The 61246-nt window shown below is 34.4% G+C and overlaps 2 protein-coding genes across 2 annotated transcripts; both read right to left on the bottom strand.

Moving 5' to 3' along the window:
- Nucleotides 1–2992: 2992 nt before the first annotated feature.
- LOC143247711 (uncharacterized) lies at nucleotides 2993–8953 on the bottom strand. The gene is made up of 7 exons (XM_076496129.1): nucleotides 8734–8953; nucleotides 7881–7983; nucleotides 7653–7749; nucleotides 7303–7413; nucleotides 5685–5744; nucleotides 5236–5442; nucleotides 2993–3345 (listed from the first exon to the last, which is right to left on the bottom strand). The coding sequence occupies exons 2-7, from the start codon at nucleotides 7932–7934 to the stop codon at nucleotides 3170–3172; spliced, it is 705 nt and encodes a 234-aa protein (XP_076352244.1). The 5' UTR covers nucleotides 7935–7983; nucleotides 8734–8953; the 3' UTR covers nucleotides 2993–3169.
- Nucleotides 8954–29519: 20566 nt separating this feature from the next.
- On the bottom strand, nucleotides 29520–44555 carry LOC143245945 (arachidonate 12-lipoxygenase, 12R-type-like). Its single transcript, XM_076492195.1, has 15 exons — nucleotides 44544–44555; nucleotides 44047–44091; nucleotides 41476–41604; nucleotides 39560–39657; nucleotides 38886–39018; nucleotides 36578–36673; nucleotides 36159–36255; nucleotides 35454–35571; nucleotides 34110–34202; nucleotides 33398–33457; nucleotides 32909–33012; nucleotides 32401–32492; nucleotides 31788–31964; nucleotides 29932–30095; nucleotides 29520–29726 (listed from the first exon to the last, which is right to left on the bottom strand). The coding sequence occupies exons 1-15, from the start codon at nucleotides 44553–44555 to the stop codon at nucleotides 29612–29614; spliced, it is 1533 nt and encodes a 510-aa protein (XP_076348310.1). The 3' UTR covers nucleotides 29520–29611.
- Nucleotides 44556–61246: the final 16691 nt, after the last annotated feature.

Raw genomic sequence — 61246 nt, forward strand, 5'->3', positions numbered from 1 at the left:
ACATGTCAAACAAAACTCAACATACTAAGTGAAACCAAATAAACACAGCCACAAAATCTATGCTCACCAGATAAAATTAACGATGAATTAGACAAAATAAAACAATACTTCATCAACATCAATAAGTTTCCTCAACAAACCGTAGAAAACATTATACGCACACACCTTGACAGAAAGCAAAATCAACTAATAAAAGTAAATATATCCCATGAATCAAAAAATCACTAAACTATATACTGCTGCATACCATATGTTCCTGACATCAGTGAAAAAATAACCAACATTTGGCAAAAATTAGTAACAAAATATGACATTCCAGTTAATACCAAATTTATTCAAAAACCCGGCACAAAACTGAGGTCTATACTATGTAAAACTACACTGACAAACACCACACCAACATTATTTATAAAATACAATGTGATAACTGCCACGACTTCTATATTGGAGAAACAAGTAGAAAAATGGAAACCAGATTCAAAGAACATAAAAAGTCACCTTCGCACGTTTTCGAACACTGTAAGTCAAATAAACACAACATAACCATAGAAAACACTCAAATACTAAATAAAGAAACAAACATAAACAAACACAAAATCAAAGAAGCCTTACTTATACAACGACTTAACCCCAAAATAAACCAATACAAAGGAACAACTTTATACCTATATTATTAAATATAATCAAACATCTAAGCACGCCCTCTACATTCCTACACTCAGTTACACAACCCCCTTCAAACATATGGTCAGCTCTCGGTCAGTTACCTTTTTCTTTGTGAACCTGACGATGACCGAAGAAGGTCGAAACGTTGTTCGCTCCTCTACGTAGTGTTTTCTCTCTCCATACCATCCGTTTTTAAATATATAATACACGCTTTACGTTGAGACAACTAAAAACATTACTGGCTTTACAATAATATAATTAAAATAGTACTAACTTTATACATTACGTCATGACCTTCCTATGGATTTAATTGAGTTCATCCTAGGACTAATTACAACAGTGTGATCTGGATAGTGTGTTAGTTGTTTTACCACAAAGGAGGGTTTTGGCAAAGCAACCAACACAGCATTTATAAATATGTGTCTTTTAACAGATGGAACATCATGTAGAACTGATCGAAATGAGAATAAAAACACACATGAATCTTTGTACTTTGTATACACGGCGAAACTAGCGATTAACAGCTTGCATATATTGATATATAAACAGTAAACGTCTGATCAAATTAATATTCAATCTTTACCGTAACCTAAATATTTTCACTCTCTGTCTTTTAAGCACTGAGAACGTCTTAATTTTGTACTGTTGATTTTACAAGTATACACACCTATATCTCAGTTGTCCACTGCATTCATACTTACAAGTATACACACCTGTGTCTCAGTTTTCCATACATTCATACTTACAAGTATACACACCTATATCTCAGTTGTCCATTCCATTCATACTTACAAGTATTCACACCTATATCTCAGTTGTCCACTCCACTCATACTTACAAGTATACACACCTATATCTCAGTTTTCCATACATTCATACTTTCAAGTATACACACCTATATCTCAGTTGTCCATTCCATTCATACTTACAAGTATACACACCTATATCTCAGTTGTCCACTCCACTCATACATACAAATATACACACCTATATCTCAGTTGTCCATACATTCATACTTACAAGTAAATACACCTATATCTCAGTTGTCCACTCCATTCATACTTACAAGTATACACACCTATATCTCAGTTGTCCACTACATTCATACTTACAAATATACACACCTATATCTCAGTTGTCCACTCCATTCATACTTACAAGTATACACACCTATATCTCAGTTGTCCATACATTCATACTTACAAGTATACACACCTGTATCTCAGTTGTCCACTCCATTCATATTAACAAGTATACACACCTATATCTCAGTTGTCCACTCCATTCATACTAACAAGTATATACACCTATATCTCAGTTGTCCATTACATTCATACTTACAAGTATACACACTTATATTTCAGTTGTCCACTACATTCATACTTACAAGTATACACACCTATATCTCAGTTGTCCATTACATTCATACTTACAAGTATACACACTTATATTTCAGTTGTCCACTCCATTCATACTAACAAGTATATACACCTATATCTCAGTTGTCCATTACATTCATACTTACAAGTATACACACTTATATTTCAGTTGTCCATTCCATTCATACTTACAAGTATACACACCTACATCTCAGTTGTCCACTCCATTAACACTTTATTTATTCAATGTATTTTAATACGTAGTATTAGTTTACGTGTTTTGTGTATTATAATACACATGCCAATGGATTTTATTTCGAAGATTCAACTTACGTTTTTTATATTTCGCTGTGGTGTCTGTCTTATTTCTTGTTGGTTCTCGTAGCTCAAACAAAATATTAAATTCTGTGTCGATTAGCGATAGGAGGCTCGTGAATATCCGTACACAAAACATTCGTTTATAAGATAAACAAACACGCTTAGAGTTTATAATTAATGGTACCACTAGTTGACGAAGGAAGTGTTGGTAACTAACAGAACAGTGACTTGTAGAAGACAGAAGATGGATCTGAAACTTTGACATGCTTCTGACAAGCAGATGTCAAGACAAATATGGAGAAAAACATCCGGATTTTCTGTGATTTTAATTTTTATTGGAAACGCTAGGCCTGTAATACTTGGATTCCTACTACACACAACAATTTCTTCAAAAGACGATCTTCGAAATTAAACTAACGACATCAGGTATATCGGAGTTAATGTTTTTGATATTTTTATTATTTGGTTAATTCGACACAAAACAGACGTCTTTATTCATTCTATATTTTCAATGCTAGCTTTCTTTATTTTTTCAAAGAACGTGTTCACCTTCTGGTGGGTTTAATTGAGCCAATGTTATGAGTCATGACAAGTGCACAGTATTTGACAATAAAAACAATAACAGCCAACCCAGTGTTATATTTTTATTTTAATACCATATCGCTGTCAGGTCTGTTTTGTTCTAAACAATACAATTTTTACTTTATACAGGACAAACGTAACTCGAACCGTGACCTCCCAGAGGGTTTCAAAATTACGTTGTATATTTACTTAAAAGTGAGAATTTGTGGGCTGCAAGGAAAACACTATAACAGGAGGTTGCAACACAGCCCTATAATGCCCAGAATTATGATACCTCCCATACACATAAACCCTACATTCAACAACCAGAAGGCAAAATTGTAAAGGATCGGATGGCAGAAGGCACTTTTTTCTTTTGGATCTGAAGAAGGTTTATTACTCCCAAACACCCAGACGCATCCTAAAGGATAAACAGAATTAGTTAATAATACATGTGACCCAACACTCACCCTCCAAACAGGCAAATTATAAAGTGTAGCTTTCACTTTTTAAAACATCTAGATGAAGCCTTGTGACACATTATTGAACTCAGTATTGTGACACATTGTTAACTTTAAAACAACTAAATAAGGTTTTGTGACACATTACTTAACTCAATATTGTGACACATTGTTAACTTTAAAACAACTTGGTAAAGTTTTGTGACACATTATTGAACTCAATATTGTAACACATTGTTAAATTTAAAACAACTAGATAAAGCTTTGTGACACATTATTTAACTCAATATTATGACACATTGTTAACTTTAAAACAACAAAATAAAGTTTTATGACATTATTTAATAATTGTTGTAACACGTTAACTTTAAAAACAACAAAATACGGTTTCGTGACACTTTGTTTAACACAAGTGTTGTAACCAATGTTAATTTTAAAATAACTAGGTAAAGTTTCGTGACACAATATTAACCTTATGTGTCACTTACCTAAACGCAACACGATCAGTTTTTGTTTCATAGTTTCACGTAATGACACAAAATGCTTGCCATCACACAGTCGTTTGTAACTTTTCACCGATAGATTGCAGCACCAACATGCACGCGACGATGTTGTTTCAGGTACACAACACTTTGTATTAGGAAATGTTAACAAAAATCGTAAAAAGTTGAGACACTTACTAAAGCCAGTGTTCAAATTAGGATTTGAGACCATATTTGAACAGATCTCGTAGAGTGCTTTTTAAAAGGCCCGGCATAGCCTAGCGCGTAAGGCGTGCGACTCGTAATTCGCGGGTTCGCGCTCGCGTCGCGCTAAACATGCTCGCCCTTTCAGCCATGGTGGTATATAATGTGACGGTCAATCCCACTATTCGTTGGTAAAAGAGTAGCCCAAGAGTTGGCGGTGGGTGGTGATGACTAGTTGCCTTCCCTCTTGTCTTACACTGCTAACTTAGGGACGGCTAGCACAGATAGCCCTCGAGTAGCTTTGTGCAGAAATTTCCAAACAAACAAACAAGCTTTTTAAAAACGTAATTTTACAAATTTTTATCCAATAAACGATGTAACAAATGAATCCCCTGTCACAAGTGTTTCTGAATGAATACAGATAAACCTTGAGAGTCCTAAATACACTTCTTACGGTGGTGAGAGGACACTTAAGGAGTTTTTTTTTTTTTAGAATATCCATTGGAATGTAAACAGTGATTCAAGTTTAAGTTTATGGTTGCAGTTAAGCCTGTTAAGAGCTAGAAAGGTTGAAACTTTGCCATATATTTGAATTTGTTTTTAGAAAACACCAAATCTGTAATAATGTCATTCTGGGATTTTTTTTATATTTAAGAAGTTGCGTTTTTTTGTTGTTGTTTGTGTGCATGTGTGTGAAAGACTGTTAAGAAAGGACAATAAGATGATAACAATCCTAAAAATAAGTGAACGACGTAAACGTAGTGAGCAGCAGATTCAAACTGTTTTATGTGTTGGTTGCTGTGGTCTGCATGTGTGGTCGTAGAAAGCACTTCTTTTATGATAATTTAACTTCCAAATGTCTAGTTTAACACTGAGCACAGCATGGCTAGCTGGTTAGAGCGCTAGAGTCGTAATCTGAGAGTCGTGGGTTCGAATTCCCATCACACTAAACCCTTTCAGCCGTGATGGCGTTATAATGTAATGAGCAATTACACTATTCGTTGGTCGAAGAATAGTCATAGTGCTAAGTTCAAAAAACAAACAGTATTTTCATGTTGAACTATGAGGATAAACACACACACAACAGAAAGTATCACAGAACATTTAAATGTGTAACATGAAACTCGATTCGCTAAATATCATGTTTTAGCAAACATCAAGTACCTGCAATAAACCATCCGAATGCCAAGAAGTTCAGCAAAGTTGTAACACTCCCAATGACAGTGACCCCTGTTGGCTTAACTGGATCACTAATTCGTTTTAATCTGTCCAGAACAATCATCAGATTGCTTATCACCAATAGGGATCCACTAACGATAAGCATGACGGGAATGTGTGCCTCAAGGGGACAGTCGTTTATGTATTTAGTTCCTAGGAAAAGATATATATGTCTGTATATGTCATGCATACATCCATACACTTTACACCAAGACTTTTAATTAAAATTATGAATAAATCTTGCCAGTGAAAAACAAAATATGTCTACTCAAAAGTATAAATTAATGTAAAACGCTAAGCCGAGTAAATCAGTAATAATTTAGGTATATCATCTTATAAAGCAAGTAATGTTCTTGGTTTTGTTATTATATTTTTTACGTGATTCTTTAACTTACCGATAATGATCATGGAAAGTGGAACTCCAAGAGTAAAAAGTAAAAATATCGTCCAAATAACTGTTGAAAGAAATAAAGTTTATATTATATGCATGATGTAATTTGATTTCAACTGAACTTGTTATTAAATCAGTTAACTTTAAGAACTGCAAAGTTGCCTTCAAAAACAAACAAATACGGTTACAAAATGTATATATTAAAACAGAGAAACTTATGTTGTCAAGACTACACTAAGTGTAGGATTAGGTTTCATGAACGTAGGTTTAGGTGTCCAAATGAAAAAAAAAAAGAATGTATTTGAAAACAAAAATGTAGAATTAGGCTTAATATACACAGTTTGTTTGAGAATCAGGGAAAAAGTAGTCTAAAACAAAGTGCAAAATTAGGCTTAACTAAAAAAAACAAAGTGCGAGATTAGGTTTAAAGAACATAGGTTTCGATGTCCAAACAAAAAAAAATATGTTGTTAAAAACAATGGGCGAGATTAGGCTTAACTAAAAAACAAAGTTCGAGATTAGGCTTGACTGACATCGTTTAGGTATCAGAATCATGAAAAGGAAGTAGTCTAAAAACCAGGAAAAGAATGTACTTAAAACCCATAAAGTACAATATTAGGCTGAATAAAACAGTTTATGTATAAGAATCGGGATATGAATGTAGTAAAAAATCAGGCTTAACTAACAAAATTAAAACAGAGAAAGGTATGCAGGTAAAGATACATGAAATACATGTGTTGGCTCAGAGTCGCAAGATTTCTGTGTAAGAGATAATTTAATGAAATAGTCTTGCAAATACGTAGCAAATAATTCATTTATCATATGAGCATCTTAATCTTAGCTATACTTATATTTAATCATATCAATAAACTGAAAATAACGCAACATTGGTGAAATTAAACAGAATGTACGTTATGTACAAGTGTTCAAAACATATTTCTTTGGAACTTAGATAAGGGAAAGAATGGAGTTAAAAACACTCACAAAGGGTCCCCCGCTAGTACAGCGGTAAGGATTTACAACGCTAAAATCAGGGGCTCGGTTCCCATCAGTGGACTCAGCAGATAGCCCGAGGTGGCTTTGCTATAAGAAAACACCCATACACAAAGTTCATAATTAGGCTTAACTAAGGATGTATGTTAAAACTGGGAGACAAATGCTACAGTTCAACTTTCAGCTGTAGAAATGATACAAACATGAAATTTAATCCCACTACTCGATTTAAAGAGTTACACAAAGTAGTTCAAAGTTAGGAACAGCTGCTACTCCCACCCACCCCCAATAGCACATCGTTATGTCTGCGGACTAACACCGCTAAAAACCGGGTTTCGGTACTATGGTGGGCGGAGCACAGATAGCCTATTGTGTAGCTTTGGGCTTAATTCTAAACAAACAAACAATTTAAAATGTCCAATTCATTTGAACCTATTGTTTTCTCAGTGCAAAGAAAGATAATGGCCTGGCTGCACCCTGTTCTTTGTGGGGAATCGAACCTTGGATTTTTAGTGGTATCTGTAAAATTACCACTCATCCACCGGGGGGAGGAACTCCTTTGAACCTATGACGTCATGCGGCTATCAGAGGTCAAAAGTAACATCGTTATTCTATAGGTAAGGACTTACTGGAACTGAAAATCATATTGAAAAACTGCCTCACGAAGTCCACCTTTCCTGAAGAATTTTCCTTTAGTTTCCGCATTTCATAGATCACGTGTTTGTAGATCGGTGGCTCGTCTGAAACCGCAAACGGACACTCAAATTAGCAAACGTAAAATTACGAAGATATCAAAAATATTTTATTAGCAAGTGCAACTTGAATAAGCAAAATTAACCAAACCCAGTATTACTTTATCTAACAGAGAAATTTTCTGTTCACAGTCGATGCAAATGAAAATTTAACTTAAAATAACAAATAAAAATAATTTTAAACTACACATGACTGTATCGTTAAATTTCCAACACCCAAGACTTACTTTTTGGGGGAGACTCGTAATTTGGTGGGACATTAGATGTGCTGCCGTAGTCGTTAGATGGCGCGGCATTAGTTGTTTTTATCTTTTCGAGATCTTCCTAATGATAAAAAAAGAGTCATATATATTTGTTATTGTAATTCATATTTACATCTAATATTAATAACTATCACCTATTCACTGTACATTCAACTTTATTCTGGTTAAAACATATAATAAGTGGTATTATACCATTTCAGCAGAGCCAAGGAGATCCTCTCTGCTTGCATTTATAGGTTTTTCCATCTTTGATCATACAGAAGAATAAATAAAGCTGGTACAGTCAACAAAATTCCTGTAAAAAGATAAAGAAAAAAGTCAGTGCTGACATCTAACTGTTCATCTCATTACAGTCTAAGAAGCTTTCACTTGATCAGCTAGCAGCTCTACCTGTATTTTGTTTATTCAACCAGGATATTACGTAACAATTAGAGTGAACCGTTTCTCTGTGTAATTTTTAAGTTATTGAGAAAACTATTATGTTATTTTCGGAACACGAGGATTTTAAAAATATATTAATACAATTGGAACCGCGTTTTGTTAAGTTATACTGTTATTAGTTGGCCCACCGATTTTCCTCTAAAAACTCGTGATTCTCGAACTAAAAAAACGTTTGGGAATCACTGCTTTGGCCTCTCAGTTTTAAATTGGGACAACTTACAGAGATGCTCCTTTACTGAGGGCTCTGTATGAATATCTGAAATGAACAAATTACATCTGAGCACGTTCGTACACGTTTCCTGGTATGTTTTTTGTTTATTATACCCTCATTTATTCGATAACCATAAATAATAATAAAAATAGAACGCACACGTAAATGGGTGACAACAGCGACGCAAGAGAGCGTTGTTGAACGTAGCAATGTCTAATTGACGAATGAATGCAAAAGATTGTCTGTGCAGTTGATGCCCTTGGTATATGTCACAGTGAGACCTCTGGCGGTTTCTAGGCTTATGTATATAAAGTAATTTTAAAGAGGGGTGAGCAAATAAACCTCGAAACGTCTTCAACACAACGAGTTGTTTTAATAATTGAAGTTGCTTACCTTTACAACAGAATGGTCACATTCTCTGGTTGATTGAGAGAATACTTGAATTCCAACTAAGCCTTAACTGTGCGGAAACAGGAAATAGGTAACTGTATGCACAACGTTCCACGTGTCTCTTCCCGGAACCTCAGAAAGTCGGGTAGTGCGGAACAATTCTTAGATCAAAAGAACCACAATAGATTCTGACGTCCACTAGTCGCCTTTTTTGTGGTCTGTTTGTTCAAATATACAAAACAAGCTGGTGATATTTCAGTCTGTATAGAGCGCATGCGCACAAAACTGCCTTTTAGTGTCACAATTTTTCCAACTTGTAGTTATTTTGTGCGCAGTTTTCCCCCTTTGTTTTGTTTATACGTCAATATTCATTCCAGTTCGTGGTTTCTCATTGTTTAAGAGCTCTTTGTAAATTAGCTGCCTTTACTTCATTTTGAAAATAACTTTTATGTATAATTGCAATTTGTTGTATAAGTTTTTCTTCATGCATCGTCCAAATGCTCATAGTATCCTATCAAATTCATGGCAAATTTTATGACGGCCCGGCATGGCCAGGTGGGTTAAGGCGTTCGACTTGTAATCTGAGGGTGGCGGGTTCGAATCCCCGTCGCACCAAACGTGCTCGCCCTTTCAGTTGTAGGGGCGAGATAATATGACGGTCAATCCCACTATTCGTTGGTAAAAGAGTAGCTCAAGAGTTGGCGATAGGTAGTGTTGACTAGCTGCCTTTTCTCTAGTCTTACACTGCTAACTTAGAGACGGCTAGCGCAGATAGCCCTCGTGTAGCTTTGCGCGAAATTCAAAAAAAAATTGTGATAAACGGTATTTTTCTTGAAGTTATTGTTGAATTTCTCGCAAAGCTAAAAAGAGATATTTGTGTCAGCCCTAACTTTGAAATAATACTTTACAGGGAAAATATGTAGTAATTTCCACTAACTGGCTCCCGAGGGGCCCAACGATATCTCTGCGGACTACAGCGCTAGAAACAGGATTTCGATACCTTTGGTGGCAAACCACATACATCTCATTGTATAGCCTTGTGTTTAACTTCCACCCCCTCACCTGTGGTACAGCGGTATGTCTGTGGACTTACAATGATAGAAACTGAGTTTCGATACGCCTAGTGGGGGGAGCACAGATAGTCCATTGTGTAGCTTTGTGGTTAACTTGAAACAAACAAATCGCTTACCGCCAATTCTTGGGTTACTCTAATCGAATAGCCTGGATCGTGATTTTTTATTTTCTTTTTTTACGTCAATTAACAGAATGCCAATCACAGATCTTCTGATCCGCAGTCTGACACATTAACTATCACCAGGTGGCGCATTCGATCTACCAAACGATCAGTTAAGTTCTGACTATAATAATTTTAATTAATGTTTGATTTCTATTTTTAAGAATATTTTTCATTTTTTATCCAAAAAAATATTATAAGGTTGTTTATTTGAAAGTTTGCGGGAATATTTCAAAGGTTTAAGGTTTTTAATTGAATAAAACATATTCTTAAATAATCTGCACAGTTGACTATTTTGAGGACGTGTATAAAATAACAGAAAGAAGACGGAAAACATTAACCGAATATTTATAAAAAAATCAGTGCAATAGATACGTAATTCTAAGCAATTAATATTAAATACTGATCAGATCAAACAATCTGCGTGAAATTCAACTCCTTAATCCCCAACACAAATTAAATACACTGTTGAATAGCCTTACTGTTTCTGGTATTTTCAGCAGTAAACCCAATAATATCTCACAAGATTTGGTCAGCAAAAGATGCCCCCCAATGGCATAGCGGTATGTTTGCAAACTCATGTCTCTAGAAACCGGGTTTCGATACCCGTGGTGGGCAGAGCACAGATAGCTCATTCAGCAGAGGATATTCAGGTTACTCCTAAGTCCGTAATCCGTGAGGCCTGGCATGGCTAGATGGTTATGGACCTTAGTTCTCAATCTGAGGGCCGCGGATTCTAATCTCCGTCTCACCAAAAATGCTTGCACTTTTAGCCATGGGAGCATTATTATGTTACAGTCAATTCCACTGAGGCCGCAAAGTTGTATATGCACCCCGAGTTTGGAGTTTGTAGATTTAGAGATGTGGCCATGCCGAAGGAACAGACACACGGAGAGATAGAGACATTCGCACTTATATATGTCTGTATAATACTAATTTGTGCGTTTCTTTAAAATAAGAATACTGTTTTAATAAATACATAGTTTATCCACTAATCTATGGTGATATAGATAACTATAAATTTTTATTGTTTTTTTTATATTCACAACAAAGAATGATTTTTGTAATAACAAAATACAAGACGTTGGACACTTTCGACTGTATAACTGAATAGTTTAAACATATTCAAGTAAAATGAATAAGCTTATATTAATACAAACATAAACCCCATCTCTAGAAGATGTAAATCGAAAACAAGAAACTGAAGGCAATTTCCCATTTGGTATTTTACTTCATATGGGATGGAAATAATTAACTGTTGAAGATTCATAAGTTTAACTATTACTGATGGCATCAGATACAGTAAATGTAGTGTTAAATTGTCGTATACGTTCTGTTTTACTTTTGGACCCGGCATGGCCAAGCGTGTTAAGTAAGGCGTTCGACTCGTAATCCGAGGGTCGCGGGTTCGAATCCCGGTCACACAAAACATGCTCGCCCTTTCAGCCGTGGGGGCGTTATAATGTGACGGTCAATTCCACTATTCGTTGGTAAAAGAGTAGGCAGTGGGTGGTGATGACTAACTGCCCTCCCTCTAGTCTTCCACTGCTAAATTAGGGACGGCTAGCGCAGATAGCCCTCGAGTAGCTTTGCGCGAAATTCGAAACAAACAAACAAACTGTTTTACTTTTATCTTATATCACAAAATTTAGCGTGCAATAAAACGAACTTTTGTTTTTTTTATTATAATTAGTTTTCGGGGATTTTTCATTTCAATAAATATAATTTAAATACAATTGTATAATTAAGGTTATATTTTTATAATTGATATGAATCGCCTAGTAACTTTTTTATGTTTTGGTTTGTGTTTTTCATGAGTATTTTATAAATATTATAATTATTTAATTTTTTAAAATTAATTTAATGAAATTGAAGAAAGGCTTGTTTAGAGCATATTTTCAAATCCAAGTTTCGGTTGCTTATTTTGTGACGGAAATATTTCAATCCACGGCTTACTTGGTTAAAGAGAAAAGAATTAAAGTTTTATTGCAAATGAGTACGAATATCAAAAGTTTCTTAAAACAAATAATAAAGTTTTATTTCCCTGAACTTACAAAAAAGATCTTTCGTTGAAGTAAGTAAATTCGACTTCTTATTTTGAGTAATTTAGTTGTCACGTTAGTGTTAACTTAGGCTTACGTTAGCTAAGACTAGTTAAAGTTCGTTAAGCGAAAATGTAATCTCAAAGTTTGAGCAGAATAATTTAGTTGTATGAGTGTTCAGGCTATTTGTTAATATCAATTATTCAACTAATTAATACTAATTAAGTTGTGTTGAGAAGAGAGATAAATTATAGATTTTTTTTTCGTCACTAATTGACAAGTTCTTCACCGGGATTCAATTGGAAATGCATGTTTCAAATTCGTCTGTTTTCGCGCTTAGATAAGGTTTGGAGTTTATTAATTCGTGCTGAATTTGAAACTCAAAGTCAGGACATATTTTTATTATTATGTTTTTAGTATACTCTTAGAAACAAGTCATTCTTTTCAGGTTAAAGAAGTGAAGCCAGTTAGACACAGAAAATCATTACAGAATAATTGGTATTAATAAGTAGGTTTGTATTTACGTATACAAGTTAGTATTACTTCTAATACCAGTAATAACTGTTACCACGAGTAATAGACTACTGAGTACGAACGTTTTTAGAATTAAATAATAAATTCACAGAAATTCAAAACAATTTTACTTAATTTAAACAAATAATAAATCATCTAATTTAGACTTGTATCAACTATAAATGTTAGTCAAAAGTTTCAACAAAAATCAGTGTACAGTAGCATGTTTTCATGGTGTAGGTAAAGCTTTCATCAGCACTTTGGTACAGCGGGTTTTATGGACCAAGTGTAACAATTGCTGGGTAATTTTCATTAATTCTCCAACTTTCTGAAAGTATAAAAATTAGGGCAAGCATGGTAAGTACCTTTTTAGAACTTTGTTTCTGAGGTATGGTGTACCGTGAGGTAGTTACCTTCACCGTGTATATTAAGCATGTCAGTAGCACACATACCATTATAGTTAGCTCCACCTCGTATATCAAGCATGTCAGTAGCATATCATTATAGTTAGCTCCACCTTGTATATCAAGCATGTCAGTAGCACACATACCATTATAGTTAGCTCCACCTCGTATATCAAGCATGTCAGTAGCATATCATTATAGTTAGCTCCACCTTGTATATCAAGCATGTCAGTAGCACACATACCATTATAGTTAGCTCTGCCTTGTATATCAAGCATGTCAGTAGCACACATACCATTATAGTTAGCTCCACCTTGTATATCAAGCATGTCGGTAGCATATATACCATTATAGTTAGCTCCACCTTGTATATCAAGCATGTCAGTAGCATACATACCATTATAGTTAGCTCCACCTTGTATATCAAATATGTCAGTAGCATACATACCATTATAGTTAGCTCCACCTTGTATATCAAGCATGTCGGTAGCATATTATTATTGTTAACTCCACCTTGTATATTAAGCATGTCAGTAGCACACATACCATTATAGTTAGCTCCACCTTGTATATCAAGCATGTCAGTAGCATACATACCATTATAGTTAGCTCCACCTTGTATATTAAGCATGTCAGTAGCACACATACCATTATTGTTAGCTCCACCTTGTATATTAAGCATGTCAGTAGCACACATACCATTATAGTTAGCTCCACCTTGTATATCAAGCATGTCAGTAGCATACATACCATTATAGTTAGCTCCACCTTGTATATCAAGCATGTCGGTAGCATATTATTATTGTTAGCTCCACCTTGTATATCAAGCATGTCAGTAACACACATACCATTATTGTTATCTCCACATTGTATATTAAGCATGTCAGTAGCACACATACCATTATAGTTACCTCCACCTTGTATATCAAGTATGTCAGTAACATAGCATTATTGTTTTTAATGAAAATACTGTATGTGTATACAATAGTGCAATGTGGCTATACAGAACTGTTGACAACTAATAAATGTGTATACAATAGTGCAATGTGGCTATACAGAACTGTTGACAACTAATAAATGTGTATACAATAGTGCAATGTGACTATACAGAACTGTTGACAACCAATAAATGTGTATACAATAGTGCAATGTGACTATACAGAACTGTTGACAACCAATAAATGTGTATACAATAGTGCAATGTGACTATACAGAACTGTTGACAACCAATAAATGTGTATACAATAGTGCAATGTGACTATACAGAACTGTTGACAACTACTAAATGTGTATACAATAGTGCAATGTGACTATACAGAACTGTTGACAACTACTAAATGTGTATACAATAGTGCAATGTGACTATACAGAACTGTTGACAACCAATAAATGTGCATACAATAGTGAAATGTGACTATACAGAACTGTTGGCAACTAATAAATGTGTATACAATAGTGCAATGTGGCTATACAGAACTGTTGACAACTACTAAATGTGTATACAATAGTGCAATGTGACTATACAGCACTGTTGACAACCAATAAATGTGTATACAATAGTGCAATGTGACTATACAGAACTGTTGACAACCAATAAATGTGTATACAATAGTGCAATGTGACTATACAGAACTGTTGACAACTAATAAATGTGTATACAATAGTGCAATATGACTATACAGAACTGTTGACAACTAATAAATGTGTATACAATAGTGCAATGTGGCTATACAGAGCTGTTGACAACTACTAAATGTGTATACAATAGTGCAATGTGACTATACAGAACTGTTGACAACTAATAAATGTGTATACAATAGTGCAATGTGGCTATACAGAACTGTTGACAACTAATAATGCACTAACCTCAATTTTTATTAAATTCAAGTAAACATTGGTGCAAGAAATGTGTGATGAAAATAAATACACATAAATAACATACATTTGTGATGATGAGAAACCCAGTTGAAGTAAAAATGTATTCTCAAGACAGCTGGTATGGGTATTAGCACTTTAATGAAAATAAAGTAGAGAACAACGGTTTGAACTTCTTAGGTCATCTTCAGGTCGACAAAAATAATATAAAAGTTTGTCTGGAGGAAAGTAAGCTATATGGGAAACGTATATGACAAGAGAAGTGTATGTTACCTGTAAATCGTAGATTAATGTAAGAGTATCCAGGTTTGGTGTGCTATAATGGTGTCAGATTGAACATTGTTTAATTATAAACAGTCCGTACCTCGATTCTCTACACAACTGACAAATTACCTAAACTGTCACGCATGTTGCTAGTTGGATTTCTTCAATGTTAGGTTAACTACTTCAGAATAAAATCTGAACACAAATCATCCATTCTTTGATCTGTGAGAGTTGTATATATTAACAGTAGGTTAATATTTATTTTAACTCCCAGTGGTTGGCTAGGTAATGTTGAATGGAGTGTATTAATTTTTTAAAATCAGACTGTTTGTGTAAGGTTTAGACATTAAAACTTTCAGCATGGGTTCGATCCCTGGGACTACTGACACCATAACCATAGTTTTCGTGCACTAACTTTTAAATTTGTAAGTGTAAGTTTGTGAACTTTGGCAGCTTGTCCGTAAATGTTGCATTGTTTTCATGTGCAAGATACAAGATTTTTTAAATTAACTCTTCACATTTGTTTAGCAATGTTTTCTCTTGCCTTATTATCTTATGCATATGTCTTTCCCAACATGTATAGTAATATTTATTTTAAGATTAAAAGTACTTTTATGCACCAGAAAAATTTCAAATTTTATATGAAAAATTACCAAATGTTTTTTTAGGAAAAAACTGTGTTTATTTTATCTGTTCTTTTCAATAACAAGTCTCTTGTCCACATGTAGTCTGTTTGATCATGTACTCACCATAAAAAAAATCAGAAAATAAATATAAGTTATGCCTATTTTAATTTGGAATTACTACAAATTATATAAGAAAATATAAATGTTCAGACTAAATAGCATAAATCTTAAAACAATATATTATATTTATTATTTTTATTACATTGCTTTTCAGCCATTGGTGGCTTAGATGTAAGTTACACTGATGTAGTGCATGTGTGCTCATGTTCCTGTATTGAGTGCTGTAAAATGACTTTTTTCTTTTTGGCTTTAGTCTGTACAAAGTGACCTGTCTTGTTTCAGTGTACTGAGTTTTTAATTGGTTATTCATAAGTCACATATAGAAGTAAGTATATGAATAAGGGACTGTTTCCAAAAATGCAAAGAGATTAGTTGAACCATTCTGTTTGATTCAGGACTTGAATAATATCTCAGCAAGTAGAAAACATACATGGTTCTTGTTTTATATTCTAGCTTGTCGGTATCTGCAAGTTGAGTTTCCAATATACAAAAAAACTATAGAATTTGTTTTTAACATGAAAAACATCTAATTTGAACCAGTGCTGCATTCAACATGACACCCAAACCTCAATGTTTAGGTGTGTTTTTATAGTATTTACTTCTACAATAAAAATTAACTAATGTATAATATGAACATTTCAATTATAATCTACAGTTTGATAACAAACTAACTGACATAAATTCATAAAATAGAGTTCACTGAAATTCAGTATGTAAGTCAAGAAATGTGATGACACAACCTTTCACTTGTGATTCATCTGGAAACGTTTAACGTGAAACTAAGCTGATAGCAAGGTGTTAACATATGATATAGCAGAGATGACATGGATGTTTATGTTATCAGCTGTATAAAAACTAAAGTTCTCTACATTTCTCATCATGAGCTGTATGGTATGGTAAAAAGATCTTCATTTAATGACCCATCTGTATTTTATTAATTTATAACCATCACATTAGTCTAGATTTTAGGTTCTGAACAGTGCTTTTAAGTTTTAAGAGATGTTAACCCAAATATATTGCTGTATTTTTGAGGCATTGATAAATAATCTTTGGTAATGGGGTGAACTTACAGTGGATTCATATTAAATGTTGTAAAGTTACATTGGATTGATGTTAAATGTTGTAAAGTTACATTGGATTCATATTAAATGTTGTAAAGTTACATTGGATTCATATTAAATGTTGTAAAGTTACATTGGATTCATATTAAATGTTGTAAAGTTACATTGGATTGATGTTAAATGTTGTAAAGTTACATCAGATTGATGTTAAATATTGAGTTCTCTGCTGGGTTATTTCCCACTGTCCTTAGTTATGCTGATAACGGAATCTGTAGCTAATTGTTTAAGTTTAAATGATAGTGAAATAATGAGTACTGTACCAACAGTGATGTTACATAGAGATGTAGGTGTACCAACAGTGATGTAATGTTACATAGAGATGTAGGTGTACCAACAGTGATGTGATGTTACATAGAGATGTAGGTGTACCAACAGTGATGTAATGTTACGTAGAGATGTAGGTGTACCAACAGTAATGTGATGTTACATAGAGATGTAGGTGTACCAACAGTGATGTAATGTTACATAGAGATGTAGGTGTACCAACAGTAATGTTACATAGAGATGTAGGTGTACCAACAGTGATGTAATGTTACATAGAGATGTAGGTGTACCAACAGTGATGTAATGTTACATAGGGATGTAGGTGTACCAACAGTGATGTAATGTTACATAGAGATGTAGGTGTACCAACAGTGATGTAATGTTACATAGAGATGTAGGTGTACCAACAGTGATGTAATGTTACATAGAGATGTAGGTGTACCAACAGTGATGTAATGTTACATAGGGATGTAGGTGTACCAACAGTGATGTTACATAGAGATGTAGGTGTACCAACAGTGATGTAATGTTACATAGAGATGTAGGTGTACCAACAGTGATGTAATGTTACATAGAGATGTAGGTGTACCAACAGTGATGTAATGTTACATACGGATGTAGGTGTACCAACAGTGATGTTACATAGAGATGTAGTTGTACCAACAGTGATGTAATGTTACATAGGGATGTAGGTGTACCAACAGTGATGTAATGTTACATAGGGATGTAGGTGTACCAACAGTGATGTTACATAGAGATGTAGGTGTACCAACAGTGATGTAATGTTACATAGGGATGTAGGTGTACCAACAGTGATGTTACATAGAGATGTAGGTGTACCAACAGTGATGTAATGTTACATAGAGATGTAGGTGTACCAACAGTGATGTAATGTTACATAGAGATGTAGGTGTACCAACAGTGATGTAATGTTACATAGAGATGTAGGTGTACCAACAGTGATGTAATGTCACATAGGGATGTAGGTGTACCAACAGTGATGTAATGTTACATAGGGATGTAGGTGTACCAACAGTGATGTAATGTTACATAGGGATGTAGGTGTACCAACAGTGATGTAATGTTACATAGAGATGTAGGTGTACCAACAGTGATGTAATGTTACATAGAGATGTAGGTGTACCAACAGTGATGTAATGTTACATAGGGATGTAGGTGTACCAACAGTGATGTAATGTTACATAGGGATGTAGGTGTACCAACAGTGATGTTACATAGAGATGTAGGTGTACCAACAGTGATGTAATGTTACATAGAGATGTAGGTGTACCAACAGTGATGTAATGTTACATAGGGATGTAGGTGTACCAACAGTGATGTAATGTTACATAGGGATGTAGGTGTACCAACAGTGATGTAATGTTACATAGAGATGTAGGTGTACCAACAGTGATGTAATGTTACATAGGGATGTAGGTGTACCAACAGTGATGTAATGTTACATAGAGATGTAGGTGTACCAACAGTGATGTAATGTTACATAGGGATGTAGGTGTACCAACAGTGATGTAATGTTACATAGAGATGTAGGTGTACCAACAGTGATGTAATGTTACATAGAGATGTAGGTGTACCAACAGTGATGTAATGTTACATAGGGATGTAGGTGTAACCAACAGTGATGTAATGTTACATAGAGATGTAGGTGTACCAACAGTGATGTAATGTGTTACATAGGGATGTAGGTGTACCAACAGTGATGTAATGTTACATAGGGATGTAGGTGTACCAACAGCGATGTAATGTTACATAGAGATGTAGGTGTACCAACAGCGATGTAATGTTACATAGGGATGTAGGTGTACCAACAGTGATGTAATGTTACATAGGGATGTAGGTGTACCAACAGTGATGTAATGTTACATAGGGATGTAGGTGTACCAACAGTGATGTTATATAGGGATGTAGGTGTACCAACAGTGATGTAATGTTACATAGGGATGTAGGTGTACCAACAGTGATGTAATGTTACATAGAGATGTAGGTGTACCAACAGTGATGTAATGTTACATAGAGATGTAGGTGTACCAACAGTGATGTAATGTTACATAGGGATGTAGGTGTACCAACAGTGATGTTACATAGAGATGTAGGTGTACCAACAGTGATGTAATGTTACATAGAGATGTAGGTGTACCAACAGTGATGTAATGTTACATAGAGATGTAGGTGTACCAACAGTGATGTAATGTTACATAGAGATGTAGGTGTACCAACAGTGATGTAATGTTACATAGGGATGTAGGTGTACCAACAGTGATGTAATGTTACATAGGGATGTAGGTGTACCAACAGTGATGTAATGTTACATAGGGATGTAGGTGTACCAACAGTGATGTAATGTTACATAGAGATGTAGGTGTACCAACAGTGATGTAATGTTACATAGAGATGTAGGTGTACCAACAGTGATGTAATGTTACATAGGGATGTAGGTGTACCAACAGTGATGTTACATAGAGATGTAGGTGTACCAACAGTGATGTTACATAGAGATGTAGGTGTACCAACAGTGATGTAATGTTACATAGAGATGTAGGTGTACCAACAATGATGTAATGTTACATAGAGATGTAGGTGCTGGTTACATCAGGATCACTAGTTGATATAACCCATTAGTGTTGATGTTTCACTGCATAGGTGCTGGTTACATCAGGATCACTATTTGATATAATCCATTAGTGTTGATGTTTCACTGCGTAGGTGCTGGTTACATCAGGATCACTAGTTGATATAACCCATTAGTGTTGATGTTTCACTGCGTAGGTGCTGGTTACATCAGGATCACTATTTGATATAACCCATTAGTGTTGATGTTTCACTGCGTAGGTGCTGGTTACATCAGGATCACTATTTGATATAACCCATTAGTGTTGATGTTTCACTGCGTAGGTGCTGGTTACATCAGGATCACTATTTGATATAATCCATTAGTGTTGATGTTTCACTGCGTAGGTGCTGGTTACATCAGGATCACTAGTTGATGATGTAATGTTACATAGGGATGTAGGTGCTGGTTACATCAGGATCACTAGTTGATATAACCCATTAGTGTTGATGTTTCACTGCGTAGGTGCTGGTTACATCAGGATCACTATTTGATATAACCCATTAGTCTTGATGTTTCACTGTGTAGGTACTGGTTACATCAGGATCACTATTTGATATAACCCATTAGTGTTGATGTTTCACTGCGTAGGTGCTGGTTACATCAGAATTACTATTTGATATAACCCATTAGTGTTGATGTTTCACTGCGTAGGTGCTGGTTACATCAGGATCACTATTTGATATAACCCATTAGTGTTGATGTTTCACTGCGTAGGTGCTGGTTACATCAGGATCACTATTTGATATAACCCATTAGTGTTGATGTTTCACTGTGAAGGTGCTGGTTACATCAGGATCACTATTTGATATAACCCATTAGTGTTGATGTTTCACTGTGTAGGTGCTGGTTACATCAGGATCACTATTTGATATAACCCATTAGTGTTGATGTTTCACTGTGTAGGTGCTGGTTACATCAGGATCACTATTTGATATAACCCATTAGTGTTGATGTTTCACTGTGTAGGTGCTGGTTACATCAGGATCACTATTTGATATAATCCATTAGTGTTGATGTTTTACTGTGTATTTGCTGGTTATATCAGGATCACTATTTGATATAATCCATTAGTGTTGATGTTTCACTGTGTAGGTGCTGGTTACATCAGGATCACTATTTGATATAATCCATTACTGTTGATATTTCACTGTGTACGTGCTGGTTAGATCAGGTTGATTGATTGATATAATCCATTACTGTTAATGTGTCACTGTGTAGGTGCTGCTTAGATCAGGTTGATTAATTGATATAATCCATTACTGTTGATGTTTCACTGTATCGGTGCTGGTTAGATCAGGTTGATTAATTGATATAATCCATTACTGTCCATGTTTAACTGTGTAGGTGCTGGTTACATCAGGATCACTATTTGATATAACCCATTAGTGTTGATGTTTCACTGCATAGGTGCTGGTTACATCAGGATCACTATTTGATATAACCCATTAGTGTTGATGTTTCACTGCGTAGGTGCTGGTTACATCAGGATCACTATTTGATATAACCCATTAGTGTTGATGTTTCACTGTGAAGGTGCTGGTTACATCAGGATCACTATTTGATATAATCCATTAGTGTTGATGTTTCACTGCGTAGGTGCTGGTTACATCAGGATCACTATTTGATATAACCCATTAGTGTTGATGTTTCACTGTGAAGGTGCTGGTTACATCAGGATCACTATTTGATATAATCCATTAGTGTTGATGTTTCACTGTGTAGGTGCTGGTTACATCAGGATCACTATTTGATATAACCCATTAGTGTTGATGTTTCACTGCGTAGGTGCTGGTTACATCAGGATCACTATTTGATATAACCCATTAGTGTTGATGTTTCACTGTGAAGGTGCTGGTTAGATCAGGTTGATTAATTGATATAATCCATTACTGTCCATGTTTAACTGTGTAGGTGCTGGTTACATCAGGATCACTGTTTGATATAACCCATTAGTGTTGATGTTTCACTGTGTAGGTGCTGGTTACATCAGGATCACTATTTGATATAACCCATTAGTGTTGATGTTTCACTGTGTAGGTGCTGGTTACATCAGGATCACTATTTGATATAACCCATTAGTGTTGATGTTTCACTGTGTAGGTGCTGGTTACATCAGGATCACTATTTGATATAACCCATTAGTGTTGATGTTTCACTGTGTAGGTGCTGGTTACATCAGGATCACTATTTGATATAACCCATTAGTGTTGATGTTTCACTGTGTAGGTGCTGGTTACATCAGGATCACTATTTGATATAACCCATTAGTGTTGATGTTTCACTGTGTAGGTGCTGGTTACATCAGGATCACTATTTGATATAACCCATTAGTGTTGATGTTTCAATGTGTAGGTGCTGGTTACATCAGGATCACTATTTGATATAACCCATTAGTGTTGATGTTTCACTGTGTAGGTGCTGGTTACATCAGGATCACTATTTGATACAACCCATTAGTGTTGATGTTTCACTGCGTAGGTGCTGGTTACATCAGGTTAATTGATATAATCCATTAGTGTTGATGTTTCACTGTGTAGGTGCTGGTTAGATCAGGTTGATTAATTGATATAATCCATTACTGTTGATGTTTCACTGTGTAGGTGCTGGTTAGATAAGGTTGATTAATTGATATAATCCATTACTGTTGATGTTTCACTGTGTAGGTGCTGGTTAGATAAGGTTGATTAATTGATATAATCCATTACTGTTGATGTTTCACTGTGTAGGTGCTGGTTAGATAAGGTTGATTAATTGATATAATCCATTACTGTTGATGTTTTATTGTGTAGGTGCTGGTTAGATAAGGTTGATTAATTGATATAATCCATTACTGTTGATGTTTCACTGTGTAGGTGCTGGTTAGATAAGGTTGATTAATTGATATAATCCATTACTGTTGATGTTTTACTGTGTAGGTGCTGGTTAGATCAGGTTGATTAATTGATATAATCCATTACTGTTGATGTTTCACTGTGTAGGTGCTGGTTAGATAAGGTTGATTAATTGATATAATCCATTACTGTTGATGTTTTACTGTGTAGGTGCTGGTTAGATAAGGTTGATTAATTGATATAATCCATTACTGTTGATGTTTCACTGTGTAGGTGCTGGTTAGATAAGGTTGATTAATTGATATAATCCATTACTGTTGAACATTGATTTCATCAACTTGTGCCATGTTGAAAAACATCTCAAGTCAAACTGGTTCAAGTTCATACACATACCAGTAGAACTCAGTCATGTAATAAAGCTGATCTGTATATTGCTATTGGTACAGTTGAAGTGAGGGCAAAACTGTTACCCAGGGGTAGAACACTGTACTAACAACAACAGCTGCTTTAAGTCTGTGACAAGTAACATGGTTTCACAGGTTTCTCTATTTTATATTAGACAAGAGAACAATATGGCATGTTTCTTTAGAATCTGTAGATGACAGATTAACAGAAATCAGGTGTACTTAAGGTGTGAGAAGAAGATAAGAGATTATGACAATCTATGATTTATGGTGTTAACCCCACCAAGGGATAGGTTACCAAGATAACACAAAATACAAGGAACACCATCATTACAAAATAAATACGTTAACAAAGTAACCTAGTATAAGAAGTGTAGACAAACTAAAATTTATTGGGAACTACAGTAGTATAGTGTATATTTTAGAAGGGTATATGTGTGTGTTTGTAAAAGACAGTTATTATGGTTGTACAGAGTACAGCATCTGTTATAATAGTAGTTTCTGTCTGTCCTGAAAACACTGCACACTTCATTTCAATTAATACACGTTTTGAGCACAAAGATATTAAAAGTATATCAAAGAGTTTGAAAATGTCTCACATCAGATTGTGAAATAACATTTTAAGTTTTTTTATTGATAGTATTAAGCCCAAAAACATATCTCACAATGGCTGGTATTGGTATTAACACTTGGTATTGGTTTTACTGATAAGCAGAGAACAACATTTTAACCTGAAGATGACCTAGAAAGGTCAAAAAGTTGTTCTCTGCTTATCAATAAAAGTGTTAATACCAATACCAGCCATTGTGAGATACATTTTTATTGAATGTGGGTTTCTCTTCATCAAGTACAGTAAATTTTACCTCTAACTAACTTAAAGGAAAAAACAAACAAATTACAATGTTAACTTATCTCTGTATTTAATAAAGGCTTAATTAATGTTAGGCCTAAAACAAGTAAACTTCTACATTTTAATGTCTAAAGTTGAAGATCTTTTATATTCTAGAAATCTTGTATTTAAAGAAGGATTGTTGTAATAAAGACACTGATTTGATTACAGACTTTTGTAGGTCTTTACTCATAAGGTGATGTTAACAACAGTACGTCTATAGCACAGAGTTCTGGGGAAGTACAGGTGAGAATTAAAACCATGCAGAGGACAGTAGCAGCTTTTATGCTACCTCATTGGTGTTAGTTTCTAAAGGTATTGTAAGTAAAGTTCTTTATTGACTTTAGGGGGTTATCTCAAGTCACAATTAGTGATATATAGCCATTGCCAAATACAGTGGAACCCCTCTAAGCGGCCACCCCTTGAAAGCGGTCATTCAGTCACAGTCCCTTTTTGTGTGTTTACATAATCCCTAATTATGTACAGTGGAGCCCCTCTAATCAGGCCAGTTTGTCTCAGTCCCAAAGGTGGCTGCTTTGGAGGGGTTCCACTGTATTCAAGAAACCCATGGTTCGGTCAGAGTTAGTACTTTTCTTTCATGAACGTGATAATAGTTATTTACTAATATGTTGAAGTAGGAGAAAAGGGTAAAGATAAAAGGCCCAGTGGTTAAGGCACTCGACTCGTAATCCGAGGGTCACAGGTTCGAATCTCAGTCACACCAAATATGTTTGCTCTTTCAGCTGTGGGAATATTATAATGTATGATCAATCCCACTATTCGTTGGTAACAGAGTAGCCCAAGATTTGGTGGTGATGACTAGCTGCCTTCCCTCCGGTCTTACATTGCTAAATTAGAGAAGGCTAACGCAGATAGCCCTCGTGTAGCTTTGCACAAAATTCAAAACGAGCCAAACTAAAGATAAAATTGCCTTTATATTACTTTTAGATGAGTAGCACTTTAGATATATGCCTTCTAAATTTCTTAATGGTCCATTATCATTTTGGAGACTGGTTTTGTCTGAAGGTGTTTTGTTAGGTGGATGATTTAATAGTTTTTGCAGCAAGTTTTAAAGAACAGTGAACTATATTAACCTTTGTATCTCATATATTACATAAGGCACTCCTGAAATTAAATTTCTCTTTTTGCCAGTTTTTAAGGAACAAAACTGAATTGTCTTGGTCACCTGGTTATCTCAGATGGTGTAATGTCAGATCCAAAAATAGTGTGTTAACATTAATTAGTACCAAAGATGGTTGTTATAATGGCACTTGTAGAATTTTATTGAAACTTTATTTTACATTTTGGAGTACATACAAAATAGTTAATATAACTGACAAAGAAGGATGTAGGCTTTCATTTTACAAATGAAAGACAAGAATTATTTGAGAGATTTGTTACTGAGGTTACCAGTTTGGAGTCATTCCAGATTTTAAGTACACATGCTGTTGGTTATGGAACTGGAGAAGTTTTGCCACAGTTAGATAATGATGAGAGGGAACATATCTAGACAGTTGGAAAAACTTTCAGATTAAGTTATTCAATGACAGCAAAAGTATGACATGGCATTAAGGCTTTCTGTTGTTGTAGGTGACCATCCCAAAGATGGCATTGACAGGTGCTGACCAGGTTCCTTGCAGGAAGCAGAATAATTAGTTTACTTATGGTATTGGTGGCTTCCTTCAACAGGAATATCTGACCATCTTCATGCTGTATGGTGGTTTGTTTCTCCATCTTAGTGTTCTTGAAGACATTTTTTTTTTGCTGGTTTGACTCTGAAGGAGTAGATATTCTACTGGTAGAATTATGATAGATTTTATATGTATGTATGATCGCAGTATTTGTAGGTATTAACTGTGGTATTCCTGTATTTTCATTCAAATGTATTTATTTCTAGGGATGAATCCAGGGTTGATAAATCAGCATCTATTAGTTGTGTTGGAGAAGGACCCTTGGTAAAAATTTCTTACATTTGTGAGATAAACAACTCTGACACATGCCCACAATCAGAAATTAGTTTACGCTTCATAGGGGTCAGAGTACCTGCCCATTCCCAGTGTTACTTTATATATTTATAAATTTCTAAAGACATCCTTGAAAAAAATAGCACAGTAAGTCAATGTTCATATTTAATATCTGTAAAATGTATTGGTTAAATGAAAGGTAGAGATGTTACCAACCGCTACAGCATCTTGAACACATGCAATTACAGAAGATGGTAAAGTTTGAAATCTTTATGGCATTTTGCAATAGTATTACTGGCACTCAGTGCATATCACCTGCTACTTTAGTACATGTACAAATGTAGATAAGTTGATCTAATATACATTTCTAATTACACCAATTGAAACAAGGTAGGGCTGAATCTTGACTTCATAGATTATACAGTCCATTTTTAGTATGATGATCATATATGTATATAGCTGGGGTACATTCAGTATCCAGTTTTATGTTTATATATACACACAGAGCTGGTATACAGTCAGTCTTTAGTTTGATGTAAATATGTTTATATATACAGCTGGAGTACAGTCAGTGTCCACAAATCAAAGAACACTGTTCACTCTCTAAAAGTAATTTGTGGATTGTTAAATACAGTGTACAATAGTTTATACTGTTCACTATCTAAAAGTAATTTATAGGTTGTTAAATACAGTGTACAATAGTTTCCACTGTTCACTCTCTAAAAGTAATTTATAGGTTGTTAAATACAATGTACAATAGTTTATACTGTTCACTCTCTAAAAGTAATTTATAGGTTGTTAAATACAGTGTACAATAGTTTATACTGTTCACTCTCTAAAAGTAATTTATAGGTTGTTAAATACAGTGTACAATAGTTTATACTGTTCACTCTCTAAAAGTAATTTATAGGTTGTTAAATACAGTGTACAATAGTTTATACTGTTCACTCTCTAAAAGTAATTTATAGGTTGTTAAATACAGTGTACAATAGTTTATACTGTTCACTCTCTAAAAGTAATTTATAGGTTGTTAAATACAGTGTACAATAGTTTATACTGTTCACTCTCTAAAAGTAATTTATAGGTTGTTAAATACAGTGTACAATAGTTTCCACTGTTCACTCTCTAAAAGTAATTTATAGGTTGTTAAATACAGTGTACAATAGTTTATACTGTTCACTCTCTAAAAGTAATTTATAGGTTGTTAAATACAGTGTACAATAGTTTATACTGTTCACTATCTAAAAGTAATTTATAGGTTGTTAAATACAGTGTACAATAGTTTCCACTGTTCACTCTCTAAAAGTAATTTATAGGTTGTTAAATACAGTGTACAATAGTTTCCACTGTTCACTCTCTAAAAGTAATTTATAGGTTGTTAAATACAGTGTACAATAGTTTCCACTGTTCACTCTCTAAAAGTAATTTATAGGTTGTTAAATACAGTGTACAATAGTTTATACTGTTCACTCTCTAAAAGTAATTTATAGGTTGTTAAATACAGTGTACAATAGTTTCCACTGTTCACTCTCTAAAAGTAATTTATAGGTTGTTAAATACAGTGTACAATAGTTTCCACTGTTCACTCTCTAAAAGTAATTTATAGGTTGTTAAATACAGTGTACAATAGTTTCCACTGTTCACTCTCTAAAAGTAATTTATAGGTTGTTAAATACAGTGTACAATAGTTTCCACTGTTCACTCTCTAAAAGTAATTTATAGGTTGTTAAATACAGTGTACAATAGTTTCCACTGTTCACTTTCTAAAAGTAATTTATAGGTTGTTAAATACAGTGTACAATAGTTTATACTGTTCACTCTCTAAAAGTAATTTATAGGTTGTTAAATACAGTGTACAATAGTTTCCACTGTTCACTCTCTAAAAGTAATTTATAGGTTGTTAAATACAGTGTACAATAGTTTCCACTGTTCACTCTCTAAAAGTAATTTATAGGTTGTTAAATACAGTGTACAATAGTTTCCACTGTTCACTCTCTAAAAGTAATTTATAGGTTGTTAAATACAGTGTACAATAGTTTATACTGTTCTGTGTGACATGTATTATGTCTATCACTATATTTTTGTGATTAGTCTGGTAATCTGTATTTTTCTGCAGGTTGCTGGTTACACCTTTAGTAGAGAAACAGTAGGATTTTCACACTAAGTTTCTGATGACTGTCACATCTAGGTGCACATTCTCAATATTCACCATCAATTTGATGACCAGTAGATTTTGCTTGTGTGTAAATATATAAATATTGTTTTAAACTAGGATGTTACAATGTCATGCAGAAGTACAGGTGTGGTTAGATATTGGCTGAATGTGTTATTTTCTTTACAAAACAGGTGGTGGTTTGATAACACACTATGAGATTTAGCAGGAATACCTGAACCGGATCTTATTTAAGTTTTAATATGAGGCAGGTCAGTCCAATTAAATATATATAGTTGGTTAGTTTATTAGGACTTTTAAAAGTTTCTTTTAGGTCTTTTATTTTTATATTTATGAGTCAGTTACAGACTACTTTCTACAAGTTGATTGGATTCATTCTTTGTGCAGTAAACAAGTCAGCTGAGAATTTTTTAAGCACACACTACACTTGGTATAGTTTTTGAGAAATATAATATGAGCTCATAGCTTGTACAATGCATGTGACCATGAGATTGGCTGATGTAATTCTGGTCAGTGGCGACCTTTGCCTTGTCAATTAAATCACAAAATATTTTTATTACATCAATAAATGAATGAAAACTTGTACATGGAAGTTTACTTGAGTATTTTTTCATAACCTTATCTTAATCACGTTTGTTGAATAATATTATTTTCTATAAATGTACCTTATGACAGTTAACTTATAGGTGAATCTGTTGCTATAGTAATAGGTAAAGTCCCCTACCTTATAGTTCTTTGACCTTACTGGCATTTGTTATATTAAGAAACACTTATGATAACGAGAGAGAGAAAAAACATAAATGTTTTGGAAGATTGGCTTTTGTATCTATTTTCCTCTGGAGATTAGTAGAATTTGCTGATTATTTATGTGAGTTATCTTATTAATTTATTAAGCAGAACAAAGTTGAATTAACTGTGATATCATAATGATAGTTTAAAGTTCATCTTACATGGTACTGTGTTACTGTTATATTTCAACTGTCCCAGTAACTGGAAACATTGATCACTGTAACCAACCTAATAATCCATATATTTCTTCTGAACCAGGATAGTTCACTTTCTGAAACAACTCTGAAGGTTTTCTTGTCCACAGTGACATCTGTATATTTTATTCATGGTCTCAGAAAAACATGTGGGTTCAATGTGGGTAAACAACCTGAAACCCAAGTGCTTTCAGAAGGTGGACCCTTCTTCTTCAGAGACAAACTGAGAAGGGTAGTGTAATTGAGTGGTCTTCCAGAAAAAAAGGTATTTATTTTTCCATGTACTATTGTGTGTTCCATTGTTGGTACACTGTGTTAAGCATATTTTGTTTCAGAAATGAAACAATACTTAAGTAATAAAAATGTGAACCCTGAGGAAAACAAATGTGATTAAAGAATAAATGTTGATTGAATACTCAGTTCACACCACTGATGTATTGGTTTTACACATTTTTATAACAAAAAGTTGCTTTAATACGAAATTAAAAACACAAACTCACTACATATGCCATGTTGTAATTAAAGCACAGTTTTGCTGCCTCTTAGATGCTAATAGAATTTGGAATAATCCTGGGATCCAGCCACGGGTAGGGAAACTCTGCACTTTCATTACGAGCTTGAATGTTTGCAGTGATGTCTTTCAGCTCTGCACGAAACCTAACAACAAAACAGTAACTGTAAACAGAAGTACTGTCTCATAAATTGTGCTTAGCTTAGTGAGTTAAGTTTACCGTGAGGTACAGTATCTAATAACTGTGCTGCTTAGCTCAGTGAGTTAAATTTACCGTAAGGTACAGTATCTAATAACTGTGCTGCTTAGCTTAGTGAGGTAAGTTTACCATGAGGTACAGTATCTACGTACTTTTCGGCTGCCTTCACACAAACTGGATGGTACAGGTACTTTACTTCAAAATCTCCCAGTGGCTTGGTTCCTAGACGACTCAGCAGTTTTGTTATGACCATTATATCGAGGGAAGTTTCTTTGTCAGGTAACACCTTCAGCACATCTTCAAGTGTGTGTGGCCCCTAGAAACGTGGTGTAGATGTCTTTGCTTATAGAACAACAATGAATTCTATATTTACTAACTTGCTAGAAAGTTTGTTATTTAATTATATCTTCAAATTTCAAGTACTGGACTCCTAGTGGCAACAAACTGACTAATAAATTGGATAATTATATGTAATCCACCCAGGGATTAAGTACATATTGTTTTAATGGTGGATGTAACATCACATTTATGAAGCAAGTTGGTTATATTGCTGGTGATCCTTTTGTTAATCCTGTGTCTTATACAATAGTTTGAGGTTAGAGCGAGACAGTTACCGAATAACAAGTTATCACAAACTGTCTGTTGCACGATTCATGACTTGTTGTGTCACAGGTCTAAAATGACGGTCTCGTAAACAGTGACCGAGACATTATATGGAATACGGTGAACGTACGCATTAGTCCTGGAATTCAAACAATAAATTGTAGATACTACATAGCTGTAGTTACAACTTGGAGATGTAAATATAGTTTATTGTGTTTTACATTTTAAGGTAGAATTGAAAATGAAAATGATATTAAATAATAAAGTTTATCCATGAATGTAGCTTATAATTGTTTTTAAACTGAGAGTTTGTGTAAGTAGTTACTTTAAAGATTGGATTTCAAAATTACTTCACTCTTATTGGATAGGTATATTTATAGCTATGTGATATCTATAATCTAGTGTTTGACTTCAAGAATTAAACATGTGAAACATTCCAAATAACCACCAGACTCTGACAAGTTTTTGGATTCCCTCAATCAAGTGGTTTCATGTTTCCTTTTATCATTACTACCCAAGTAACCCTGCTGTTGGATAGTTATGAACACTGGACATCAGTGACCATCCTTATGTACCCTTAAGATTCCTAGCTGATCCTTTAATGGTCTGATATTAAAGTATTTAGTAAAACTGAATTTTCATTTAATTTTAACAAATATCATTGAGGTGCATTTTCACCTTTTGTTCACATGTGTCCACCAGAAAACAGTACATGTTATGGAACTGCCACACTTTCTATCTTGAACCACATCACTCAGAGAGCCATCAGCATTAGAATTCTTATTAGATTCAAATTAGCTAAAAAATGTGCCCATCTTGTCCACAATGAGAAGCATTGTTTGTTTGTGTTCATTGTACTAAGTCAATTTGGGGTTATTTACGTGACTGACAAATAATAAAGAAGAACCTCAAAGTTGTGCACAGCTGCTGTTCATAGGTTTAATGTACCACACACATATTGTAGAAACAACCGGCTAACACAATCCTATTTCAGCAGTGAATAAATGTAATTATTTAATGTGAAAAAACTGTCTTAAGGATACACCCTTAAACTGGAGTCCATGGGGAAAAGAACAGTCCCATAACTTCTAATGATCTGAAGTAATAGTAAGGTGTTTGTGGTGTGAATTACTTAGATGTATTAATACATCAAACTAAGTAGAAATTGTAAGAACAGTTTACTCAAACCTTACCTTTTTATAATCTTTCTAAAGTATGTTTAGAAAATAAGTTTTTTATATGAATGAAGCAGCTAAGATTATTATGTTTTAAGTGTTTGACATCATCTTGGTAAACTAAGTTGGTTGGACATACAAAGCTGAATTAAAACAAGGATTTATATTACATAATGTATACATGTGAGGTGATAGAAACAAGGGCCACTAGTGTAAAAAGTTATGCCCACCTTGTCTTTTGGAACTTCTGAAGGTAGGATTCCAGGATAATTTGGTGGAAAACCATATTCCTCATATTGCAAGAAGTTAGCTGCAGCATGACCGATGCTACAGATTGCAATTACAACAGTTACCATATCAGTAACCTGTTCCACAGTGGTGAATTTTACATCTTGTCCTGGTACACCCTGATAATTAAATAAATACATCATCGTACATTCTTGTAATCCACGTCTTTAGAAGTTAATTAGTCATAACCTTATGTATATGAACTTGAGAGAAGTGTTTCATAAGAGTAATTACAACTATAGGTTATGTTAGAAATAAGTTCCTAATGTAAATATTTGTAATAACTAAACTTCATTCACTATATATTCTCTACTTTTAAAGTGCCATTTATAATACATAATAAATGCTCCCACAGTTTGAACACTGTCGTCATAAAATCAACTGGGTCAGTGTTTCTGAATGTTGGTTCTAGCTAATTTACCACTGTGTTTTCTTATGAATAATGATACTGGTCTAATTTAAAACAAATAACCTTGTAGTAAATGTTGATGCTTAATAATTAAATTCATATCACTGCCATTAGTTCCACATACCACAGTTTGACCATCTACTTACCACCAAGCCAATACCACCGTCATCTCTACTCAAAACTAGTTCTGCTCGCCAATTCTGGAGTTCATCGTCTTCGATAATCTTCTGCGGGTCGTCTGTAGGTGGGTAGAAGCATATATACCAATTAGAACCTTTAACAGCATCAGGTGATGATGGCTGCTGTTTGAGGGTTAACGTCCACAAACTGACACAGTAATATAATTAATGTATGTTTTATAGAACATAGATGTAACATTAAGATGTACGTTTTTTGTTTCACATTTTATGGTTGAAGGATATGGGGTAACAAGATATTCTGTGATAACATACTGTAAAATGGAAACATGTTACGTTTCATCCAGAAGCCCTTGTACCTCAAGATAAGGTTTTATAAATATTTGTTTGCTCTATTTTAATATACATAACTCTCCGATCACTACATGGTTGGGAATCCGGAAATAATACAGTTTACCAGATGCTTCAAGAACAACAATAAATATGAAATTGGCCTTCTGATGTAACTACAACATACCGTAGTAAAACTGGACAACTCTGGTGACATAGTTATGGATTGCTTTATAAATAGCAATAGAATCATCTCTGTAAGGGTAGTTTGGAAGAACGGTAGGATCATCAACCTACACATAGTAAAAAAATATCACACATTACTGTACCCGAAGATACATTACAGTCAACTACAATTTTGCCAGTATAATAATAGTAGCGTATTATGCATTAAGAATCCTGTGAAAGTAGAACTCTGATTCCACTTAACCGTGAATTGACTTATGAAAGGAAACATTCAAAAAGTTTCTACCACAAGTTAAAAGATACGACTCCTTCCAACATGCTAGTGGTTGGCCTCACCTTTGACACAGTGTGTCCTCTTATCATTAATGTCTGTGTTGATAGCTTGTTTCCTTATTTCGATAATACTTGTTAAGGTAACTTAGTCTTGCTATGGTGTAAACATAATATTTCCTTCTCTCAAGTCTATGATTAAATGACATACAACTCACGTTTCCTCGCTTTGAAGTCGTTAGGTATAATACCATTGACATCCACCTGCCACTTCTTGAAACTGTTAATAGAAATAAAATAAACATATACAATACACCTTTAAATATGTAGTGACACTGAAATGGTACATCGGAGTATAATACGAGAGGCTGCACTGTGGATTTCTTCTCCAGCATAGTTGTAAGTTTCAAATATAGAAATTCATTTTACTGTGTAATTTGAGATCCTGAATAAATAACCAATTTTTAATACATTTGGTTATCCTTTTTTTTTATGTTTACAAACATAAGTGGAAAAATGAAGGAGTGATTTCACCGATAAACTGTAAGTGTTCATGGGCAAACCTTCCTGGACAATAAAATATATTGATGTAATATGTCACTACAGAATAATGTTTATGGTGTAAGGTTTAAAGCACATTTAGTAATTTATAGTTGTATATTATACATTGCTAGTACATATTTTTAATCCATGGTGTCTAGGGGATAGTACCCCTTTGAAACCAATAAACCCTTTAGAATTGCACATTCTAAAACAGTAATAAATATAACCAGTCCATATGCTCTAATTACTTTAGAAAATGATGAATTCCCGTATATAAAAGAACCACAGCTGATAGACGTTAATGAATGTGTGTGAAAGTAGTTCGTTTATAAACGTTTTGATTATGTAAACTGTAGGTTACAAACAGAATATTTGTTTATAACACTTACCCCCTTTTGACAAGTTCAAACATTCCACACCTTCCCACCGTCATGGTCGTGTCGACCCAGCCATTTTCAGATAGCAGAGATCCTAGCGCTCGTCTATACAAATACATTCAAGTATTCTATATCTCTCTCTTCATGATGTAGAAGATTGTCAGTATAAATTGCACACCTCAAGCCATAAAATTAATTTAAATATCTTTTTCTTGAAACGTCTTAGATGTAAACTTACACTTGACAGTCAAGTACAATAGAAATATCTCCACAACAAAAACTTTATCTACAATATAACCACTTTAGTTCTGTTATATAAACTGTGTTAGATGTCACACATTTTAGTGTGCTGGTTCTGCACGACATCTTGTAATTTTAAAATTTAATTAATATTGATGCATAGTTAATGTGAAAAATAACATTGTTTTTCCTTTATAAAAACAAATTCCTAATGTATTTAGTAAATCACTTTGCTTGTAAGAAATATAATCCATTTTTAATTTTTTTCTATAAATCAACACAGTACACAGTGATTAGTAAATACCCATGAAAATCTAACCCATATAAAAAGCCAGTATCTGTCACATCGCATCACACTTAATTTCTCAAAATAGAAAGAATTATAAGAGCTAAAATGCATTTATCCAGGTAGAGTAACTGTATTACTGTCTGCCCATTATGATTTTGACGAGGGTACAATCATGAGAAGCATGTGTGTGTAAGTGTGCATGAAACCTTGTAAGAGTAGTGAGTGTTGGTATAACAAGCCTAAAGTAAAGATGTAGTGTGGGATCACCTAGTCCAGAAACAAGTGCATATAATTTATAATGAATGTAAAACTACCAATTTTTTAAATCAAATTGTTTTATTTTCCGTTCCATCACCAGTGTTTTAATAAAACAAGACATCGACTTGCACAATTTGTAATTCATTTGTAAAGTTTTAAAAACATAAGTTAAAAACAACCTTTATTTCATCTTGTATTTCAGTACACAGACTAACAACAACGTTAGCTCACACATTACCAAGCTACATGACACAAAAGCTATTGTTGGAACACGGTTTTCTGTATATTAGTAGTTGTTAATTTAAACCAATAATTATTGTGTGAATACCTCAAGAATTCTTTTCAATTGACTCACAAAAGACGTTATTGATGTTTGACTGCCTTAGTTGCATTGTCCTGTAAGGCTTGATTTCACACAAGTTATTTATAACATATGAGGTTAGGATAGGTGTGGTAGTACTTGACCCATGATCTGTGACAAGTCATATTTTAGTTGATTAATGTTGAATTAACTCTGAAATAACAAAATTAATAACAGTTAAGTCAAAAAAAATAATTTTTCAACCTACCCATTGATAGCCAGAAGATACAAGAAATGTGGAGCCATCAGTTTAAACAGTGGATGAGATAGAGAGAGATTTCTATGGGTACACACAACCACTCCTTCCATCAGCAAATGGGTAAAACCTGGAACAGAAATAATTATTTGCAGTGCTTAGCCAGAAAAAAGCAAACAATCTATATTCAAGTCCTTTGTTATGATGGTGCAGCATTTATCACCATTACAAATATTGCACAGTATATTCTCTGATAGATTGTTTAGCCAGAGATACCATGATGACACTTTGAACAATGGACGGAAACTGCCTGTTGTGGAGACAAGTGTTTTCAAAAGTCCTCAGATGAAAGACAGAAGACTTTCAAAATGTTGTCCTCTATACTTGTGTCTACACAACAGGCAGTCACTGTCCATTGTACAAAGTGTCATCTTACATAGCACATATTTTAAGCACAATATTCTAAAATATTTATTACATAAACACAATGGTAAATGCTTACTGATGTTATAAATGTTAAATATTGGGTCTAAACCAGATTTGTTTTACAGTACTCTGAGAGTTTTTCATATTTTTAACACTGATCGATACTTATCACTGATTTAACTCTAACATTAACCTGCTTTAAAATATACAATAACCGTTGAACTGTTTTCAACTGTCAGGATTATAATGGTTGAAAGAACTAGATATAAAAACCAAACATTCAGGTCCTACCTAGGTGTGTACATGACTGATGGTAAGAAGCGTCAGCGTTGTTGTAATATAATTTGGCCAACAACCATGTATATTTAGAATCACTTGGTAAGAAAACCTATTGAAACAAATATAGGTATTACAATTATTAGTTCTCTCTCCAAGGTTAACAGCGTTAAAATGGAAATTGAACAGATAATTTAATATCATTGTTTATTTCTTACTGTCATTTAATGGAGTTTAAATTAAAAAATTCAAACCATTTCACATACATACCTGTTTATTTTAAATTCACTAAATCATGACCACTTTTTAAAGTGAAAACTTGCACGATATGTTGGATAGTTAGTCCATATAAATAAAGCACATGAAGTTGAGGTTTGAACACGATGTCACTGAAGTACTTTTAACTTATTGGGAATAAACTTTACAAATCTCACCGGATTATCTGGACCCTTGTCTTGAAAAAGTTGGATTGCAATTGGCATCAATTCCTTTCTGTCATTCAGGAAGAACAGAGCAAGGGGAGCTGTGAGCTGAAATAAACAAGGAGTGGATACAGACAGTCAAAATACAGTCCTTTCAACAAACCTATTTTATATATGGGCTTACAAACTGTAAGAGTAGTCAGTAGTAGGGATACTGGGAACATTAATAGTTTGATTTGGTTTGTTTTGAATTTCATGCAAAGCTACACGAGGGCTATCTACGCTAGTCGTCCCTAATTTAGCAGTGTAAGACTAGAGGGAAGGCAGCTAGTTATCACCAACCACTGTAAACTCTTTTACCAACAAATAGTAGAATTGACCATCACTTTATAATGCCCCCACGGCTGAAAGGGCGAGCATGGTTTGGTGTGACGTCGAACCCGCAACCCTCGGAGTATGAGTGGTGTGCCTGAACTACCTGGCCATGCCAGGTCACATTAATAGTAATATAAACAAAAGTATCTGGCATTGTTAAAATGTACTAAAACTTAGTCTTTTTACCTGCCGGTGCATTTCCATTTGTTTCTTTGAAGTGATAGGCAAGTAATAACGTATTTCAAATGACCAGAGTAATAGGTGGTTAAATGTTACAAATTAAACCTCAATGAAACTGGGATCCAGGTTTTAAACATTCAAATAGACCCCATAACATAAAACCTGTAACACATTAAAAACGAACAGATGAAGAAAGACGTAATTTAACAGTTTCAGATCCGCCATTGCCACATGGTTGGGGCGCTTGACTTCGCAATCTTCGGGTCAAGGGTTCAAATCCTATCCTACCAAATATGCTTTCCCTTCCACCGTGAAGGAGTCATAATTATACAGGCAGTCGCACTATTGTTTTATAAATAAATAGCTCGAGAGGTGGCAGTGGGCGGTAATGACTAGCACAGAGTCTTCCTACAGCTTTGTGCGAAAAACAAATAAAATAGAACTTCCTCAAAACGACACATCAACAGTATGTTTCTAGACCAATAATATGAAAATAAAATGTTGTACGAACATCTTTAAAACATACTAAAGCCTTTGGAATGTTGATCAAATGTTTGTCTTCATTTTTATCAAACAAGGGAAAATGTGCATATTTTAAAGCAGTAAGTAATTTAAATCAGGGGTTCGGTTCCAGTAGGGAGACATACCAAATTGCCCGATGTGGCTTTACTATAAGAAAACACAAGTTTCCTAGTATAACTCGAGAATAATACCTAACAACTTTAGTAAATAACAGCTCAAAATCTTGAAAAGTAAAATTCTGTTTCATGAAAAGAGTTCCATTTTGAAAAACCTACATCGTGTGCATATTTCTAGACGAATAATAAGGAACATTTTACATGAAAATCTTAGAAAATTTGATGAAATAAATATTTGTTTTGGAAAAAGGAAAAATGTGCATATTTTGAAGCATGGTTAAAATAAGGAACGATACCATCTAAACCTGCTGGGTTTCAACATTTTAAGGAAAATAACACATTTTGAATCTCCCGTTATAAATTGCATTTTCGCACACGTGAAGAAATAAGGAAGACACAGAAGTTTTAGCACAAATGACAGCTTAAGTATTGACAATTTGTATGGAAGAAATTTTGAAAACCATCGAATGTATATTTCCAGAATAATTTATTATTTTCACAAAAATCTTCAGTTTAATTTTGTTTTTGTTTTTTTTTGAAACCGATAATGTTTATTTTTTAAAGCAAAATTACTTGTGAAATTCGTCCGACCTCCCTCAGTAAACCATATTTACAGCGTAGTACAGTGGTAATGTTATCAACCCACTAATAGGCTTGGTATCACTGTGTAACCACTTGGACGTATTTCAATTTTCTCGGTTGGCAAATATTCCTGAACACGTTGGTTTAGTTTTTTTTAAATTAGAAACGATTCCTTTTATTTGTGACCCATTGTGTCTCGTTCAAACCAAAAGGTTGCGAAACATGGACAGCATTTGTGGTAATTAATATCAGGGCGTTACAACACGTATTCTAATCTGTAGTGCAACTGTATATAGAAAAATACAATATCACTATTTAATGAGTTAGGCCTCTCCAGACCACAATATGTCTGTTTCATATTAACATGTTAGTAAATCCCTTAATCACTAAATTAAATTATTTTCTTCCATTTCTAAACGTCTGGAACACCCACATATTTTTTAACCAGATAAAGAACAGACTGTTAAACTTAAATCAGATAAATATTGGTTCAGTTTGTAGTTATTTCAATGTGTCCAGTTAAACATAATATTTAGAAAAGTTACCAGGCGAGCATCTCTGCAGGAAATATCTTTTAGTATCTCCAGGTCAACAATAAACAACCGTTTTTGGGACAACGCCTTCTCTAAAGTCAGCCCTTCCAAAAACGGTTCCACCATTTCCGGTTCTACACCAAACCTGTTGAAAGCAAAATTTCACCAATGAATTTTTAACAGTTTTATTTTAAAAGAAAAAAAGACAACTGAATCGAAATATTTATAAAACTTTATTTACATTTAACAAAAGTATCGCAGATCTGAAATACACTGTTTTCTAAGTATTGCGTATTCGTACCAGTACCCGTAACTCTAACATTTATTAACCTACGTGCAAATCACTTTTCATCAACGAATAAAATACAGTAATGACACGCATATTGAAATACAGTAATGACACGCATATTGGCTTTTTAAACAAAGCGTATCTGATAAACAGATTCAAGTCCCTATAGCCGCTTATGAACCTCTGTTAAATAAACCGACTGTTGATAAAATTCAGAAATTTAGGGCACATACATACCAAATATATTGAAACGTGTAAAACTATATAGTTTTATTTATGGCTATTACAGTTAATACAATCAATTGTCACGTACCCTTCTATGTATTATCCACATGTATAATATCACTGATACAAGTGAATGATAATTATTTGTCCATAAAAATAACCTGTCACTTACTTTGACGGGATTTCTGTGCACAGAGAAATGAGGACGGGATTAGCTCCTTGGACTCTCTGGAGACCAAACCATTTGTCCTCTGTCCAGTACTTGACACACTGCCAATTTTAATAAGAAACAGAACATCAAAACCTCATTTTATTGTGTCCGTAATCTATTGAACCCTGACAAGTATACAACATGACTCTCTTTACAATACGGTGACAATTTCAAGAAAAACTTAGACATGCAGATATACAGCTGAACAATGAAAACAAGTCATTGTGTTAATTAAGACAATGTTGGTAACAACAAAACCAACAATATACACTTAATATCCTATAGTCCTTCAGTTATTCTTAATACAACAGTGTGGATTAATTAACCCTAACAGTTAACATAACTACCCTTGAAACAATGTCTCACTGTTCAGTAATACAACAATGTGGATTAAATAACCCTAACAGTTAACATAACTACCCTTGAAACAATGTCTCACTGTTCAGTAATACAACAATGTGGATTACATAACCCTAACAGTTAACATAACTACCCTTGAAACAATGTCTCACTGTTCAGTAATACAACAATGTGGATTAAATAACCCTAACAGTTAACATAACTACCCTTGAAACAATGTCTCACTGTTCAGTAATACAACAATGTGGATTAAATAACCCTAACAGTTAACATAACTACCCTTGAAACAATGTCTCACTGTTCAGTAATACAACAATGTGGATTAAATAACCTTAACAGTTAACATAGCTACCCTTGAAACAATGTCTCACTGTTCAGTAATACAACAATGTGGATTAAATAACCCTAACAGTTAACTAGTCATCACCACACACCATCAACTCTTGGGCTACTCTTTTACCAACGAACAGTGGGATTGACCATCACATTATAACGTCCCCACAACTAAAAAACTCCAGTAAAATAAAAGCTTATTTGAATTTGAATAGTCGGTTATGATTTATTGGGCGTGATTTTTATCACAAATACTCGTGTTTCGTATCAGGTATGATATTTCAACTGAGATAAGTAGACGCGAGTCAAATCCGACAGTTTTTTTTTGTTTAGATAGGTACCTTAGTTGATAGAAACTGCACGTTGAAGAAGACTGTATACTTACACCACAAAACAAAGTGCATTAATTACTGTTTTTTTGCCTCGTTGTCGTTTTTCTATTATTTGCAGTTTTTTTTGTCTGTCTTAACAATAAAAAGGAATTAGATAATGTAAGGCGATTTCTAGAAACAAAGATAAGGTAATCGATATTTGTTTCGGAGTTTCTGTGTAGTTTATCTGATTTGTAAATAGTTATATTCTCGACTCTCTTACAGACCTGTATATTGAATGACCGGGGCACTACAGACATGTTGCGCCATCTGCAGGAGACTGTATAAAACAACTATACATTTTATACTGTACATTATTCGTTCAAAGAGAAGTCTTAATATTTTAAAACTACTGTTAAATTATATGAAGGGATATAATCCCGAAATAAGGTTTTTCAAATATTAAGTTTAAAAATATTTACACTTTACCAATCGCCTCATTTATTTATTTTTATTCTATGAAAGTAACGCCTAACAATAAATTATTGTTTAATTTATATTTCAACACACAAATGTCATTGTGATCATAAATTACAGTCACGTAAGCAACTACTTATTTTACTGATTGGCTCAAGTGCACGAGCTTCCGAGGCCACTTCTAAATTTTGTAAAGGCCCCACGAAGTTGCGTTACTGCTTCCCGTTGTCCTGTGAGTTACAAAAAAAAACAACCCACAACGATAATTTTCCTGGTTACTTTGAAAATTCCAGTTTAAGAATAAAGCTTTGCCATTGTCAGCTCTTGTTACCAGGTGTTACTTGGCACCGAATCTAAATTGCCTTGACCTCATAAGTCTGCAGCAGCGCTACCTACCTTTGGTTCTTCAAGGCTGAATTTGTATACACTTTTCAAATCTTCCAAAGACTCCCACTTGTCTTTACTAACTAGATTGATGAGGCTAGTTGTTAGAAGAAGGTTTCCTTTCGTCTTCATGATGTCCCACTGTAACAACATCAGAGAAAGATTCTAAAAGTGTCTATTATATATCATTACTTCTCTGTTGATATAAGCATGCACCTCGCAAACCTCAGCATTTAAGTTATATTCCATCAACTTTGTGTAAGAGATAATTCGATTATTCTTAACTTTACAATATACTGAATTTCTATTTAAAGCAAGGGTACAAAGGTTATATGCCGCCGCCCGTACATTCGAACTTTTGGCCACAGGGATGGCAGTCAGTCAGGAGCACCCACCGTTCATGCTAAAGAACTGACTATCACTCTTGTAACGCAACGGTAACTTAAAGTGCGGGAAATGACGCACAAAATCGAAACCGGCAAGTGACCTAAACATTATTAGTCAAACCTGCTTATAAATTGAATGTAACCGTAAAACACAAAATACGAGGGCTGTTCAAAAAATACGCGGACTGACGTCATAAAACAAAATGTACTTTATTTAGAAGTTACAGGTCTGGGACCCCTTCAAAGTACTCTCCTCCCCAACGCACACACTTATCCCAACGGTGTTTCCACTTGTTGAAACAGTCCTGGTACGCTTCTTTTGTAATGTCCTCCAGCTCCTTCGTCGCATTTGCCTTAATCTCGGGAATCGTCTCAAATCTTCTTCCTTTCAAGGGTCTTTTGAGTTTGGGGAACAAGAAAAAATCGCAAGGAGCAAGGTCAGGTGAGTATGGGGTGGGGGTGGGGAAGAACAGTGATCGAGTGCTTGGCCAAAAACTCACAAGTTCTGAGGCACAAATTTCGCAGCAACGCGGTGCATCTTCAATTTTTCGGTCAAAATCTCGTAACAAGATCCAACTGATATCCCACACTCTTCAACAAGCTCCCTGACAGTCAGACGTCGATTTGCCGGCACCAGGGTGTTGATTTTGTCGACATGTGGGTCGTCAGTTGACGTGGAAGGACGTCCAGGACGCTCATCATCTTCAATGGACTGTCGACCATTCTTAACACGTTCATGCCACTTGAAATATGCCGTACGCTTCATAGCAACATCACTGTAAGCCGTGTTAAGCATAGCAAAAGTTTCAGTCGCAGATTTTCCAATTTTAACACAAAATTTCACAGCCAGTCGTTGCTCCTTCAGGTCATTCATCCTGAAATCCGCCAAACGAAAAAATCGCACTTCACTTAAAACCGCGTAGCTAATACACAAATGAAGATATCTGCAATCGGGAAATGGCGTCGTAATCAGCTGATCTGTGCGAACCTAGCGACACCAAGCGGATTCCCTGGAACCAACTGGAGCCGCGCAATTCAAACAGTCCGCGTATTTTTTGAACAGCCCTCGTATCTCGGTGTCTTTGTCTAACTAAAATAGTTTATGAACATCTACAATGTAATCCGTAAGTTAAACAAATAATTATTACAATTTGTTGTGATTTATACAAAAATTACTAATACTATCTGCCGCCGTCACTAATTTTGAACTACTAACTAGTGAGGAAGTCACAAGCAGGAATTGACTGTCATTCTTATAACGTACACACAGCCAAAATTATGAGGAATATTTTGTGAAGTCGCTCAGATTCAAACTCGAAACAGATCCAAATCCACCCTCTCGTAGTTGAAACTTTAACAGGAGTCGCCCCTACCCCTTAGTTGATACGTCCTTACCCTGAACGCGACGAGATCCTTATTACATCCTAAATACCACAGAGCCATCATCTTACAAAATAAAGATTTATAGTGTGTCAAGCGAAACAACACAAAATGTGTGTGTGTGTGTGGGAGAGAGCAGATGTAACCTGTGACAATCATAAACAGAATACAAAATAAAATAAAACATCCAACGTTTAGAATGTAAAATTATCAATTTTAAATAAAAGTACTAGAGTTCCAGCACGCAATTTGGTTGGCTACATGAAACTAACTTATTTTACCATCGTTCGTTATTAGCCACAACTGATGGTTATCGCTATAAAAAAAATGAGGGGGGGTCAAAATTTCTTACAGGAAAATTTATTAACCACTCTCAGTCAATGGGACCGAACTCTGGGGATTGGGTGGGTTACAAAGGAGTGTCGCGTTTCCCGGTATTCAAATTAGAAGCACAAAAACTTCCAAAAAAATCTCTGCTTTCATCCATATTTGGCCACGAAGACGCAGAGTGTAGGAAGCTGACCGAGACAGTGAGCTTCTGCTACAAACTAAAGAAGTTAATATGAGACGCGTACAGCACTTAGGTACTTTACAGTGGTAAGAAGCTGAGGTGTCACTGATTCTCTCCATGGACAGAACTCCAGAAAACCGGAGAGAAAAACTTCCTCTAGTCTCTCACTTCTAAATTAGGTAGAGCTCGCGCAGATAAGCTCTCGAAATTCAACGAAACAGAATAATTTGTGAAAAGTTTAAAACACAAATACCAGAAATGTTCAATAATTTTCGTATCTCATTTCCTCTCTCGATTTATCTTTACCTTGTAGTCTCCCTTGAACATCTCGTCTTGTGGTAATTTCCAGCTCTGAAAGAAAACAAAAAGCGAATTACTTTATAACTTGAATAATACATTACTAACTTCACACGTTATTACGAAACATGACATGTTGAGAAATCTCCTAGACAATAATCACTGTAAACAAACATTGTTTTGTGATAGGCGCTAATGTTGTGACAGTGGCACATTGGTGCATGCTAATACAAACCAACGGATAGTGGCCAACTGCAACAAATTAAGAATTCTAATTTTCTATATTCTTTAGTGCCATTGTCATAACACAAGTTTAAAAATGTTATTAGAATATTGTGTAAAATAAATATTTACAAACCACAGATCTGGGAACTGGAGGAAAATCTTAAAGTGTGTACCACGTTGCACATAAAACACATAAACATGGTGGGGAATTTTTTTTATAAATCCATCGAACGTAGACAAAAATCAATGTGCCAGGTAATGTGTATGTCACATTCAACTACGTTCACGATCATCACAGGACAGATAAACACAACATTTTAAGCATTGTATTGTGGGAACGGAAACCGAACACATATAACACAATGATATTAGAATAAGCCAGCTGAGGTATCCGTTCAACACTGAGGAGGAGATTATTAGAGACCCCGAAGTATTAACTTAGTAGTCAGATCACAACACCTGTATGACTCCTCGGGGGCTCTCAGAGGTTCAGTGAGAGTCGGTCAAGAGGCTTGCTAGTAACAGACAGACACACGCACACATTCACTGACAATATTAAACATAAATTTAAACATCGTCAACAATAGTGCAATTAAACCTAAATAATCCTACAATTAAACCTAAACAATCCCACAATTAAATCTAAACACATACAAAAATGTGTAAAAATGGCTGGTTTGGGTTAAGAATTCTTTTTATGTAGAGGAGCGAACAACATTTCGACTTTCTTCGGTTATCGAAGAAAGAGGTAACTGACCGATAGCTGACCACATGCTTGAAGGAGGTTGTGTAACTGAGTGTAGGAATGTAGAGGGTGTGCTTAGATGATTGATTATATTTATTAATATAGATATAAAGGTGTTCCTTTGTATTGGTTTATTTTGGGCTTGAGTTGTTGTATAAGTAAGGGTTGTACAAGTAGAAAAATGGAAACCAGATTCAAAGAACACAAAAAGTCACTTTTACACGTTTTCGAACACTGCAAGTCAAATAAACACCATATAACCAAAGAAAACATTCAAATACTAAATAAAGAAACAAACATAAACAAACACAAAATTAAAGAAGCCTTACTTAAACAACAACTCAAGCCCAAAATAAACCAATACAGAGAAACAGATTTATTACTAAATCAATAAATATAATCCAACATCTAAGCACGCCCTCTACATTCCTACACTCAGTTACACAACCTCAACCCAAACCAGACGTTTTACATATATATTGTTCTCTACGAGTGGGTTTTATCGTCATCACTGATTACATACAAAAATAACAACAATTACATCTCAACATTGTCAACATTATCAAAATTAAATATAAACAACAATAAACCTAAACATCGACAACAATATCACAACTAAACCTAAATATAAACAACAATACTGCAACTAAACCTAAACATCGACAACAATACCACAACTAAACCTAAACATAAACAACAATACAGCAACTAAACATAAACATCAACAACAATACCACAACTAAACCTAAATATAAACAACAATACTGCAACTAAACCTAAACATCAACAACAATACCACAACTAAACCTAAATATAAACAACAATACTGCAACTAAACCTAAACATCAACAACAATACCACAACTAAACCTAAATATAAACAACAATACTGCAACTAAACCTAAACATCGACAACAATACCGCAACTAAACCTAAACATCGACAACAATACCACAACTAAACCTAAATATAAACAACAATACTGCAACTAAACCTAAACATCGACAACAATACCGCAACTAAACCTAAACATCGACAACAATACCACAACTAAACCTAAACATCGACAACAATACCAGAACTAAACATTAACACCACAATTAAATCTATAACAAAACTTAAATTAAATCTAAACACAACACAACTCAAATTAAATCTAAATATAAACAACAACTGAAATTAAATCTAAACACAACAACTCAAATTAAATCTAAAAACAAATAAGAATAACTAAAATTAAATATAAACTCAAACAAGTAAAATTAATTCTAAACACAAACAACAACTAAAATTAAATCTAAACACTAACAATACTACAACTAAATCTAAACACTAACAAGAATAACTACAACTAAATCTATACACATACAAGAATAACTACAACTAAATCTATACACATACAAAAATAACAACAATTAAACCTAAGCATCGTCAACAACAACACAAATTTAAACAGTATCACAATTAAATTTTAACACTACCAACAATAACTGCAATTAAATATAAACACTACCAACAATAACTACAATTAAATATAAACACTACCAACAATAACTACAATTAAATCAAAACACTACCAACAATAACTACAATTAAATCTAAACACTACCAACAATAACTACAATTAAATCAAAACACTACCAACAATAACTACAATTAAATCTAAACACTACCAACAATAACTACAATTAAATATAAACACTACCAACAATAACTACAATTAAATCAAAACACTACCAACAATAACTACAATTAAATATAAACACTACCAACAATAACTACAATTAAATCAAAACACTACCAACAATAACTACAATTAAATATAAACACTACCAACAATAACTACAATTAAATATAAACACTACCAACAATAACTACAATTAAATATAAACACTACCAACAATAACTACAATTAAATATAAACACTACCAACAATAACTACAATTAAATATAAACACTACCAACAATAACTACAATTAAATCAAAACACTACCAACAATAACTACAATTAAATCAAAACACTACCAACAATAACTACAATTAAATCAAAACACTACCAACAATAACTACAATTAAATATAAACACTACCAACAATAACTACAATTAAATATAAACACTACCAACAATAACTACAATTAAATCAAAACACTACCAACAATAACTACAATTAAATATAAACACTACCAACAATAACTACAATTAAATCAAAACACTACCAACAATAACTACAATTAAATCAAAACACTACCAACAATAACTACAATTAAATATAAACACTACCAACAATAACTACAATTAAATCTAAACACTACCAACAATAACTACAATTAAATCAAAACACTACCAACAATAACTACAATTAAATCAAAACACTACCAACAATAACTACAATTAAATCTAAACACTACCAACAATAACTACAATTAAATCAAAACACTACCAACAATAACTACAATTAAATCAAAACACTACCAACAATAACTACAATTAAATCAAAACACTACCAACAATAACTACAATTAAATCTAAACACTACCAACAATAACTACAATTAAATCAAAACACTACCAACAATAACTACAATTAAATCTAAACACTACCAACAATAACTACAATTAAATCAAAAGACTACCAACAATAACTACAATTAAATCAAAACACTACCAACAATAACTACAATTAAATCTAAACACTACCAACAATAACTACAATTAAATCAAAACACTACCAACAATAACTACAATTAAATCTAAACACTACCAACAATAACTACAATTAAATCAAAACACTACCAACAATAACTACAATTAAATCAAAACACTACCAACAATAACTACAATTAAATATAAACACTACCAACAATAACTACAATTAAATATAAACACTACCAACAATAACTACAATTAAATATAAACACTACCAACAATAACTACAATTAAATCAAAACACTACCAACAATAACTACAATTAAATCAAAACACTACCAACAATAACTACAATTAAATCAAAACACTACCAACAATAACTACAATTAAATCAAAACACTACCAACAATAACTACAATTAAATATAAACACTACCAACAATAACTACAATTAAATATAAACACTACCAACAATAACTACAATTAAATCAAAACACTACCAACAATAACTACAATTAAATATAAACACTACCAACAATAACTACAATTAAATCAAAACACTACCAACAATAACTACAATTAAATATAAACACTACCAACAATAACTACAATTAAATCAAAACACTACCAACAATAACTACAATTAAATATAAACACTACCAACAATAACTACAATTAAATCAAAACACTACCAACAATAACTACAATTAAATCAAAACACTACCAACAATAACTACAATTAAATCAAAACACTACCAACAATAACTACAATTAAATATAAACACTACCAACAATAACTACAATTAAATCTAAACACTACCAACAATAACTACAATTAAATCAAAACACTACCAACAATAACTACAATTAAATCAAAACACTACCAACAATAACTACAATTAAATCAAAACACTACCAACAATAACTACAATTAAATCAAACACTACCAACAATAACTACAATTAAATCTAACACTACCAACAATAACTACATTAAATCAAAACACTACCAACAATAACTACAATTAAATCAAAACACTACCAACAATAACTACAATTAAATATAAACACTACCAACAATAACTACAATTAAATCAAAACACTACCAACAATAACTACAATTAAATCAAAAACACTACCAACAATAACTACAATTAAATCTAAACACTACCAACAATAACTACAATTAAATCAAAACACTACCAACAATAACTACAATTAAATCAAAACACTACCAACAATAACTACAATTAAATCAAAACACTACCAACAATAACTACAATTAAATCAAAACACTACCAACAATAACTACAATTAAATCAAAACACTACCAACAATAACTACAATTAAATCTAAACACTACCAACAATAACTACAATTAAATCAAAACACTACCAACAATAACTACAATTAAATCAAAACACTGATATTATTAAAACAAATACATATACATTCTAACAATGTTAACATAATAATATCATTTCTCTTTCACTACATATTATAGGAAGGAAATTCCTCATTAGAATGTGACTGTTTTGAATAAGTACAAGCGGTAAAAACACACAAAAACATAAAACAGGAGTGGTTTCCTTGTTGATGTTTTATCTGAAATTGTGAAACAAATCCACACACGTTACACATAGTAAATGTCGTGATAGCCTATCTTGACTGTGCTTGAAATCAGTGTAATGTAACCATGTGACACTGATATTAATAAACTTGCAATTTAAAGTGAAAATCATTGAACATTAGACATATTTGGGGGTAGGAGGCATTCGTAAAAATAAACACACGAGTTATAAACTCTCGCCGTCCAGAACTTTGAAATGAGATTAATAACGGACGTCAATCAACAGCACCACCTATCGCTAACTTTTGGGTTACTCTATTAGCAAAGTAAGAAGACTGATAGGCCTAGTATTGGTCACAAAATTACGTAACCTGTAAATGTGCGTTTTCTCACATATCCCTTCGTTTGATTTCAAATTAGAGACATTTTAAAAGGCATTTCATTCTCTATTTATTTCTCATAAGTCAATACCCGAAAGGCCTTCCATACAGTACCAGAACGTATCAGTTGGGATCTTTTATTTTTTTAACTAAATACTTGCGTTTTCGAACGTATTACTTATGTTGTAAAGACAGGAAGTGAAAACAAATAAGTGTTCATAACAAGGTGTTCATGGCTAGAGACTAGGTTTACACGAATTTTGCAAAATTAAGTTCAAATTAAACATATTAGAAATATGCACCAATTTAATGAATAACATACGAAAACATTTATAGTCGATTTGAAAGATTTATGTATAATGTTCCATAATTATACAACAAGCCGCCAGAGGGAGGGCCCTAACATCTCTGTAATTATTCTGAAAACGTATGGAAATTTGGATGGAATTTGAGATATAAACAAAATGAAACTTATACTATGAACAAATCTTGTATAATCGAAATGAGCCAGATAGTATAGAATGGTCAGTTGGTTGTGGTAAAAAGTTATTTAACAAACACGAGTTGACTGTCAATCTGACTAGAATACTAGGTACATCAAAACTTTAAAGAATCACCACACATCATTCGTATAGAACAAACTTCACACGTCGGTGAAGTTCAAAGTATGAACAGTTCCAAAGTCCACTTTTTAATATTAATAAAGAACACAAAACCTTTGGCTCACCATACATAGGGGTATTTCAATTTAAGGCAAGCGATTATAAAGCTTTATCGCTTCGAGTTTTCTCTGCTTGTTAAATACTGTACTATGCTTCTTGAGCAGGGCAGGGCGTGGCCCTGTAACAAAGCATTAAATTTCGGAGCTTACCAGACGGGGGTTGAAAACCATGTGATTGTTTGTTTGTTTTGTTTTTGAAATTCGCACAAAGCTACTGGAGGGTAATCTGTGCTAGCCGTCCCTAATTTAGCAGTGTAAGACTAGAGGGAAGGCAGCTAGTCATCACCACCCACCGCCAACTGTTGGGCAGTAGCCTTTTTAGCAACGAATAGTGGGATTGACCGTAACATTATAACGCCCCACGGCTGGGAGGACGAGCATGTTTGGCGCGACGGGAATGCGAACCCGCGACCCTCAGATTACGAGTCGCACGCCTTAACACGCTTGGCCATGCCGGGCCAAAACCCATGTGATACCACAAAATATTCCCCAGTTCTTGTGCGTTATAAGTATAACAGTCAATCCCTTAACATGGTTACATTAATGTTCAGTCACTTTAAACAACACTGTGACCTGATAGCCGTGTCCATCACGAGGAATCGTACCATGGATTCTGTGAGATCGTAAACTTACAGATGCCTCACTGGGAGACAACTATTCATATATCTAGCCTTAACACCTAAATTTTCCACCTTTGTCTGTCAAATGATTTGAACATCGATATACAAACAAAGGCTATACCTCCTTATACGAAATAGACAATAATCTTGACCCCGTATCAACTGTGGTCAAATTTGTTACGGCGACTGTCCCTCTTTCACGTATCGTTTTCGGCTCGTGATTTTTTTATTCAGTACTATTTCTAAGACGAAAATGTTAGAGTACTAAATGTTTACTGATCACCTGCCAGTGGATTTTTACTAACAGTTAACGTGGTTGATAAATAGTTGCAGAACTATGTTTACTTTGTTGAGTATATTTCTAGATAAAAACACGCGAGTTACGAGCGTGTAAAATTATAAACACGCTAAGCACATTATTAAACGTCACAAGTTGTATTTAATATTTTTATATTACTATCCGTGGTAATTTCAACCTGGTAAAGCAGTTGTTTGTGCTACTGTGACGTAATATCCTGTAAACAATAAATATTCACTTCGTACATCATCAGCTAACTTCCATCATCTACGGTTAATTAATGTTTTCTAATTACCCTGCGCTGTAGATATGGTTTTAATAAAGCACAGCCTGTTGAAAGTCTTACTTTATTAGTGAGGAAAAGATATGTAACACCGACCCAGACAGTCAGGAGCAAGTGTTTTTTGTTGTGTTTTTTGGCATTTTTCACGACGAGACAGTAACTTAGTCTACCAACTTTATTCACGAGGAGACAGTAACTCAGTCTACCCACTTTATTCACGACGAGACAGTAACTTAGTCTACCCACTCTACTCACGACGAGACAGTAACTTAGTCTACCCACTCTACTCACGACGAGACAGTAACTTAGTCTACCCACTTTATTCACGACGAGACAGTAACTTAGTTTACCCACTTTATTCACGACGAGACAGTAACTTAGTCTACACACTTTATTCACGAGGAGACAGTAACTTAGTTTACCCACTCTACTCACGACGAGACAGTAACTTAGTTTACCCACTTTATTCACGACGAGACAGTAACTTAGTCTACCCACTCTACTCACGACGAGACAGTAACTTAGTCTACCCACTTTATTCACGACGAGACAGTAACTTAGTTTACCCACTTTATTCACGACGAGACAGTAACTTAGTCTACACACTTTATTCACGAGGAGACAGTAACTTAGTTTACCCACTCTACTCACGACGAGACAGTAACTTAGTCTACCCACTTTATTCACGACGAGACAGTAACTTAGTCTACACACTTTATTCACGACGAGACAGTAACTTAGTCTACCCACTCTATTCACGACGAGACAGTAACTTAGTCTACCCACTTTATTCACGACGAGACAGTAACTTAGTCTACCCACTTTATTCACGACGAGACAGTAACTTAGTCTACCCACTTTATTCACGAGGAGACAGTAACTTAGTCTACCCACTTTATTCACGACGACACAGTAACTTAGTCTACCCACTTTATTCACGACGAGACAGTAACTTAGTCTACACACTTTATTCACGACGAGACAGTAACTTAGTCTACCCACTTTATTCACGACGAGACAGTAACTTAGTCTACCCACTTTATTCACGACGAGACAGTAACTTAGTCTACACACTTTATTAACGACGAGACAGTAACTTAGTCTACCCACTTTCATCACGACGAGACAGTAACTTAGTCTACCCACTTTATTCACGACGAGACAGTAACTTAGTCTACACACTTTATTCACGACGAGACAGTAACTTAGTCTACCCACTCTATTCACGACGAGACAGTAACTTAGTCTACCCACTTTCATCACGACGAGACAGTAACTTAGTCTACCCACTTTCATCACGACGAGACAGTAACTTAGTCTACCCACTTTATTCACGAGACAGTAACTTAGTCTACCCACTTTATTCACGACGAGACAGTAACTTAGTCTACCCACTTTATTCACGACGAGACAGTAACTTAGTCTACCCACTTTATTCACGACGAGACAGTAACTTAGTCTACCCACTTTATTCACGAGGAGACAGTAACTTGGTTTACCCACTTTATTCACGAGGAGACAGTAACTTGGTTTACCCACTTTATTCACGACGAGACAGTAACTTAGTCTACCCACTTTATTCACGACGAGACAGTAACTTAGTCTACCCACTTTATTCACGACGAGACAGTAACTTAGTCTACCCACTTTACTCACGACGAGACAGTAACTTAGTCTACACACTCTATTCACGACGAGACAGTAACTTAGTCTACCCACTTTATTCACGACGAGACAGTAACTTAGTCTACACACTTTATTCACGACGAGACAGTAACTTAGTCTACACACTTTATTCACGACGAGACAGTAACTTAGTCTACCCACTTTATTCACGACGAGACAGTAACTTAGTCTACCCACTTTATTCACGAGACAGTAACTTAGTCTACCCACTTCATTCACGACGAGACAGTAACTTAGTCTACCCACTTTATTCACGACGAGACAGTAACTTAGTCTACACACTCTATTCACGAGACAGTAACTTAGTCTACCCACTTTATTCACGACGAGACAGTAACTTAGTCTACACACTTTATTCACGACGAGACAGTAACTTAGTCTACCCACTTTATTCACGACGAGACAGTAACTTAGTCTACCCACTTTATTCACGACGAGACAGTAACTTAGTCTACCCACTTTATTCACGAGACAGTAACTTAGTCTACCCACTTTATTCACGACGAGACAGTAACTTAGTCTACCCACTTTATTCACGACGAGACAGTAACTTAGTCTACCCACTTTATTCACGACGAGACAGTAACTTAGTCTACCCACTTTATTCACGACGAGACAGTAACTTAGTCTACCCACTTTCATCACGACGAGACAGTAACTTAGTCTACACACTTTATTCACGACGAGACAGTAACTTAGTCTACCCACTTTATTCACGACGAGACAGTAACTTAGTCTACCCACTTTATTCACGACGAGACAGTAACTTAGTCTACCCACTTTCATCACGACGAGACAGTAACTTAGTCTACCCACTTTATTCACGAGACAGTAACTTAGTCTACCCACTTTATTCACGACGAGACAGTAACTTAGTCTACCCACTTTATTCACGACGAGACAGTAACTTAGTCTACCCACTTTATTCACGAGACAGTAACTTAGTTCTACCCACTTTATTCACGACGAGACAGTAACTTAGTCTACCCACTTTATTCACGACGAGACAGTAACTTAGTCTACCCACTTTATTCACGACGAGACAGTAACTTAGTCTACCCACTTTTCTCGCTCGTTCTTGTGAAACTGACTGATCTGATCACGTGACTGATGGTTTTATTGTTTGTATTTAAAGGAAATCACTTACTACACCGAGAAATTACGTGTTTTATATTTCCCTGACTTAACTACGAACTTTCCTTCGTAATCATATAGTGTAAAATGTCAATAACACAGTAGTACAACAAAATGTAGATTGTTGAAAGTGTCACCTGCTTATTTATCTGACCTAACTTAATTATCACACATAATACAGTGACTGAGAAATAATTCGTGTAACTAAACAGCGTGGTATTTGCGCATGCTCAGGCTCTGAAATAAAAACGAAAAGAAGGAAGATTTTTTTTTTCTTTTACAGGTTTCGGAACTTTAAATGTCTTAACCAAATGTTTGTTGTATATTCTTCTAAAACTAGACTGCTGCGTAATGCTCACTCATTTTAAGAATTTCGCGCAAAGGTTCACGACAGTTATCTGCGCCAATCGTCCGTGATATCGTAGTGATAAATTAGAGAGAAGGCAGCTACGTCATCACAACCCACCGCCAATTCTTAGGCTACTCTTTTACCGACAAACAGTGGGAAGGAATATCAAATTATAACGTAGCTGAAAGAACGAGAATGTTCGGTGACAGGATTCGAACCCTCGGTCCACATGTTGCAAATCGAGTGCCCTAACTACCAAGCCACATCAAGCCCCTGTTTTATGCAAAGAAATTCTGCGAATCACTTTATGTGTATGTTTTCTTATAGCAAAACAACATCGGGCTATCTGCTGAGTCCATCGGGAGGGGGGGGGGAGTCTGATTTCGTCGACCCCACTCACTTTTGTATTTGTTTTAGCAACTGTCAAGTGTATTTATACACTGCCCTGAAAGAGGCCTGAGTAAATCTGGCCTTCGTGTACAATGTCCATTCACCATATACACATACACTTGGTGTAAATATATCATTTCTCTTAATAGTCCCATAACAATTTGCACTTTCATTAGATATATATTAACCATAAAATATTTACATGAATCCCTTTCAATGTTCATCAGCTAATCCCTAAACTAATGTGGAATCTAGTTTATAGGTGGCCTTTTTGTTTTATTTGAAAATATGTATTTACTGAGGAAAGGTGTTTAGGTCTATCCTCATCATGTATATAGTATCTGTCTAGTTCGCTTACTAGTTCGTTTTTTGTCAAAATAATTTATTGTACTATTTAAATAGTCTATTTGCTATTGGTGTTTGGGTATGATATGTTCATACCCTGGAGGGTCAGGTTCTCTAGGGCCCCTTCCTCCTCCCCGTTGCAGCATTGAACTTTGTAATTATTTTATTCTTAGGTCAGAGTGAACTGAATATTATTCTGATCCTTTTCAGGGCAGTGTCCATGTATTGTGGTACATATATGGTCATTATTTTGCCCTATCAGCTGGATGTCAAGTTGGCACTTTTAAAAATTTTTTTATTCATTATATGCATGTGTATATAGTGTATATATACACACACACACTTTTTATTATACTTTATTTTTTTATGTTTAAAATATATATTGACCGAGGAGAGATTTTAGGACTAACTTCATCATGTATGAGATACCTATCTAGTTCGCATAGTAATTCGTTTTTCATCCAATTTTTATCACAGTACATTATTGTACTATGTAGGAGTCTATCTGGTTGGTATGTTTGAATATTTGTGTATCAATTGAGATGATATAGTTCTTGGAACTCTGTATGCTGTTGTGAGGAGTGTGTTTTGAATTATTTGTAGTATGTTATCTGTAGATGCTCCACTGTTTTCACCAGTTAGACTCCTAGCATAGTTAGTTCTTCGTCAGACTTTATTTTTAATTTAGTTCATATGGTTAATCCAAGTTAATTTTGAATCATAGGTCAGACCTAAAAATTTTACCGATGTGGCAGTCTGAAGTAGTGTCTCATTCATATATATTTCTGGCTATTGTTTTTGTGTTTTGTCAATTTCGTAAAGACTACGAGTTGTGTTTTTGCCGTGTTTATTTTTATTCTATATTTTTGACAGTATTCACTTATTCTGTGTAGTTGCAGTTGTATGTTAGTGGCTGCTATTGCTGGTGTTGCGGCACTTTTCCAGACTGTCACATCATCTGTGAACTGTGAAGAGAATCCATGATTTGGATCCTTCAATAGTAAATTGTTTACATACATGATGAAGAGTATAGGGCTAACCACCCCTCCCTGAGGGACTCCAGCTTCTGGAGTGAAGTACTCAGAAAAGGTACACTCAATATCCACTCTACACTTTCTATGTTCCAAAAAGTTTGATAACCAGCGAATAATTCCACGCGGTAGTTCCATTTCATTCATTCAGAACCTTAGATCATCGTGCCATACAGTGTCGAATGTTTCCTCGATATCAAGGAAACAAGCGACAGTACATTCTTTTTTATTGAAGCTGTTTATTAAAGTTTCGGTTAATCTGATTAAATGATCTGTTGTTTGTCTAAATTTCCTGAATCCAGTTGGTTCTTCTGGTAATTTTCATGTTATCTCCAAGAATGTGGAGAGTCTATTACTTATTATTCTTTCGAGAATTTTGCCTACACAGCTGGTCAGGCTGATTGGTCGATAGCTATTTGGTTTATTTGCTGGCTTTCTTTCCTTATGGAACATTAATATAATAGCGAGCTTCCAAAAAACTGGGATGTATCCCGAGGATAAAGATAGATTAAAAAGTGTTTTTAGGTAGTCAAACAATTTCGGAGTGCCCCTTTTTAGACGTATGGCTTGTATTCCATCTTTACCTGGAGATTTGATTTTTATTGCTTCAAGAAGTTCATGTAGGGATATTTCTTTCGTTACTATCGTGTTTTCATAGTTTGTTATAGGTCTTGTGTTTCTCTCAGATATGTTTATTGGAAAAATTGTTTCAAATTGTTCTTTATTGTTTAGTATATGGTTGGTGACTTTATTGTAGAAATATGTATCCATATCTGGATCAGAGTGAGTTTTAAAATGTATTTGGAAATTGAGATTCGAAAGTTTCGGCTATTTCTTTATTTGTGTGAGCTATTGTATTATTATGTTCTAGTGCAGGATATTTCTTTATTTGTGTGTGCTATTGTATTATTGTGTTCTAGTGCAGGATATTTCTTTATTTGTGTATTATTGTGTTCTAGTGCAGGATATTTCTTTATTTGTGTGTGCTATTGTATTATTGTGTTCTAGTGCAGGATATTTCTTTATTTGTGTGTGCTATTGTATTATTGTGTTCTAGTGCAGGATTACTTTATTTTGTGTGTGCTATTGTATTATTGTGTTCCAGTGCAGGATATTTCTTTATCTGTGTGTGCTATTGTATTATTGTGTTCTCACCGCAGGATATTTCTTTATTTGTGTGTGCTATTGTATTATTGTGTCCTAGTGCAGGATATTTCTTTATTTGTGTGTGCTATTGTATTATTGTGTTCTGAGTGCAGGATATTTCTCCATTTGTGTGTGCATTGTATTATTGTGTTCCAGTGCAGGATATTTCTTTATCGTGTGTGCTATTGTATTATTGTGTTCCAGCGCAGGATATTTCATTTGTGTGCGCTATTGTATTATTGTGTCCAGTGCAGGATGATTACTTTTTATGTTGTGCGCCATTGTATTATTGTGTCTCCAGTGCAGGATATTTCTTTATTTGTGTGTTATTGTATTATTGTGTTCCAGTGCAGGATATTCCTTTTTGTGTGTGCTATTGTATTATTGTGTTCCAGTGCAGGATATTCTTTATTGTGTGTCCATTGTATTATTGTGTCCCAGTGCAGGATACTTTCTTTATCTGTGCGCTATTGTATTATTGTGTTCCAGTGCAGGATATTTCTCCATTTGTGTGTGCTATTGTATTATTGTGTTCTAGTGCAGGATATTTCCATTGTGTGTGCTATTGTATTATTGTGTTCTAGTGCAGGATACTTCTATTTGTGTGTGCTATTGTATTATTGTGTTCCAGTGCAGGATATTTCTTTATCTTGTGCGTGCTATTGTATTATTGTGTCCCAGTGCAGGATACTTCATTTGTGTGTGCCATTGTATTATTGTGTCCCAGTGCAGGATATTTCCATTTGTGTGCGCCATTGTATTATTGTGTCCCAGTGCAGGATATTTCTTTATCTGTGTGAGCTATTGTATTATTGTGTTCCAGTGCATGATTACTTTATCTGTGTGAGCCTATTGTATTATTGTGTTCCAGTGCAGGATATTTCTTTATTTGTGTGAGCTATTGTATTATTGTGTTCCAGTGCAGGATACTTTCTTTATTTGTGTGAGCTATTGTATTATTGTGTTCCAGTGCAGGATATTTCTTTATCTGTGCGCTGCTATTGCATTATTGTGTTCCAGTGCAGGATATTCTCTTTATTTGTGCGAGCTATTGTATTATGTGTTCTAGCGCAGGATATTTCCTTTATCTGTGTGAGCCATTGTATTATGTGTTCCAGTGCAGGATATTTCTTCATTTGTGTGTGCTATTGTATTATTGTGTTCGAGTGCAGGATATTTCTTTATTCTGTGTGTTATTGTATTATTGTGTTCCAGTGCAGGATATTTCTTTATTTGTGTGCCTATTGTATTATTATGTCTCGAGTGCAGGATATTTCTTTATTTGTGTGCGCCATTGTATTATTGTGTCTCGAGTCCAGGATTACTCTTTGTGTGTGCTATTGTATTATTGTGTTCCAGTGCAGGATATTTCTCTTTTGTGCATTATTGTAATATTGTGTTCCAGTGCAGGATATTTCTCTTTATTTGTGTGTGCTATTGTATTATTGTGTTCCAGCGCAGGATATTTCTATTTTTGTGTGTGTTATTGTATTATCAGGTCCCAGCGCAGGATATTTCTTTATCTTTGTGCGCTATTGTATTATTGTGTTCCAGTGCAGGATATTTCCTTTATTGTGTGTGCTATTGTATTATTGTGTTCCAGCGGCAGGATATTCTTTATCTTGTGTGCGCTATTGTATTATTGTGTTCCAGTGCAGGATTTTCTCTTTATTTGTGTATTATTGCATTATTGTGTCTCCAGTGCAGGATATTCCTTTATTTGTGTGCGCTATTGTATTATTGTGTTCTAGTGCAGGATATTTCTTTATTTGTGTGTGCCATTGTATTGTGGTTCTAGTGCAGGATATTTCTTTATTTGTGTGTGCCATTGTATTATTGTGTTCCAGTGCAAGATATCCTTATTCTGTGTGTGCTATTGTATTATTGTGTTCCAGTGCAGGATTACTTTATCTTGTGCGCATTACAGGTTCCAGTGCAGGATATTTCTCCATTTGTGTGTGCTATTGTATTATTGTGTTCCAGTGCAGGATATTTCCATTGTGTGTGCTATTGTATTATTGTGTTCCAGTGCAGGATATTTCTCCATTTGTGTGTGCTATTGTATTATTGTGTCCAGTGCAGGATATTTCCATTTGTGTGTGCTCATTGTATTGTGCAGTTCCAGTGCAGGATATTTCCATTTGTGTGTGCTTATTGTATTTATTGTGTTCCAGTGCGGATATACTCCATTTGTGTGTGCTATTGTATTATTGTGTCCCAGTGCAGGATATTTCCATCTGTGTGTGCCATTGTATTATTGTGTCTCCAGCGCAGGATATTTCCATTTGTGTGCGCCATTGCATTATTGCGTTCCAGTGCAGGATATTTCTCATTTGTGTGCGCTATTGTATTATTGTGTTCCAGCAGGATTACTCTCCATCTGTGTGCGCTATTGTATTATTGTGTTCCGAGCGCAGGATATTCTTTATCTTGTGTGAGCTATTGTATTATTGTGTCTCCAGCGCAGGATATACTTTCATCTTGTGTGAGAGCCATTGTATTATTGTGTTCCAGTGCAGGATTACCTTTTATTTGTGTGCGCTATTGTATTATTGTGTTCCAGTGCAGGATATTTCTTTATCTTGTGAGAGCCATTGTATTATTGTGTCTCAGTGCAGGATTATTCCTTTATTTTGTGCGAGCCATTGTAATATTGTGTCCCAGTGCAGGATATTCTCCTTTACTGTGTGCGCTATTGTATTATTGTGTCTGAGTGCAGGATTATTCTTTATTTGTGTGTGTTATTGTATTATTGCGTTCCAGTGCAGGATATTTCTTTATTTGTGCGTGCTATTGTATTATTGTGTCCGAGCGCAGGATATTTCTCTTGCTGTGTGTTTGCATTATCAGGTTCCAGCGCAGGATATTTCTTTATCTTGTGTGCGCTATTGTATTATTACATGTCCGATGCAGGATACTTTCATCTTGTGCTAGCTGTGCATTTCATTGTGTCCCTAGTGCAGGATATATTTGTGCATTATTGTATTATTGTGTCCCAGTGCAGGATATTTCTTTATTTGTGTGCGCTTATTGTATTATTGTGTCCCAGCGCAGGATTACTCTTTATCTGTGTGCTACTGTATTATTGCGTTCCAGTGCAGGATACTTTCTTTATTTTGCGTGCATTATTGTATTACTGTGTCTGAGTGCAGGATATTTCTTTATTTGTGTGTGCCATTGTATTATTGTGTCTCGAGTGCAGGATTATTTCTTTATCTGTGTGTGCCATTGTATTATTGTGTTCCTAGTGCAGGATATTTCTTTATTTGTGTGTGCTATTGTATTATTGTGTTCTAGTGCAGGATATTTCTTTATTTGTGTGCTATTGTATTATTGTGTTCGAGTGCAGGATATTTCTTTATTTGTGTGTGCTATTGTATTATTGTGTTCGGAGTGCAGGATATTTCTTTATTCTGTGTGTTATTGTATTATTGTGTTCTAGTGCAGGATATTTCTTTATTTGTGTGTGCTATTGTATTATTGTGTTCGAGTTCAGGATATTTCTTTATTTGTGTGTGCTATTGTATTATTGTGTTCGAGTTCAGGATATTTCTTTTATTTGTGTGTGCTATTGTATTATTATGTTCGAGTGCAGGATATTTCTTTGCGACTTTATTATCATTAATGAGTCTCTTGCTGAGGT

The sequence above is a fragment of the Tachypleus tridentatus genome, chromosome 3 (genome assembly GCF_004210375.1).
Source record: "Tachypleus tridentatus isolate NWPU-2018 chromosome 3, ASM421037v1, whole genome shotgun sequence".
Taxonomy (NCBI): domain Eukaryota; kingdom Metazoa; phylum Arthropoda; class Merostomata; order Xiphosura; family Limulidae; genus Tachypleus; species Tachypleus tridentatus.

Excerpts from the sequence above, each read along its gene's own strand:
- LOC143245945 (XM_076492195.1), bottom strand. Across the intron at positions 41,605-44,046 it reads TGTTCAAGGGAGACTACAAG|TGGGACATCATGAAGACGAA; the intron begins GTAAAGATAAAT and ends ATGTTGTTACAG. Across the intron at positions 30,096-31,787 it reads CAGAAGTTCCAAAAGACAAG|GGGCCACACACACTTGAAGA; the intron begins GTGGGCATAACT and ends CCACGTTTCTAG.
- LOC143247711 (XM_076496129.1), bottom strand. The coding sequence starts at position 7,934 with ATGGAAAAACCTATAAATGCAAGCAGAGAGGATCTCCTTGGCTCTGCT. Across the intron at positions 7,750-7,880 it reads TCCTTGGCTCTGCTGAAATG|GAAGATCTCGAAAAGATAAA; the intron begins GTATAATACCAC and ends TTTTATCATTAG. Across the intron at positions 5,745-7,302 it reads CAATATGATTTTCAGTTCCA|TTATTTGGACGATATTTTTA; the intron begins GTAAGTCCTTAC and ends TTCTTTCAACAG.